A 72,089-nucleotide genomic window follows, 5' to 3' on the forward strand; every position below is an offset into this window, starting at 1 on the left:
TCTAATGATGGGGGATACTCATTCCTTATGGAGTGGTGTGGGCATTTTCTTCTAACGCTGGGGGGGTACTCAGTTCTTATGAAATCAAGTGGGCTTTCTATTGTAATGCTAAAGGGTATTCATTTCTTATAGAGTATGGTGGGCATTTTCTTCTAATCCTGAGGGTATTCTTTCCTAATAGTGTGGTGTGGACATTCTCTTCTAATGCTTGGAGCATATTCAGTCCTTATGCTGTGAAGTGGGCATTCTCTTCTAATGTTGGGGGATACATGATCCTTATGGAGTGAAGTGGGCATTTTCTTCTAATGCTGGAGGGGGGGTACTCAGTCCTTAGGGAGTGATGGGGGTACACTTCCCTTTCAATGAGGATGTTAATATCGTTGGATATTTTGCCTAACTGTATACATGACTTTTCAACGAGCACCAGACAAAAAGTTCCCTTGCATCAAATTCTTCAGATATTCCCACTCTTAAGGTCCTTCTGTCACACTTTGTGCAGTGAGTCAACAGAGGAAATGAAACTTCAGGGAGCGAGAAGCCCTGGATTGCATCATGAGAAGTCAGGGCTGAAGTCAACAGAGTTGATCCTCTAGCGGTGTAAACAGGAAATGAAAGCAACGATAAATATCGAAGGCTGTGCCAATTATTTGACATTCCAAGAAATGGCTTGGATCCAAGAGTAAATGCTGACCCCCTCGAAGTTTTTAAACAATTACTTTTTCAAGGCAACGTCAGAGGAATTCTTTTGAACTGCTGTTTACATTAGAAGGGAATTGAAAAATGGGAGACATCAGGATATGGCTGAGTAAAAATAACTCAAAGTCACAGCTGTGGCATTTAGAAACTATTGGAATCTGAGTCTGAAGAGCACAATAGGGAGATCAAAGAGTGATCCATTGTCTTGGATGGACTGGCATCCTGGCCTAGATGGACCCCATCCCTTTGCCTGGCCTGGAGGCTGATACAGTGGATGGTCTTAGCCAAGAGGCTGCTATCGTGGGTCAGCATGGCCAAAGATTTAACAGGACTGGTGTCTCGGCAGGGATGGATGACGGTCCCTTAATCTGTAGACAACATAGGATCATCCCGATTGGGATAGTTAGCATTCCCTTTCCGGATTGAGAAGCCAGTAAGAATGAGGGACAGTGGAAGTCTGCCTCCTATGCTCATATCGCTGAGTGTAAATGACATATACTGTAAAAAAAATGGAATATGATTTATACTGGTGAAACTAGTAGTTTGTAAGTCCTTCTCAAAGGTCTCTTGATGTCCTCCCTCTTGTCTTCTTATGGACAGATTTCCAGCTCTGCCACACTCTTTCCATTTCTCAATGACTGATTTCACTGGATATTCAGCGACTTGGGCATTTTCTGCTCTCCATCTCGTGTTCCTTTGTGCTCATTGTGTAGGTTAGGCCGCCATGCTGACCCAGCACAAGTTGGGCCTCCAGAGGCTTTGAGCCTCTACCATCATCTGAAACCCTAAGCATGTGACCTAATTCTGGGACCTCTAAATCCAATTGGCTGACGCAGGGATTAAAGGGGGTGAATATTTATGTGGTCAATTGCTTTGTGTTTTATATTTGTCATTAATTTAGACAACTTTGCAGGGATTTGGTTTCATGTGCACACTAAAGAGTCAAATTAAATGCATTGTGATTCAATGTTGTCTAACAATAAAATGTGAAAGGGTCCAAGGTCCTGCTCTTGGTGCCATACATATCAGCTGAATTCCTACCTTCAGACCTTCCTGATTCTTATGGTGATGGGTTCTCACTGACTGATGCGTAGAAAATCCCAAGTATGGGTGCTGAGGTGAGATTTCTAAGCAGCAAGATATAGAGAGGATCTGGGAAGTGTGAAGACAGTGTGGAATTTGAACTTTCCATAGAGCGGAGGCTGCCAGTCACACTCCAGGGCCTCGTCGTGATCTTGTCTGGGCTTGCGTCTGCCTTCCCAAGATGCTGACTCGTTTATGTGCCCCGAGGAAGCCAAGCGGGGGGATTGTTTTACTTGCGGCTCAGCACAAAACCACATGTCTGGCAGCCGGGTTCTCCTGGACCTTAGCCACCACCACGTTTGAGGTCGTGAGCCTCCTGTCGTTCATACAGGACCCAATTGCTGGCTCGAGAAAGGGACCACAGCTGGGGGAAATTCCAGAGTCCTTAGTCCGGATGTGCATTGGTGAAGCTTTCTGTGGACACAAAGAACGATGCATCCAGGGAAAATATGGAATTGCCTTGAATGGTGTAAGTAAAGCAAAACAAATTTAGACATAGAGGGCTGCACCAGACCCACCCCGTCACTCGTGAATGCTAAAGCTGGGTGTAGAAATAGAGGGTGATGTGTCAGCAAGGGAAGGAAAAAAGAGTCTGGAAAGACTTAGGCCATCTTAAAAATAAACACAAATATAAATAAAAATAAAGGTAATAAGATCTTGAAGGGGACCAGCTGCCAACCTACACCTGTCAACTGGAAAATCACCCTGCAGCTATCAAAGGCAGTGTTGTTATTGCATGTCTGCTATTAACTAAGAATACCAGCAATCAGCCGGTAACAAAACGTCTCAGCTGTCACCTTCAAGTAGTTAAGTATCATTCTTTAATGTTTTTAAACCGCTACAGGATCAAGGTGGGTATGTGAGCCAACCCTAAAAACGGCCTTGGTAGAATGGCGGCCCATCACACTTAGTTTCCTGTCACCAATCATTCAAGTCTGTGTTGTGTGACCAGAGGGGACACATCGAGACCACATGTAAAATACAATTTTATATGTTGTGGACACCAGAGGGCGCTCCATCTCCCCAAACACCCAACACAAGCAGGCCCGGAAACAAAGTAAAAGCACAAAGAGTGTTTTATTGTGGGAAAACTCTTCTCAGCAAGCGTTTCCCACCACCACAGCCATCTTGAGCCCCATGTCTTAGGGCTCCCCAATCCCAGCAGCACTCCCTGGAGGCACCCACGGAACCCAACAAGGTTGAGTTGAAGAACTCCATGTCCCATGGTGCCCTGTGGGAATCTGAGGCACCACTGCAACCTGGAGGGGGGGGGCATTCCATCTAGCTCTCCGGGGGAGATAATGCCCTGTGCACACTCTCACCCTCTGTTCTTCCATTCTGAGCTAATTCCTCAAAACGTTCTGACTCTTTTGGGGGCCAGCCTGCTATTTGTACATTTGTAAAGAGTCCAAAAGTGACACTGTTTATCACCCTTCAAATACCAAGCCAGCCAATCATTCAACACATGTGTGTTCCCTGTTCTCAGTTTCCCAAGGCTGTGATCCTCTTCCTGTTAAATCGGAGCTGCAAGGCTCACAAGTGAGCTGTCTTTGTTCTGCTGACCCTCTCTTTGTCAAATTTCTTTCATTCTTGGGTGAAAACCACAGCAGACATCCCTTGATAGATGGAGACACTTATGGTACGACAAAACCGCCCCATCCTTATAAGACGTAACATCTGAGTGAGTCAGCAATGCACAGAGGAGACCTTAACACCCAGGGATCTTCTCTCTGAACCTAAAAATTGGCACAAGACATGACACGTTTCTTCTTTGTCCTGACAGACATTAGTCCTGCATCCACAGGGTCGGAGATAAAAGGTAAATCATTGGCTACAGGGTAATAACCTGAGGTTGTGATTGGAGCATTTTTGGAATGAATGTTCTGATGTGGCCCTTGGACTTGTGGGAGAGATGCTATCAGGAGGAGGTGAGCAAAGGTGGAGCTGAGAAGAGCTGCAGATGGCGTGTGTTAGAGTGTGTGATGAGAGAGAAGATCACAATGAATGAGTAAAATATTTGTTCTTGAGGTTTTCGGTCTCGACATTGAGAGTTGCGAGTGGCTTACCTGTTGGTTCGTTGTAACTTTGAAGCCTGATTTGGTTTGAATCAGCACTTTCATTATTCTTAAGATGAACTACAACTGGATGAAGACATTTGCCTTGACGCTCATTGCTCTTTATTGAGTTCAACGGGAAGTCAAGCAAAATGACGCCTTTTATTGGTTAACCAAGCAGATTACAATATGCAGCCTTTTGAGGAAACTCAGGCTCCTTCTTCAGGCAGGTTGTAATCAAATGAATTAATCAGACCAATGGTGTCCAACTAGAATGTCTGCTCCTGATGTTTTCTTTATATTTCATCTTATCATCTTCTTGACCTTTATTTTTTTACTTATTACCTCTGTAATTCCCCATCCCACCCATTTTCTTCTTCACCAGAAGGATCTGTGGTGTGGTTTCAAACCTCAATTCTTTTGAAGGTTTCTCTGTTCATTTGAATTGATGCTGAGGATTACGCAGAACAGGACAACAACGCGCTAGGTTTTTTTTGATGTCATGACACATCTCATGGTTCTTTCCCCTCTTTACTGCTCCCATAGGCTCCTCGTGATCTCAACGTGGTTCATACAAGCTTCTCACTTGACAGGACACCACACACTGCAGCCTCTCCTGGATTTTCAGATTATTAACAGTCACTGAATGTGCTCATGTATGAAGAGTCGACACCAGACGACGTCCCAAAGTGCCTTTCCAGTATTGTTGTAGTCCAGCTGGCAGGAAGACAGGCTGGTGAAATATTTCGAGGCCTGACTGTTGAATGGGGCCAAAATGAGAGAAAAAAAACCCAAATGAACAGGAAGTCCTATGGCTGGTGTGATATAAATATGCCACATCCGAGTCGGAGCCGGAAAAGCAGCAACGCCCTGCCATTGAAAAAAATAAAACAAGTAAATCACTTGGCAAAATGTCAATCTCAAAATTTAGAAAAACACAGAAGAGTAAAAGGGGCTTGAAGCAAAAAGTTCTGACTTTGCACATTCTGATGTCAGCAGAATTCATTTTTCTTTCTAATTCTTAATTAGGTGATCCAGAAGAAAAAAAACAAAATCTCATTGACAGCACAAACTGCTCCGGCCATCCCATCCTAAAGGTCACCCTGATAGCTTCGGCTCCTTCTTCTCCTAATCGCGAGCTCCACCCCAATCAGTTCGCTCTTTCCTTCCCATCACGTCGCCATGTCTGAACTTCCGTGCCCTCCTAGGCTCATATGCATTGATTCAGGCCCTACGTGTGCTCCAGTGTGTCTTGCAGGACCTCCACCTCATCTAGTCGTACAGACCCTGATGGATGTTGAGGAGCAGGACCTAAGGAAGTTCAGACGCGTGCTACAAGGAGGTATTTACTCCTGACTGAGAGAGGGCACAATTGCTGACAGGATGAAGAACCATAGCAGAATTCCCCTTACGCTGCTTCTGATGGAGCTCTGCAGGTTGACCAGGGTGACATTGTTCATCCTTCTTCGTGTCCCTGACTCTGGAGAGCCCGGCTGGTACTCAGAGTGACGTTGGCCATCTGGGCTAACCTAAGAGTGCTGATATCTGTCACAACATCAGAAAGACGTTTACTTCTGTTACTGTCCCACATACATTAACATCACATAACAAAGTCAGGATCAGCTACGGGGACTGAGAAGATACATTAATTAATCAAACGCATCCTGTCTTGTTACCGCCACCCCATTGTGTTAAAAGAATACGACTGGAATCCTGAGTGTAGAAATGTCCTGCCTGCTCCCTCAGACCTCGGCCTCGTCAGTTTATACATTCACCATCTTGGCCTTTCTCATGAGAGCCTTTTGTGTTTGCAGCCCAATCCAGAGAGTCTTATATTCTTCCTTAATCTCTACTCTCTGCATGGAGAGATGCCATTTTGTTTTGTCGTTGCCGGCCCATAGCGTTTCAGACGTCAGTTAAATGGTGGGTGTAAAGGGCGTTCATCTCCGAGATTGCAGATCACTTCCTAAACAAAAGACTTTCTGTGATTCTTTGTTTTCATTATTTGAGGCACTCAGCTGATTTAGTGAAGTTTAGCTGAAGTTCACCACCACATCTGTTTTGACCTTCTTCTCCCACGCTTCTCCTGTCTCCAATATTCGTCACATTTGTGATTCCTCTTGGTCAGCCATTTTCCGTAGTGTTTGTTATGTAAATTTGTTTTCTGATAAACCTGTGGACCACACAAAAGGCTCTGACAAATAGAATAATGAAGGGTGAGCCCTGGAATCTGTCATTTAATGTCACTTCAGTGTCCCTAATCCCACACACCCAAAAGCTTATCTCACCGATACAGATGTATGTAAAATGTTAAACACACATTGTGTAAATGAGGTCAAAGACAACATGACATATAAATACAGCAACAGCAATCACAGTCACATCCCCTACTGTATAAAAACACCAAAGAGTCCCCAATGACGAGTCCTGGCCTGAGCTGATATATGATGGCTTCTTCGACCCTCCTTTAAAATGGATTCACGCCACCCTGATAATGTACAGCTCACCAGATCTGTGACTAACATGGGGCATTGGGCTGCTGCCATCTACTACCATTGCTGCTCCCAAGAAGCTGCTCTGAGATATGCTGAGATCTCGTGAAGTATCTGTAGGTGTTGGGGAGGGTTGTGAGGTCCAATGGCTGTGGGGCATCTGTTGGTGAAGAGAGATTCACGGATCTTGACTTTGCTAACGATGCTGTGATCTTCGCGGAGTCAATGGAGGCTCTGATCGGGGCATTCAAGAGACTGAGTGAGAAGTCTGAGTGTCTGGGCTTGTGAGTGTCCTGATAAAAAACAAGATCCAGGTCTTTAATGACCTCTTGGGCACGGCCATCAGCAGTGTGTCTGTCTGTGGAGAGAGTGTCGACCTTGTTGAGAGGTTTACTTACCTTGGCAGTGACATTCATGTTTCTGGTGACTCTTCCTATGAAGTCAGTAGATGGACTGGGAGAGCATGTGGGGTCATGAGGTCGCTGAAAAGTGTGTGGTGCTCCCGAAATCAATGCAAAAGTACGATGGTCCAAGTCTTTAAATTCCCGGTGCTTCCTGTCTTGTGGCATGGACGCTATCCAGTGACCTGAGACTAAGACTGGACTCCTTTGGTACTGTCTCTCTCCGGAAAAGCCTTGGGTACCGTTGGTTTGACTTTGTGTCGAATGAGTGGTTGCTCATGGAGTCCCGAATGAGGCACATTACCTGCATTGTGAGGGAGGGTCAGTTACGGCACTATGGCCATGTGGCGCATTTCCCCGAGGGCGATCCGGCTCGTAAGATCCTCATTGTTGGGGACCCAAGTGGCAGGACCAAACTAAGGGGTCGCCGACATAACACCTGGCTGCGGCAAATAGAGGGTCATTTCCGGAGGGTGGGACTGGACCACGTGTCTGCCCAGGGGGATACCAACCGAGATCCTGAGCCATTTCTTCATATGATGGGTGCGGCAACACCCTGTATCACTGCATGGTCCTGACCTGACCAATTTAACGACATAATCTAATCAGAAATGAAACAAAAAAAACAATCAGAAGTTATTGAAAGATCAAAATGTTGACCCACCTCAGGACACTTCTTACAAAGAACTAAACTAGTTAAAAAGAAGTAATTAGTTAAATAGATGGTTCTAAAATACACATTGTCCATCATGTATGCTAAGGAAGCTCCTTCAGAGCCATGTGAAGGTCATGAGCTCAGCTCAAAAGCGCCAGGTTGCTCACTGTTCACATGTTCTCCTCGTCCCTATAGGAGAGGAGGTGCGGGAGGAACAGAGACATCACGTCAGGGGTTACCCCACCCCTTGCAGCCTGTCCTTATCTGGAGTCAAACCCAGAAGTTGTGACCAGCCGCTGGAGGAGATGGACCTCACCACAAAAGTGCATTTCATCAAGCCTAAATGGCAATATAACTGGATGGTGCGGCCAGCCCCACCATTTTGGTTGGATTTATTACAAATGACTTCTTTAAGTTGTAAGTAATGAAACAGGATACCAGATGACTCCAACCTTTCTGTTCTTTGTCTCTCCTTTCACTGTATATAAAATAATGAATAAATTATTAGCCAAAAGCATGTGTTGTTTCACTTCAAAATATTTCAATAATAAACTCCACATTATCAAATTTTACTTTAAAATCTTATTTTCTTTTAGTGAATTTGCAGCAAAACAAAAAAAGTTTTCCTTTACATAAAATTTATAAAACTGTGGTGTTTCTCAAACAGTAAAATTCATGAGACGGACACAGGAAGAGAGGCGTTCTGTTCCTGTCTGGGAATATTTTCAGGTGCTCATTCGACATACATCTGCCTGTCTTCAAGGTAAAAGTCCTCTAGTTAATAAAGAGAGGCCTTACTGGACTAACTTCCTGTCATGTGGACACCTTTTTTGAACGGTGAGACGTGTGTTGTTATTTTTCTGGTGGTTTGATGCTTGTTTTGCCAGTTTGGTGATCACAATCCTAAAGATGTGCAGGAGACAGAAGTGATACTCCCTACATTCCTCCACTGAGTCTGGAGAATGGATATCCTCAAACTCCTCTGCAGGAATCAAGATACACGAACAGCCGGTTGCTAGGTAACAGCAAAGGGGTGGGCTTCCTGTGTATTGAAGTTTCATGTAATGAAATCACAGTCATTTGCATGAGGAAACATTTTAGTGCAACTTGGGATGGGAAATATACAGTATGTCACGTTTCTAAACAAACACACACAGTGCACCTCATGTAGACTATAATTGATGACTTATGCAGCAAGAAGATGTTTACGTCAAGGTGACTGGTGTTCTCCATGGTGGTCTGTCTGTTGCCCCCACTGTGCTGCAGTGACAGCCACTTTAAACTGCACACACACCCATTGTCTGACCCATTGATTGCATTGTAGTGTGACTTTGACTTAAGCAGCTGACTCACTAAGAAATACCACAGAGTGAAGTGTAGCCAACTAATGTCTGTTTCTTGACGTTGGGGAGATGTCTTCCACGTTTAAATTTGGTCCTCTTAATACATGGGAGCTGGTACAAATGGAAGACGTGCCATTCCATTTAATAACTAAAACACTGAACCCTATCAGTCAGCCAAGCTACTTCTGGATGGTGGCAAACATTAAATAGTATTCAAAAGAAAGCTGGAAAGGAAAGTGGGTCTCTCCCACTGACAGGACTTTACAGTTTGTAATGGATGGCATACATGGGCTGGCATCCCGGCCAGCGTTGAGCAGGGATCCTTACCCAGGTGGGAGGCCAGTGTAATGGAAGGACTAGAAGAGATGATGTCTGCTGAATATTTTCTTCCCTGGAAGAAACGCATCCCTGGGTTTCAGTACCCATTTGGATACACACAGGGCATGCTGGGAGTTGGAGTCCCAGTATGCAGTCTTGTTGAGTTCCATGGGTGTCCCCAAGGGTTTCTGCAGGGGTTTACAATCCCAACTTCGTGGGACTTCAACCTGACCTGGAAGTGCTCCTGTGTCTGAGCTGCTCCACCCCACCTCGGAGAGTCAGAGTCGGGTGGCAGCAGGTGACACTCCTCAGGAAATAATCTATTTATTCTGGAGAGTTTTGGCTGGCATTTGTATTGAAAAGTGTTGGTCAAAAATAAAAACATTTTATTTCAGTGACATTGTGTCTGTGGTTTGGAGCTCCCTGGTGCCCCCTTGAGGCTACAAGTAGCAGGTTTCTCCTTCTGTTTTTGTGTTGCTCCAGGTCTTATTCTTTTCCCCGTACTGAGGGACTGTGTGGTGCTGTTTGCTGTGAAACGGACTGCACTAAAATTCAATTGTTTTCTGCTTCCATAATTGTCAAATGTAACATATAAATTCCCAGAGGAGTTCTGGATAACCCGTGCTAGAGAGGTGCTACTGTCCAGAGACTATACTATACAGCTAGCATCGCAGTTAGGACTGGGAGAAAATGGCAGGCCGCCATCCAGGCTGAAGCACGGCTACGGCACAAATCTCTATTGGGAGTACTAGCACCTGGACGAGCTAGGCATGGTGGTCCTAAAACCACACCACAATAAAGCACAAGTCAAGGAGAGACACTGACTGATCCAGGAAGAGGTGCAAGCAGAAGTGGAAGGTGAACACTCAAGTGGGCTGGTGGGAATGTAACAGCAAGGTGCATGGACCAGGTGGGAGCAAGAGATGAGTTGCAAGGTCACTGGTGGGCTGAGCCATATCGGATCAAGTTCCTTATTCAATCCATCCTAGCCCATCAAACCTCTGCTACTGGGGTCTGACAGATCAACCAGCATGCCTATTGTGCCAGAAGAAGGGATCTCTAGAGCCCATTTTGAGCTGCTGTCTGAAGTTCCTGGGAGGATGACTGTATTGATGGTGACACGATCTGCTGTTGAGGGCAGTAGCAGAGTCCATCTGCTCAGGGATCAACAACAGCAAAAAGCAAGCCATGCCATTTGTCAGGGCAGGGGAGAACTTACAGGCACAACATAACACCTCATGTGGGCTGCGGACATCGGCATGGGACTGTCAGCTGAAGGCCCACCTAGGGAGCCTGCCAAGATTTCCAAGCAACGTCGCAGTAACCGCTTTCAAGCCATTGGTTAGCAAAACAAGGGGTCCTTTTGGGGCTTTATTGTGCCTGTGGTTTGGGGCTCTATGGTGCCCCCTAGTATAGTGTCACAGTGTGGGGACTCGTTTGTTGTGTCTCAGGACCTTGAAAGCTTGCTGTTACTGAAGGAACCCTGAATTCGGCACTTCTTAATGTCTGCTCATCTGTCTGGGACCTGAAGCTGAAGTGTCATTAGGGATGCCGCTGGACAAAAGCAGGTCTATAAATGAAAGGCACAGAAGAAACAAAATGCATGTTTTTGAGGGGGCCTAGTCAACATCCTGACTTGAACCCAACACAGACGAAGTGGCAGGACCTAAAATGAGATGCCTGCACTCACAAACCTAGCAACATGTCTGAATGAAGGCAATTCTGAAATTCCTCAACAGCGACGTGCAAGACCATAGGAATTGTGGAAGAGCTGTGACTATTGCTGCGGAAGACACTAAAATTATGGGTGCAACTACATTTTCACTGGAGTAACAGAGTAACTTTGTGCCTTGATTGAAGAACATCATGATTTAAAAACCGTGCAGTACATCTTACTGCAGGTTCCCTTTCTTTAATATTGCATTTTGTCTAAAGGCCTGAGGCTGCTCATTGGGTAAAATATGCGGAAATGGATGCCATGAGGAAGGGGGCCAATACTTTCTCACATTGTGTTTTTTTTTGCTTTCCAGATTTGGAAAGTTTCTTAAGGGGGGGGGGAATAGCACTTTCTCACATTTGGTTTTATTCAGACTTGGCTATGTGACAATAAGCATAGCCACACAGCCCACCTGCTGCCAGCTCAAGACACATCAGTGCCAGTGGGCCAGTGCCAGTCTTTCAGGCTGGCACTGACCCCTATAAGAAATTGGGGGGGGGCACAAGTGTACACTGTAGCCCACTGCTGTTGGTGGTGGTGGACGGACAGATGGAGGAACGATCCAGAAGCTGCCCAGCCAGGTCTTCACCTCCTGGCCTCATTCATTAGGCACTTCAGCAGGGCTGCCGTCAAAATGGCCCACCAGATTTAGTTTACCCATAAAGCAAATTTGACACGACTCTTCCAAATTAAAAAAACAAGCATCAATAAAATCTTTGGTATGACTGCGAGTCCTGCAGCCCATGATGGTGTCAGGTGACCATACACAACCACAAGGTTACCAAGAAAACACAATGAAAAATGAAGGCCATTTGTTTATTCAGGAAGGCGGCATCACCTCGCTGCTCATCCTTCTTCAGGGGGCCACACCTAACAAACACAACCCTACGCTGAGGGGAATGAAAAAAAAAAAAGATTTATTTCTAAACAATTCATTAAAAATGACTTTGACGGTGCATTTCTGCCAGCCGCAGCACACATCGCCCTGCCTCTCTTTATCGGAGTCATTTATCTCAAGTTACTTCTGCTCAAGCAGAGCCCGTCTGTAAATAGTTTTTCAGCTTTGTGCCAGCAGCACATATAAGCGGAGCAAAGGTCGCGGCAGAAAGCCATCCTGGAGGTGGCGGGCCTGTCAAGTCCTACCGCGGCCTAGCGCTCGCTTACAAAGCCAGGTGCCATTGCAGTCGTCATTTACCTTTTCCTTCGGCTTTTCTGAAGCTTTTTTCATAGCAGCTCACAATAATTAAAAGGTTTTCAGGCTGGGGATGTAGAAAAAAAAACACAATTAAACAGCAAAAGGCAAACATCAATTGACAGACCAACAGAGAATTTCAAGAGCGGGCTTATCTGCCTTGACTAGATAATGAACGCAATTAGCCGCTGAGAAGTGTGGCAAGATAAATGGGGACACATCAAGAAAAGACCATCTTTGTTCTTCCACGTCGATTTCTTCCTCCATTTTTTTTTCTTTCTCACTGGCAATATCTGTGGCTTCAAGTTCATTCATTAGAAGCACTTGCGGTAAAGAAATAGCCCGAGAATAAAGACTTCAGGTTTAAAACGGCCAAGGAGAAAAAGAAAAGAAAAAAATACACATGCAGAGAGAAATTTTAGAATCTCTCGGCGTATAATATGAAGAATTCAGCCAGGGACTCAAAGTTCAGAGCATTTAGGCTTTGTCTGCTCGCTCCTTTGAAGCTGTTTTGTAACATTCCTTCAGCATTTGAACGGGGCGCCGGCTTGACTGGAGCAACACTGCCCTCCTGTGGCCACACTGGCTTATTGCAAACCCTTTCTTTATTACATATGCCGCCCGGTCAGGTTCTGTTTCTCTTACTGTGAGGCATCAACTGGCTATGCAATGATGCACGAATTTAAGGGCTTGCATCGGTGAATAAAGATCTATCCATCTATCTATTATATATAGCACCTTTCATCCATGTTTTATATAGTGCCTTACATGTCTATCATTGTACTGTGCCTTTCACATCTATCTGTCTGTTTTATATAGTGCCTTTACATAACTATACTTTAACAGTACCAGTATACTGCACAACTCCAAATGAGACGCCCCTCCATTATGTAACCAGCATTCGAGCAGGCCAGCTATACACCACAGGACGAGTAGCACAGGCGAATGGCTATCCTATGTGACAACACCCCATGCCACCTCACCTTCAATTCTAATAGTGTTCTCAAGATTACACTCATCCATGACATTGTTGTGTCAAAGTGGTGGTTAACACTGGCAAAAAAGAAGCAGGACTCACCGCTGATGAAGATGGCCGAGTGTCTGGTCATCTCATCCAGTGTTGCTATAAATCCGATTCATGCCCTCTAGTGGGAATGCAGAGCATGACAGACACGCTTGACCCCATCGATTCCCTACATTACCATCCTGATCCCTGAAGCCAGTTGCCCCAGAGTGAAACTTTTGGCCTGTGGAATACACTGTATAACGGTCTTAAGTTTTTAAACGGGTGCAGCTCTCCTTTCTGATCAGAGGGCTGCTATACTAAAATGAATTGATGTCAAACATGGAGAAACCTGGAAAAGCAGGTCAATTGCATGCCAGCACACTGTCACTTTGCAGCAAGCTCTGCATATCCGCATTACGCTTCACGTCAGGACACAGTGAGCTGAGATCATCTTGAGGCCGGATGGACACTGGATGACTTTTCTAGCAATTTTCTGTTGCAGCCTTCAATTACGTAATCCTAGGAACCCGGAGTCGGTTGTTGGTGCGCTCCTTTTAAGTCTGTGGCATAGTGTGATCCGATCAGTCCAAGTAGTCCACAACTCATAACACAAACACTTTACTGTGATGTGATATTATTTTAAATCAATACTAAACACCAAAATGCCCTCACACATCTTATAAGAACACAAGAAATGAGACGAACGAGAGACCATTCAGTCCGTCAGACCCGTTGGTTTAGCTCATAGCTAAGCTGTCCCAACATCTCATCCTGATTCTTCTTAAAGACTTCTGCTTCAACTCCACGTCTCAGTAGTTTGTTCAGAGTCCCACCACTCTTTGTGTAGAGAGCTGCTTCCTGTCTTCAGTCCTAAATGCACTCGGCCTTAATGTCCACTGATGTCCTTGAGTATGTGAGCCACCGTTAAAATGAAGGAATTCTGCTGGGTCTCCTTCATCAGTGCCTTTGAGGATTTTAATACCAGGATGAGGTCCCCCCCAGCAGTATCTTCTGCTTGAGACTAAACAGGTTTAATTCTGGGAGAGATGCCCTCAAGTCCTGGGACTGCAGTGTCGGGTGCTGCTCTGTCTATCATGTAGCGTGGTGACCAGAACTGCACCCTGACCTCGAGTTGTGGTGCTCCTGGCGTGTTAAGCGTAACGTCCTTTGATTTACGTTCATTAGTTTTTGTGATATAACTTAACATTTTATTTGCGGTTTAATTGCTTCTGTACATTGATTGGTCAATGAAAATGGTGGGTCAACATGAACCCCTAAATCCTTTCCAGAGGTCAGTGTCTGCCATCTTGTGTTTATAACTGATGTTCCTTTTGTCCATGTGTAGCACTTTGCACTTTTCTACATTAAACTGCACATTCCCGGTGTTCATTCAGCTCTGAAGCTTGTAATTTTGAATTCTTTTTGCAGCCTCCACAGTGTCATCTATGAACTTCACAAGTTTACTAACTACACCAGAATTAGTGTCATTAATATAAAAAAAACTGACAGACCAATTAGAGACCCCTGAGAGACGTCACTGATGACCCCACTCCACACGGTGCCTTCTCCTCTTCTCTGAACTCTTCGTCTCGTGCTGGTTTAGCAGCTTCAGGTCCAGTTTTGTAGGTCACCTCGAATGCCTAAAGCTTCTAGCTTCATCATTCCGGGTCGGTGCCTGACCATATCAAAAGCTTTATGAAAGTCTAAGCAAATTCTGTTGTACGCTTTGTTTTTGTCAGCTACTGCAGCTGCCTGTTAAAAAAAAATCCAAAAGGTTGGTTAGGCAAGATCTTCAACTTGACGTGGATTACTAATTATTTGATATTCCCCAGTAATGAGATCAAGTAATAAGACATCAAGAAGATAAACTCTTCTACTCGAATAAGGACCGTCTGGCCAAACAGGCCCAAGGCTTTCCTACCTGAGAACAAGACAACAGACACTTCTTCCTTCCTTTCTTTCTTTCTTGTTCTACCCCTTCAGTGCTATTAGAAGCCACAGAATTAGCTGCTGTGGTGTCAGAGAGAAAAGAGAAAAACCAAAAGTTTACCAAAAAAAAAAATTACCAACAAGGCTGGATTATTAAAATGATTACATTTGCCTGGACTCCACAGTATAATGTTAATGGACAGCACCCAAAGAAAAAGTCCTAACATTCACCCAGCGGCCACATTTCTTTCACAGGTTGTGACCCGGTATGAGAATCTGTGAAGGCCAGGATGTCCTAAAATCCTAGAAGGTGACATAACAGCTAAGCAGTCTGCAGAACGACTTCCATGCCCAGAAAGTAAGACATTGGACTTTAGGCCAATAAAGTAACGGTGGGTTGCTGGGGTCGGTACTGGAAGACAGGAGCAGCCACGGGTTTCGGTTCAAACCCACTCCTAAATTAGAAACCAGTCCTCAGCAATAGCAGTTCTGATTGAACTTTAGGGCTCATTAGAGCCTTCGTCCTGCCATATCAGGTCATTCTTATTTTACAGATGTTTTCATCCTAATGATTTGATAAGTAAATCTCAATCCTTCGCATTTTCCTCTTTGGTTTACTTCAAGTATTTTATTACACCAAACAGTTTACGATAACTACAAACAGGGCGTAAATGGAGACGAATCACATGAAGAACTGCACGTTCATTTGTCATTTGCATCTTATTATTAACTAGCTGTGCTACCCGGCATTATCCAGGAGATTTTGTAAGGCAATGTGCGTCATTTATAGTGCCTTCAGTTACTCAGGTGTATCAGTACAATATAACGGACTACATGTTTTTCTGTGTACATTTGTAGTCTTTTAGCCAGGGCAGGCAGTATGGTGTAGTGGTTCAGGCTTTGGCCCTCAATCCCTGCTCTGGATGCTGTGTGACCTTCAGCAAGCCACTTCACCTGCCCGTACGTACTTCAGCAGGAAAAAGAAAAGAAATATAACTCATTGCAAGTTGCCCTGGATAAGGTTATAAACAAATAATATTAAGGCACTGGAGTCACTTTCTCTTAAACATACCACATACAATTGCACATGAGTAAAAAACATTTCTGCATTAGATCAATTCCCGATGTTCCTAGTGACTTGGCTTTTGTTGATGGTCATTGAAAAAACACAATTTTACAGGAATGTGCATTCTTTTGAATTTAAACGGGTAACCTGTTATGTTTCCTTAAGCTGTGAGGGCATTTGACGTGCCATCCAGCGGTTATCGCACCCCTAACTCCTGCACAGCGGTTTAGAAGAGCCACGCAGCTGTTAGCGCTCCTTTCACCCTTTGCTAATAGGTCTTGAAACTGCACTAGTGAACCCCCGTACTCTGCACTCGTCAATTATGTCTTGGTGCTTCACGGAGGTCAACACACACTAGTCACACGTGCGAGAGGGCTTCGCAGGGTTCGACACTTCAAGGTGATCCGCTCTCTTATCATTCAAGGTGAAGAGTGCTTCACAGCGCTCACTGCTTCACACAAGGAGGTCAACGGATGCAGAACAGACAACCAAGATGAACGCCGGTACTAAACAGCAAAAAAACAGGGCTTCCTAACTATTGAAATTTGCGAACCCGTCTTTAGCCATCTGTTCACCCTTTTGGTTAATGTTGCTATTCGTGTGGCCCGTTATTCAATGCATCCTTCATTTGTATAAAAGCCACTCTCAGCACAGCACAAGGCATGTAAGGCACATTATTAATAAATACTAACTAAAAAGTTACCTGATTTCAATCAAATCCATTAAGGCATTTTTAAGATTCTGAAGTATTTTGTTTTTCTGTCATAGGATGCTCTTTTATCGCTGTATTTTAAATATGTATCGAAATGTCCTTTCTTAGAAGGTGTCTAGAAAATGTCTGCTTTTTAACTAAACAAACAAACATGTTTTAGTTGCTGAGCAAATCAGTCAGGCAATCAGTTAACTTTGCATTATACACATGTACAGTATATAAGGAGACATTAAAAACCAGAATGTAGCTGTGTAATTCTAAAATAGGCAACTAAGGATGGGTAATCATAACAAGCACGGAAACTAAAATGAAGCACAAAAACATTGAGCAGTAAAACTTCTCGCTAAGAATATGGACTGAAACAAAAACTTGCAAGCCTGACTGACTAAAAAGGCTCCTAATGGGCCCAGTTGTCACATGTACTAGAAGTATGGACATTTGAGGACCAACTTTTTAAATTTTATCTCAACCATCTGTGACGTCGAAGACAAGGATAAGTATGTGAGCAGCCAGTGGCAAGAGATGACTCGATTTGACTCATTGGCCCAATTCTTTATTTTCAGGTATGGCTAGGTCTTCACAGCACAATGTGGCAAAATGAGATTTTCCATAAACCTTTTGAGAGGTTTGAATGGGTGCTTGATTCAGTTCCACAACTTTCTCTACATCCCTGTGTGCTCAACCTCATTCTGACGTAAACACAATAATCTAAAGGATTATTATTCCTCACAATTCCATTCTGGCCTAAAGGAACACCCCAGGAATCAACTGCAATGCTGCTGATGTGTCAGCAGTAATAAGACACCTGAACCTCAAGCAAAGAGAACATTTATCAAAAGACAAAATGCTCATGTGGAAAACGAAAGCAGCATTCATCAGCTCAGCCTGCCTGGTCCAGACCCTTTCTAGTCAACAATGATTCCCTACATAGTCTGCCTCCCAAGCTTTTGGCGTTAACCTCTAAAATTCTGCGCTCATGGCTGTCACCTACTCTTAAAGAAATGTTCGTGGTCTCGCACTCCATGGATCAGAGCCACAAACCCCATCCTCCATGAACTTGTGCGTGAGTTCATGGAAAATGCACAGTGGCATTTTGACATTTCTGGGCAGGGACTCAAATCTTTATATTTTGCTCCTGGTGAACAAAGTCTTTTTTTTTTTTTAAGTTAGAAACTCTGGCAGGGGTTCCTGCCTGCATTGCCTTGCCAAGAGAATGAAAAAGCAGCTGCAGACCGGGGATAAAAATAATTAGACCTCTGTTCACCATCCAAGGAGCTGTTCCAGCTCTGCTTCTGTGAACTTCTCACGAAATGTTATGAACTTTACACATGATTATACAGCATCGCCGTGCATTTACTCACTTCGGACAAGCCAGACTTTGTTTTTATAATAACGTCGCTCTCTTCCCTGCCAAACTACATTTTTTGTTGAATAAACAACAAATGTTCGAAGTCAAAGGAGAAGTTGGCAGCCTTTGTGCAATGAGCTCAGCTTCTCCCACATTTCTGTCCAGTTTCAGACAGTCCACGCACTCCAGATGCCTTCACACGTGCGGACAGGCACAGGTGTTGCCATAACTTGGGTGTTTTCAGAGACATGGTGGTTAAATTTACAGACTAAGACTATGAAAGTGAACAGCCATGTCCAACTAAGAATGATACACCCACAAACTAGCCATGCACGCAAAACTGCCCTAAAACAAACAAGTTTGCAAATTAAGTACAAAATATATAAATTAATTTGGAAAAAAAGCAGCACTGACCTCTGTCGTCGCAAAATGCTTTTAGATTCTAATCGCTTGAGGCCTTTTACTTAACATATGAAGGAGAATCTGGAATCATAAACACAGTTTAATGTATAACAATAGAGAAACCAATCGTACCCAAGCACCAACATGAATGAGCCAGATGTGGTAATGAGACGGGAACAAAGACTGCACAGAAACGCAAAGTGAAAGCTCTGCAGCCTCACTCCTTCCCGTCTTTAAATTTATCCTGGTAATTTTGGATAACTGCCTACAATCTATTCCTCCTATGGGACTAAAATCAGCATTTTGTAAGACTTGCATCACACAATTACAGCAGACTCAGAACAGCTCAAAACCTACTACATATATTCATGTCTCACTCCATTGCTAAATTACATCTGAGGCACCTTTCATCAACCATAACCCACTAATCATGAGATTCAGAGATTTAAACGTTAACAAATTGTATCCTTCAATAATTTTCACTTAACATTGGTTACCCAGGTCCCAGAATTGTGGGCAGCTCACTTTCAGTGTCATTACCAAAGCTCCCTCAAATTCCCAGTGACCCTGGTTCAGACTCAGTTACTGTCAACTAGAATTTGTACATTTACCCCTTTTCCTTTTCTCCAGATATTTTAGTTCCTTAAGACACACACATTCAGAAGTTTTTGATCCAATATGTACACGGGTGAGGTCAAGGAACTGTTGAGAAACAGGACAAGGTGGTGCGGCATCATTGAGGTCTCTATGCTCCACTTAGGAGCAAAAGGGAAAATAAAAAGTGAGTAAGACTCTGCCCCACGACACACTGGTGATCCAGTTCAGCACATACTGCTGGGATAGGCCCCAGCTCCAAAGGACAGGATCATGGAATATAACAGTTCAAAAAAATGGATTAATACAGGAGTTCCACAGTTCAGTCCCGGTGTACCACTGAGACTGCAGGCTTTCATTAAAGCCAGTTTAACAAATCAGTGGGGCACTTGTGTGTCGCATTGATCCAATTGATTAGCTGGCCTTTTTTCATTTCTAATTCAGAATTCAGAAAGGTTCTCTTGTACTATATTTACATTTAGGCAAAATTCTAAAATGTATTTTCTTTGTCATAGATTTTAAGCACTTTTTTTTTTTTTTTACAATTTTTATTTCAGTAGCATTGGCTCTTTAAATTGTATCAAACTAAACACAATTAGTGATGAGTAGTGCAGACACAGGTTCAGATGAAACTGAATGTTACAGCAGAGCTGCTACTTCAACATTGCATTCGTGTACTTATTAAATAATAGAAGACTTAACTAAGGGGTCCTCAGGTTCAGACCTGTGGACCACATTAACTGCATGAGTTCAACCCAAGCACGGTCTGCTTTTAACTGTAATCCTGCCTTTATTAAACAAGTTGTTACTTTCCCAGTATTCTGCCTTTTGTGTCAATCCAGAAGTTACAATATGGTTTTGATACATTAAGGGGAGAGCAGCAAGCATGTGTGTGACATTATTGTTCAGTTTCTTGTTTTTTGACATTTTGCTCTTTATGTTTTGATCATTTAAGTCATTTTTTTAGTTAGCTCACGTCAATTTCATACTGAAGTGGCTGCTTCCTTGTCATATTCAGTATCATTACCAGCACTGTATCTGCACAGCTCATTACTAATCATCAGTATCTGGGCAATTAAAAAGAATATAGTAAAGGAAATTTAACAATTAAAGTTATGGCAAAACATGCAAAGTTCTGAATTTTGTTTACATGTAAACACACTGGCTCTTATTTCTGAATACGAAAATAGAAGAAAAAGACTAAACGATTATATTATTTACAAGTCGGACTGAACCATTTATTTTTGAAACTGGAATGAAAACCTGCAGCCACAGCGGGAACTTGGGAAAAAACCTTGGACTAACTGATGAATAAAGAGCTACCACCAAATACTCAAGAATATGAACACAAGCTGCTTCTGTATTCAGGGCAAAGCACTTTCATATCAAGGGAATTGTGTGAAGAAAGGGGGGATTGTTTTTCATAATTTTTCCACTAAGGGTGCAGTTCTGAATCTGTGCTTAAACAGTCATTATTTAGTAAACAAGAAATAGGTCACTGATAACATAAAAAAGTGGAACCATAGTTATATTTATTAAAAAAGGAAACCGATACCTCTTTGAATGACAGACAAGATTTTTAAATGCACAGACACATTAGTGATTACCACTAAAGTCACATAATTATTTTTTTTTTTCAATCATATATACAATTTTACAGTTCCGTGTCAGATGTTCAGATACAACTTCTATTGATGGGGTGCACATTTGACAAATGTATTAGTATCAAAATACAGGCAAGTGAGAATAATAAATAAAACTGAACCTAAAAAAAGAAATTGGGAGATCATGAGACTAGGGTCATATACTTTGCATCTTCTGCTTAGGAAGCGGTCTGCCTTCTTTGTGCCACTGGCTCTGACAGAGCTGGGACAGGAGGATGAGAGAATCACCATGGCTTTTCACACTCCACCTACTCAATGTCATCTTCCACCAGACTCTGTGCACTGACAATACGCTGAAAATGAAGAAAAGGTAAATGAAGATAGTAAATCACCACCTACAGTATATAAAGCAATAGCTTTCAAATAGCATTCAAATGTTAAGGCAGCAGGAATATGACAACAAACAATGTATCAAAAATATAAGGGTAACCACAGCTTAATTATTTTAGGAGATCTCTAGATTAACAAAACTTGAATTTCAGGGACGGAAAAAAAAAAAAAACACAGACTCAGGGGTGCAGCCAGAAATGCCACATCTACATGTAGAGTTTACAAAGGTGTGGCTGAAGGATTTTCAATGCCTTTACCATTTTCAGCCCACATTTATAATGTATTGCGCTACTGAAGTGACTTATCACCACAATGGATAATTGGTTAGGATAAGTAACATTCTTCACAACTGCATTTCTAATGTGGTTGACTGCTCATTGAAGACTGTGGGTGGAGACAGAAAACAATGCAACACCAAAAAGCTACATGAAACAATGAGTCATGGGCTCAGAAAATACAAAAATACAGAGAGAATCACCACAAGATGTGCTTCTTAAAGGCAGAATATTTAAGAAATAATCCCAATACTTTGGAATGTTGAACCAGGACTAACAAATACAGACACCTTGAATCACAAACAAAATAAAAAATTACAATCCATCGGTCTTATTCATAAAATATTTGTTTGTGTAAAACTCTTATATTATACACAATAAACAAATGCATTTTTAAAGTACTCTGCTAAAAAGTGATAGAGACTGGTAGTCATATGGTCCAAAATTGTCAGAACAGCAGAAAATTTCTGGGCAAAGGATGGCCTGGTCTGTCCAGCATAGTATTACAAAGCAAAAGTTTATACAAGATAAATATATTTTCAGCAGAGATTACAAACTGAATGGAAACTAAAATTATTATTGGACATACCAAATGAAATCTAAAACATTATAAAAGTTTTTGAAAAGTGGGTCAGAAAGATTCCAGAACAGATCTGCAATTTTTATAAGAAAGTGAAAAGTCTCAATGAACGTCCTCTTCTGTTTAAATGACACGGATACTGAAGGCAGCAATCATACCGACAGCAGTGCAGAACACAAACAAGGCCTGTAAAGAAATGGTTCAATTTATGGAATAAAAGCTACCCACCTTGTTCGGCTATTGTATGTGGTAGAAATAAACTGGAAGAATGTAACAAAAAGCAGACGTCTTCCGCCGAGTTTACTATGAGCTGCATGTACCTTACAGAAGTGATCGCACGTTCAAATACTCCGATTCATTAATTTCAAAAACGACAAATCAGGAATGTCTATTGTTGAGTCTAAAGCTTTGTTTACAAGTATAGAAGTTTAACCATTCTGGAAATTAAAAACTATAGGAGTAGTTTTTTTTTCTCCAGAAATTCAATTTATTGAAAGTTTTGGTTACTGCAGCTTAAAAGAAACCGTCATTTCCAAAGTTAACATTTACAACTGCATTTGATTTCTTAATTGTTCAGTTGTGGATAGGTTTCTTGATTCTAACCATGGTTCAAACCCACACCTTGTCTAGCTCATAGTCACTGATGAACAGCCATAAATAATATATCTGGCTCACAGGTTTTACGGTTTAAGAGCCAATGGATAGTCTGTTCAGCATTTTGGCTTAAATTAAACGTAAATCAAAGCACTCATTCCATTGCTTTACAGTCATTAATAAATATGACAACTGTATGTGCAACAATCCTGGAACACAGAATATTTCTATAAATTTGCCAGCTGTTTTTCAGATTTATTTGGGTTAACTTCTTCCATTAAGTTAAAATCACACACTGCCAATCCAGGTTGACAGTGAGAGAACATGACATGATTAATATACAGACTAATTTAAACTCTAATCAGTTCTAAGTCCAAAATGTACAGATAAATGTGAACTGGGCAGGTATAAATTAGTATTTTAGAGGAAAAACTGGTTCACACGACATATGTAAAAATTGTAAAAAATAACCCCAAAAGTAATTAATTTCAAGCAGTTAGGGCTGGCATTTCTAACACCAGGATTCTGGCAATAGATAAAGAGTGAGGACACACAAATGGCTAAAACAGAGAATCTCAGTAAAACTACAAAAGCACTCGGAAGATAAATGTATTGACAAAATTTACCAAGCCTGATTACAATACTTGCAATAAGGGTTAGGCACTCAAAGAACAGAAATGTGACAAGATAAACATATTCTATAATCCATCTTTGAGGTGTTTAATACTGCTAAGAGTGTTTTGTAAAAAACAGGGCCATTCCAAAGCACATTTTTTCTTTTCTAAAATTACAGGCAAGAATGGGTCATATGGAAAAGCCTTACTCATCACCCTCCCAAAATCCTTGTCATAAAAAAGTACTGTATTTAACCAGCTGTAGAGAAAAAGTGAAGGACAGCTTTGTACAAGCTATCCTGTATTGACAAAGAGAATGGTGGGTGGCGAGGACTGCTTATGAACCAACCAGTGCTTGATTGGGCCCCATACTAAAGCTCAACTAAATGGACTGTCTTCGTGTTTAATGAACTTCAATGAACTGGATGTGACGATGTGGGTTCTGGCTCCACACTCCCTTTGCTGTTGGAAGCACATGAACCCAACACCGTCGATAATGTTGCCGAGTGAGCTAGTCAATGGAGGCAAATAATTCCAGCAAGGGGAAGGTATACAAAAAGTGCAACAGTGCTTTTATTAAAAATCAACAAAACAAAAACAGTGTTCCAATAAATAGTGCAGTTCTTCACAGTTCATTAAATAAATAATCCATAAAAAGAACACGTGGAGGTTAAAAATCATTAAATAGAAAAAACAATCCTTTAAAACCAGAGGTTAAAATCTTCTTGTGGAAGCAGTCTTTAAAACAACAACAAACAAATCTGGTGCTCTTCTGTTAGCATCTCACCTGCTAATCCCGCTTGGGCATCGCAGCAGGCAAGACGCTCTCTGCTGCTGCCCTCCTGAAACACACGCACGAGACTGGAGACCTCCCGATCCCTGGCTTCGGTATGGCACTCATCCCAGTCCCGGAGAACTTGGTTTCCCACAACGCCAGGTCGCTCACGTTGGGGATTCCCACCACCAAGTCTCCCGACTTGCGCTGCCTTTCAATGGCCTTCATGCGGCCAGTCGCCTTCCCTGGTCACTCCCGCTACCTGATCGCTCAGCGGGAGCGACATCAACACAAACGCCTGGGTGTCGGCCTAACACCCAGCTTCCACGCAGCTGTCCACGAGCGCTCGATCGCGCGCTCACCACACTCACGCACCGCCCGCTTCTTCTCCTGCTCCCGGTAACCTCCGTCCTCTCCTTTCCTTTCACTCTCCGATCGTTTCTCCCCCCTAAAACCGACTCGCGCTTTTTTTAAAATGACGAGGGCCACAGCAGCTGCAGCATTAGCCACGGGACAATCATGAATGTGGGCAGTTCCTCACCTGTGCACTAGGTGAGAAACGCCCACACCCTACGGATCGTCCCGCGGCCCACTATGGCCCAACGTCCCCTCACTAAGCCGCGAGCACATTGATTATTTATTTAAAAATGGCCTTTACTCAACGAGCTGTGGACCCATAACACCACACTGGACTGAAGGAGAGTGCATGGGTTTTGAAATAATGGTCTTTGCTCAGGTTTTCTTTTGGCCGTTATTCTATGTTACAGCTCTGAATTGTTATTTGTACATTTGTATAATTGTACTAATCATCTGTATTTACATCTTTATGGATATTTTTTAGAAAAAGTTGTACGACACAAGCACACACATTAGGTTACACAGTGTAAGTCAGGTTTCACAAGCATCAGCAAGCTCACAACTCTGTAGGCTTGACTTGGACATCAGAGCCAATTTTTTACTTTTTATGAGTCCTTACTAAGAAGGAAACGCAGAGCCTCAAGAGAAAGGAAGCTAGATGCACAAGAACTGGGTAATAAAACGACAAAGAAACAGAGGGAATATGCAAACATTGCTGTAACAAGTAACTTAACACAATATTTATAATTACTGAAGTAAAAATATATGTTACCAAAAGTAATTCTATGCTTTTCTGAACTCTGCTTGAAATGAGGCAGATGTAAAGGGTGCTTGACACACAGGCGGCAAAGACAGAAAAATTTTTCATTTTTTAATATTTCAGACATTTTTAGTAAGGATGAATTTCCTACACATGTTTACGGCTGTGTATCATATCAAAATGCCTGTTTCACAATTGAAAAATGTACTGTGTGGCCAAGGGGTAGAGTTTAAAGGGAGCCCGGGACGCACAAAGCCACCAGCAGATGCGTCTTTAGTCAGAGGCTTCCAGACAGTGATCCATGAAGTCTTTTCTGCTGGTCCGCAAGAAATTAATATATATTGTTTTATTATACTCTTTATGCTGTCAAATTACACATTTATATTTTATGCAGCTTGTTTGCATATTAAATTGTTTAGAAATTGTAATACAGGGTGCTGCTTTAAAGTGTCATCATGAAGGCACAATAATTAAGATTGGCTTATTTTATACTATAGTGGCAGGCTGCTGCTGTGCTCGCTGATGCCAAGTGCCGATGGATTATTGCTGTTTAGGTAGCTTGCTCACCATTGTGGCACTAGTTGGAATTCCTGTGCAAATTTGATAGGCTTACTGTTTGTATCAGCTCCTCAACAGCTCATTTGCTTGACAAAATGCCAGCTCATACTATAGGGTGGTCCATATCTAATTATGCAATTTTCATTATGCTATAACTTAAGTATATTCCATAGAAAATCACCTGAAAAATCCTGGACCATCAAGAAGTGTGCAAACTGACAACATGAAGAATCAAACTGGAATCGTCCCCGCATAAATCAAAGTCATCCAGACGATCTGGATCTGCATAATTAGATCTGGACCACCCTGTTTGACACATCCCTTGGCAATGTAAAAAAACAAATAATTTTTCTTCTTTCAGCACAAGAAAGTGCTTTTTGCTGTTTGCTTGCACACAGCAATATGTTAGCATGAGCAGTTTCTGGGCCTAGAAATTATTAACTAATGCTGGCCCATGAAATGTGTAGCTTTCATACAAAGAAAAAGTAATAAATTGTTGTAACACATTACATTTTATAATAACTATATAGCAGATTTAGTTACTTTGTTTTACAAGTAATGAGTAATGCAACCAAGCTACTTTTAAAAGCAACATTCCCCAACATTGATCTGACTGAGATATACAAACAGTAATGAGGATGCTGTTCAGCAATCCAAAGGCTCGAACTCCTTGAAATACTGACTGACAAGCGCTGCCAAGCTGCATGGTGTGGATTGTCAAATCTTTATTGCTCTTTCACTTTGGCACATGCAATTAGAGTATTGACATTCTAAATGTTACAATATTAACTTTAGCTGTCCCCTACACCAACTTGCATGTTCCTTTCCTCATCTGCCAAGAATTGTATATTAGTCAAATCAGTGGGTGAGAACGATGCTCCAATAGAGTTTCACAGTAGAACAGAGAATAAAAAGTGTGAACTGTACATGCAAGTGCTGCTAAAGGTGAAAGAGTTGCATTTCCACATTAAAAAAAAATCAACCTATTATGAAACAGTGGTTTATGTTTTAAAGTAGAGGAATCTTTCCACAATAAAACTCTACCATATAAACATTAAGAAACACTACCCTATCTTCAATTAACACTGTTGATAACCAGCAATAAATTAAGCAAAGAGAACACTAGTGGAGTGGAATACTTTAAGGTGGTTTCTTTTCCAGTTTAAGTTAATAGAATGCATATTCAAAATGCCTAATAAATTGTGGAAAAGGCATAGTCTTTACAAATGACATGGGTAGAATAAAAGTAATGAACAGCTGTCCTAGTTTAGCATCAATTAAAACAGAAAACCCTGACTTCCCAGACTTTAGGAAAATGTAATGTAGCTAAAAACCAAACAATTGTAAGTTTAGTGTTCTTTACAGCTATCAGCTCTGTGTTTGCCTTGTGAGAGGATGTGAGGGAACCTTTCAGCTCTCCCACTAAGGATAACACTCACTTGCACTTACTCTTGCATTCATCCTTGTCCAGGCAGCTACTGTGCAAGCTGTCTGGGGGTTTCTAAGAATGCACAGAACGAGGAGTACTACCACTGCACACTTCTGCATGACAGTCTCAACTTTCAAGGGTCTACGAAAAAGCGAATGAACTGTATACACACTGAATGCCACTGCTCTGTCATGATCAGCTAGACACAGAAGAGATCATGGCTGTTAATGAAGAGAAACAAGAGTAGAGGAGTTACACACCTGACTGATGGTTGGAAGTTTGGTCAGAAGCATCTGGAATACTGGAGGAGGCAGCGTTTGTTGAAGAACATGCAGTAATTGTTGAGGTTGGCCACAAACAGCTATGGCATTTGTCAAGTGGTCGACTCCTTTCTCATAGTCCCCTGTGCAAAGCAAATTAAACAACAAATTAATAAACAAAGAATAAAAAAAAAATCAAATATCACAACAGTACTTGCAGACCAACAAGAACACCAGGCAGGATCAGCAGATATAACCATCATCCTATCCTGGAACTGAAGATATTTGTGTCGCTTGCGCGCTTTCCTGAAAACTTGTAGCAGTGCTAGTTAAAATGGACTACACTTCAGAGCAGTCCCGGTAGAACTGAGCCACTGGAAATATTAGGCCCTGTATTTCAAAGAAAGTCATAAAAAGCCAGCAGGACTGAGACTGTCCCCACCCCAAAACGATTACAATTAGATCACGCGGTACATTACAATTTTCACTGGATTTGTTTTCTCGTCCTGTGTCTCCTGGTCCACGTGGATTTATCTGCATTGCAAAAATCTACTCCAAACATCTACAAATCTTCACTAAACAACTGTACCACAGTAGAACAAAACCTTACATTCATTCAGGACGCTGCTCACATTGGATCTTGTTTTATTTATCACTATCATCTGCATTTTTGAAACTGAACTGTGCAGAGTGTTTATAATTTGTCATTTAGTACTTAGTGTTTCATCTGTTTCTTTAGTAGCAGTGTTTAATCAGTTGGTGCCACTGTGACTATTCTGGGTGGGTCTCAAGTATATGTGATACTTAATTGTTCATGCTTAATTTTTTTTTTTTTTTTTAAATGTTGAATGAACCGCTTTTATGAATCTCTGTGTGAGTTTATGGGCCAAGTCAAGGCTGGGTGCATTCCAAGGATCCCCAAAATGGAAAAAAACAAAACATTATAGAACAATGTGAATGTGAGCACCTCATGGCTGCTACAAACGTTTTAATGTTAAAGACAGAAAGCTGTGTGTGGAGCTAACCTACAGTTGTGATTGAAAGTTTGCAAACCCCTTAGAATTTTCTACATTTCTGCATAAATATGACCTAAAACATCAGATTTTCACCCAAGTCCTAAAAATAAAGAGAAACCAGTTAAACAAATGAGACAAAAATATTATACTTGGTCATTTACTTATTAAGGAAAATGATTGAATATTACATATTTGTGAGTGGCAAAAGCATGTGAACCTTTGCTTTCTGTATCTGGTGTGACCCCCCTTTGCAGCAATAACTGCAACTAAACGTTTCCGGTAATTTTTGATCATCCCTGCACACCGGCTTGGAGGAATTTTAGCTCAATTCTTCGTACAGAACAGCTTCAACTCTGGGATGTTGGTGGGTTTCCTCACATTAACTGCTCGCTTCAGGTCCTTACACAACATTTCAATTGGATTAAGGTCAGGACTTTGACTTGGCCATTCCAAAACATTAACTTTATTCTTTTTTAACCATTCTTTAGTAGAACGACTTGTGTGCTTACGGTCGTTGTCTTGCTGCATGACCCAACTTCTCTTGAGATTCAGTTCATAGACAGATGTCCTGACATTTTCCTTTAGAATTCTCCGATATAATTCAGAATTCATTGTTCCATCAATGAAGGCAAGCCATCCTGGCCCAGATGTAGCAAAACAGGCCCAAACCACGATACTACCACCACCATGTTTCACAGATGGGATAAGGTTCTTATGCTGGAATGCAGTGTTTTCCTTTGTCCAAACATAACGCTTTTCATTTAAACCAAAAAGTTCTGTTTTGGTCTCATCCGTCCACAAAACATTCTTCCAATAGCCTTCTGGTTTGTCCACGTGATCTTTAGCAAACTGCTGACGAGCAGCAATGTTTTTTTTGGAGAGCAGTGGCTTTGTCCTTGCAACCCTGCCATGCACACCAATGTTGTTCAGTGTTCTCCTGATGGTGGACTCGTGAACATGAACATAAGCCAATATGAGAGAGGCCTTCAGTTGCTTAGAAGTTACCCTGGAGTCCTTTGTGACTTTGCCGACTATTACACATCTTGCTCTTGCAGTGATCTTTGTTGGTCGACCACTCCTGGGGTCTGACTGTGGACTGGTGGAGTCCAAACTCTTTAGAGATGGTTTTGCAACCTTTTCTAGCCTGATGAGCATCAACAACTCTTTTTCTGAGGTCCTCAGAAATCTCCTTTGTTCGTGCCATGATACACTTTCACAAACGTGTTGTGAAGAGCAGACTTTGACAGATCCTGTTCTTTAAATAACGCAGGGTGCCCACTCACACCTGATTGTCATCCCATTGATTGAAAACACCCGACTCGAATTTCACCTTCAAACTAACTGCTAATCCTAGAGGTTCACATACTTTTGCCACTCACAAATATGTAATATTCGATTATTTTCCTCAATAAATGACCAAGTATAATATTTTTGTCTCATTTGTTTAACTGGTTTCTCTTTATCTACTTTTAGGACTTGAGTGAAAATCTGATGATGTTTTAGGTCATATTTATGCAGAAATATAGAAAATTCTAAAGGGTTCACAAACTTTCAAGCACAACTGTAGGTCTACAAAATCCTTTAAAAAAAAAAAAGACACCTATAAAGCTCAGCTAGGGAGGACAAAAAGTTCAGTTTATACATAGAGAAACCTAAAATTAGGGCACTACGGTAGATACCAATAAGCCATTCTTCAAACAAATGTTTTATGCTTGTGGGAAGCTGGTACAAACTATCAAATCATGCAGGTGAAATAGAAGTTCAATACGGTAGATTTTAAAAATGTACCTTGACGAAATATTGGTACAAAATTAGTTAACCAAAAGAGCATGACAGAATGGCAGCCTCTCATTAGTCAAACTAACAGTTTGGCAGTGCACTAGCTTTACCAGTCCATCACTAGATAACAACAAACAGGGCACTGGAAAGAACTAAGAACACCCTTTTGTCAATAGTGGCAGCATTAAATGAAAGCACATGGGCCGAAGTATTTTTGGATACCTAAAAATATTTTTTAAATTTTGTCGCCAAGAAATTAACAAGTGGCATGGGAAAAAAGGATACCAACATACTTAGCCACACACAAGGGATCACTTGCAGTAGCTTGTAAGCAAATGATAAATGGATTTGACACTGTCTGTGTACAACTGTGGTGCTTAGTCCTTATCTTAGGTTGGTTTGGCTGAATTGCCGTCCATTACTTGCATATCATGTCTTAAAGAAGCAATACCTCTGCATTTACTGAAAGACATTTGTCACCTGTCCCACACCTTTATGTCACAAAAGGAGTGGAGGACAGGTAACCACCATATTAAACTGGTATGTCTGATCAAACACCAACCACTATGTCATGTCCTCTTATGGTTGTCAAAATGCTGAAAAAGCATTCTGAAAGATATTTTTATTTCTGTTTGCTGGCAGGCTACAACCCTTTAGACAACTATGTGTATCCTTTACCAGCAGAACATGCATACATGTGATAAGAATCAAAAGAAGAATTATTTATCAATCTACTGCCTGTGGAGAGTACTAAACAAGTTTGTAATTAACTTGTACTTGATTTTAAAAGTTGTGCTGGAGGAGGACAGAAAGGAAACAAAAATGGAATTTATATAAAAAGCAAGGACAAGCAAGTGAAGCAGTGGATGGTTTCTACCATCATTCTATTATCATTCTATTGATTAGGGATGTTAAGGGCCAAGTTGCTGTCACTATATCACTGACAGAAGTAACTTCATTTTTACTGCATCAGTATTTTTAATCACCTTAATGCTGGGGTGTCATCATAAGACTTAATGTGACCCCTTGTTTTCCCTGTCTTCTCCACCTCCCCATTGCATTAAAGTAGAAAACAGTCCGTTGCTGATTGAACAGTGTAAGGAATCTCTAGTGCTTAAAATCTGAATGAAATAAGGTTGTTGCCCATTCTCCCACCTACGGTATATTTTAAACTATGTGTGGGTTGTGAGTCACTGTTGCATTTAATGTGAATGGGTCACAAATGGTTTGCAAAGTGGGATGCAGTGGTTTACAGTGGGGTGATTAAGCAATTGACATTGCTCTCATGATAAACAACCCACCCCTGCACTGACAAACAGCAGTGATTTTCCAAACTGGACTCCAAGCTCTATGAATGATCCATGAATCTCCAAGGGGAACTCCAAACCCCAACACCTGCTCTGTGTTTTGAAGGCACTAAGGAGGACAAAATGATGTAGCTGTAAAAATAAAAATAAAATATAGAGAACTCCTAACGCATTATATTTGCATAATGAAGGGGTGATAAGGATTACAAAAATCAATATTTAAAACCAGCTAAAATGAACCATTTGCTAAGGTCAGTGCAAGCAAAACAATAAAATGTGTGTCTCAACTCTTCAGGTATTTTCAAGGCAGTGTGCAGCCCTACCAAAGCTGCAGCTACAGTCTAGCCCTAGAAACTTTCTACTTTTAACTGTTTATATCCATATCATACAACACCAAGTTTCCTTCTCCACTTGTAGCTTCTATAGAAGATGCTGGATTAAGTGTTTTACAACTGGTGTAAAATATAAAGAGCCATACAATGGTCCGTTCATAAAATCTAGAAGAACTTGATACGCAAATCGTGAATCAGTACTCTCAGTGTGTACGTCAAGGTCATCATTCTCATACTGAACTGTATAAAATGTCCACGGTATGCCTAGAATCAGAATGGATTGAAATAGGCTAGTTTTACATTTAGATGTGACCATTAATCTAAGATTCGAGATTTGGACAAAGTTTTACATTCTTGGAAGGTGTTCAGCTACAATCTAGCACAGGACACAACTGCCAGTATATACTAAGATGAGAGTGACTGTGTAATGTACTCCATTCAGTTGTTTCAAAACCATCTACGGTTTGCAATTTAGAAAAAAAAAAAATCCAGCATTGTTGTATGCAATTTTAAAACAGTTTTCAATGTTTCAGTTAAAAGAATAAAGTGGGCATGCAATTCAGCAATAATCCCAGGATGACTGACATAAAAACACAGTTAGAACTCCAAATGGCTATGAAAAAGCTAATAAAAATATAATTCTAAATACAGTGCATATGTCATTTACCACACATATTTCCTTTGCATAAAGAAAGTGGTCTTTGTTTATAGCCAGATTTTTTGTACTAATCACACTAGAACAGTCATATACAGCTGTTGAGACCAGTGACCAACAGCTTAATGTTTTCAAGTTTATCTATACTTCTCTTTAATGTACTGTATATTAAAAGACAGTACAGTGGCCATGCCAATTTAAAATAAGGCCTAATGTTCTTTTGATTTACCTTTACTTATAATATAATCAAACAAAAAGAGTAAGACTGTTTACAGGAAATCACAAGCGCTGCCAAAGTAGCATATACTGCTGGCTCAGTGATTCAGCCTGGTTGGTGCTGGTAGGAAAGACACCAAAAGTTACGGCACTCAAAAGTCACATTTAATGCACTTTACTTAGGCCCTGATGCCAACCAAGTTCTTCATCCTTAAGATTAATGGACAACTGGTCATACAAAACAACAAAAAACAAGCTACAGTAGAGTAGGAAGCTTTGAACAGTTCAGTAAAACAATTCACTTCAGTGTTTTAAATGAATGTAGGAACTCCGTATCCAGGCCAGGAGCCATCTTCATTATGGAAATGTGTAGATTTGTTCATGGCATACAGGCTCAGACCACTTATGTTAGTTTTTACCTATAATACAGTAACAGAAATAATTTAACCATGCATCACCCAAACATAACCCAGTGATAATAGATGACTGGAATTCACCCTAGTTAACAAGTCTACATACAACTACACACAAAAAAAAATTATATAGATGGGAGAGAAAGGCTTCTTTCTCAAAAGCTCAGGTTATGTATTACTGAGAAGAGCCTTAATAACAGAAGACAAAAAAGTAGAATTCTATACAAGACTGAAAAACAGGCAGACCACGTGCACAACAAATTCAGGCTTGAAGTGCTATACATATTTCAGCTTTATATTTCAACTATTACACCTACTCAAAGCACTCGCACACCACTTCAGTTCCCAGTTTGTGTGCCTCCTTTTATTCCTGTGTTCATGCATGTTTCTTTCACATGACAAAAAGCTGGAAAACATGAACGAAAATGTATGTTATCCTTAACACTATTACTGTTCTTTCTACCCAGTGATCGTTCCATTTAGCCCAGTACACGTCTGGATTTAACTTAGTTTAAAACAAATTAAATCTTTGAGTCATCCTCTGCACAGAATGCACTCTACCCGGGGGGGTGGGGGTAACTGTGGTCTTTAATGGGTGCAGTCGCCTAAGGCTTTTGCTCGATTTAATTTAATTTTCATTTTGTTAACTGAATACCTTATATGATATAACTTGCTTTCTCTAGCTCTTGACCTGCCATCTCACAATTGACAGCAGTAAGGATTAAAGCCCAAGAAAATATAGAAGGCAGTTCAACATTGTAACCAGCAGAGGGCACAGTTACCTCATGCTTTAAAATCAACTGCACACAAACTCAACTTGAATGCTTGATGACATCAAATAATCAACTGCTTTTACACACTAGTGCAAATCTAGATGATTTAATATCTCAGTGTCAAAAAGCATATGTGAAGTTAGGTCAGTACTGAGGGAGATAAATTGTGCACAGACAAGACATGGCAAGAACCTAGAACAATAAGCAATTAAAAGGTTGTTAAAAGCTACTTTTGGAACGGAGAACATCTGTTACTCAAAATCATCTATAAAGTATTTTTGCACTGTACTGGACTCAGACATGTTGCTTTGACATTACAATCTGATCTATGCATGTCCACCATGAGCAAGTCTGATGGATTTATAGGAGTCCTGCACATTTATTCCAAAGCTGCTTCATGGTGCAATCTGTACAGTGGGATCTACTGCTTTTAGATGTTTCCCCTATGGTCCCTAGATATCTGAATATACATTTATACAACCATTATTGTCACATGTGCGGAGAACAGTGAAATTTTTACTTGCATGTGCTAATCAACAGTCAATATGGCCATCATTTTTTAGCTGTAGTGTTTACTCAGACTTGATTGCAGGCACACACATGTAGCAGGCTCAAAGAAAATTGGAGGTAAAGAACGAAGCACAGATGTACACCAGTATATGCATGTTGCACATTACATGAATCTGGTCAAACAGATACAAAAAGGTAGGAAAACAATTCACAGAAAAGATGAAATTTTAAAAGTTGTGTTAGTTCTCAAAATGTTATCTTTCTGCACTATTACTAACCTATGTTCATGCAGCACAAAGTTATGGGAAAATAGGGTCAATATACAGATGCAAAACACACACACACACTCCTCCATGGAAGGTAATAGAAACTTCTGGTCTGTACTTATCAGCTCACAAGAACATTTATCTGGGTTATAAGCATTCATAGTATGTTCCACTCTGGACCAAATGCCTAACTAAAGTAGAATGTGCTCACACACAAATGAGCATTGAACTAAAGACCAGTCACAAGTCTAGCCCAGTAACACCTTATTCATGGACTACCATTGTGCGTCAAGTGATAACAATAAGTGTGCACTAAGAGACATGTAAAACTAAACGAGAGGCTTCAACAAGCACGACAATTCACCTCTGCAGTTTTACAGACACCCAGTAAACAATCCCAAAGTACTCTATTTATGGCTATAACTATAAATTTAAACAACTAAAGGCAAGTGTACAATTAAAATACTCAAAATTTGTGTCTAAGTGCGTTTCATTTGTTTCGTGGGTGTGTTTTCTGGAAGTAGAAGTAAAAATAAATGTGTTTAGGACATTATGAGCTTAAGACTGCACGACTTGTGGATTATACAACATGAGTAAATGGGTGTTTTTTTTTCCTAGTTGCTTTAGATACTGTTTGCAGATGTCCAGCATTGGTCACCATAGGCACTTTTTAATCTGGATTATAAACATTCACACTATGTACCTTGCTGGATCAAATGCCACCATTAGTATCCAATTTGGAGAGGATTTTGTAACTGATTTTCTATAAATTTACAAAGTCGATTGTTACTTAAAAATGTTTTTTTTTTTTTTTAGCAAATCTAATTTGGGAATACAAATTGCAATAGCAAGCAAGCTGCTTAAGTTTGCCCCTCACCATTCCATAAAACTGCCACAAAAAAGCCAAAGTGGCTGTTAAGAGTCAAAGCTCAACTCCTCAATAGGCAAGCGCTCAAGTTGAATTCATGGGTTAAAAGACCTGTGAGAGAATCTAAAATCTGTACATCAGCAACACTATAAACAATAACAAAATAACATGTGCAATCCCTAAAATCACTGTGGCAAAATTATTCATTAATTCTGTTCAGCTCTCATTTTCTTTTTTCTTTTGCATGACCTCAACTGGGCAAATTCTTAACACACAAAAAAACACTGAACCAAATGTAAACAATCACCAGAGGAACAGTTTTATATTTAAACAAAGTACTTCGTGAATTTAATCCAGGGTTATTAATGAATTAACTTGGCCTTGTGCTACAATGTTAAACTGCAGGTTAAGACAGAAAATATCAGAAGACATCACAGCCAAAGCGGAAACTACACAAGCATGAAGTTTATACTATTTTATAAGATAAACAATATATCAGAGATACCTCTGCAACAGCAAAACAATGCAACCCAAGTGTCAGGATAAGTCTACAGACACCATCTTGTTGAATGTCACATTTTTCCAACTAAAGTAAATTCCGCTGTTTACTGATCATTAATCTAAACTGAGCTGGAAGCATGCAAAAGGTAAATATAAAAACATAAGATTTAGTCTGAACATAAACATTAAAATTGGCAACAAGACCTCTTCCATTCCTTTGAGAGCTTATTGTCTTTTTCAGCTAATATGAATCACCTTTAAAATTTTAATATTAGTCACCTGCCAGCTTCAGCAAAACTGGAGGAGCAAACAGCCACAAAATTAACAGCAGCACATTTTCTGAGCTAATTACCAATTGTTCGTACACTCTATTTGCAGACTGCTTCCGGAGTCCCTACAGGAACATTCCAATTAAGCTATAAAGCTGCAGTGCATTTTTTTAACCAAAAGCATCTCACCTTGAGCTAACAGTTCCTCCCCTAGCTGAATTTCTTCAAGGAAAAACTTCTGAACAGCTTCACCATCTTTAAGGTCTGGCAGCTGGAAATGGGGCAGTAAAATAAAGAATAAGAGAAAAAAAAAACATAATAAAGCATATTCACATCAATACAATCTTTCATGTGACATATGTTGTGGGATTTGTACAGTATGCTTCTAATCTACTGTATCTTTCCACAGTGACCATTACCAGTCCAAAAATATGATTTCAAACCAAACCAAGCTCTAAACATTTCAGTACATTTCTCTGGGAGTATTATTGTGCAAACAACTGCATAGCTAGATTTCAGATTTTTTTTTGGTCTGCAACCCAACTTCATGCCTTTTAAATACAGTAACTTAATGTCAGTGTTTATTCTTTGTAGGAAATGACATGTCAAAACTACAAAAAAACTAGTGAAAGATAACTAACTCCACTCTGAAAGAACAAGGTTGTTAAGCCTAGACTTAATACTCATGATGAAAAACTTTAACCATTAATTAGGTTTTGCCACAAACTTTAGCAAAACAAATTGTGAAATTAACCTAAAATTCCTTTAGATATCGATGTTTAGTCAGAAAACATAAAACACAGACAAAATGGCAAATTAAAATATATTTGGTGGTAGAGGAAGAATGCCTAAGATGCTCTAAAGCACGTGTGGGCAAAGTCAGTCCTGGAGGGCCGCAATGGCTGTAGGTTTTTGTTCCAACCCAGTTGCTTAATTAAAAAACAATCCTTTCCAATAGTTTAATTTCATGGCTTCTTAGTGCTTTAACTCTGCCATGTCAAGTCATCCTCATATCCTAGATTTTCTTTCCCTTTCTAAGGATATCATTAAATGATTTGAAGTCTACAACAGTCACTTTCCTTCCAAGTATTTCATTAAACAAAAGTGTATGATGAATACACACAGCTGTAAACGGAAACAAGTTAAATGGAGAACTGCTGGTTTCTTTTGTCATTTGTATCTTATTGTTAATATGGAGCAATTAAAAAATACTACAGCTGTTTAAGACTAAAATAAGCAATAAGGGTTACAATCTTAACGTGTGAGACAACTAAAATGAAGCAGAAGTGTTACTTGAGCAATAAGAGCTTCTTATTAAACAACTGGGTTAGAACAAACACCTGCAGCCACTGCAGCCCTCCAGGAAGGACTTTGCCCACCCCTGCTCTAAAGAATATCATATATTAAGGCCTAGGTTTCTATTTTTATGCACCATCTTGTTTAGAGTTTGGTTTATTTGGCTTGTCAGAATATTCCAACATAATAATGCTGCTTTTGTCAGTGCCTAAAATTAAACGGTTGACAAGGTGAAAAATATTCATGAATCAGCAGAAGAATACAAGTTAACCATACAACTACTTTAATGTATGCACATTTGTCACATTCTGGGTTCAGAAAATGGAAGCGTGGACGGATTCAGGTAATTAAGAGATTAACACACATTTTCAGTGAAGACTACGTCATATAAACACAGCAAACAATATGAATTCTGTACTTATACCATCAATTACTTAAACTGGCTCATTCCAGTGTGTTCTAATTGGCACTGTCAATCAGTTATTACCATGGTATGATAGTATACTACAGCTAGCATTAAAGTAAAAAATTAATTTATACTCTAATGGAACAACCGAACATTACTTGGATATTCATGGCTGCACTCTTCCCATGTAAATTAAGTCAACATCATGCAACTTTGATTTGATTGGTTTTTGAAAACTAAATTGGCAAATGTCAAATCTGTCCTCACGTTAAGTGCTATGGGCTCATTTTAGTAATTTCATACTAAAGCTTCGTTGCAGTTTTATATATAAATAAAAAATACTGGCACTGGAATTGTCACATGAACACAGAAAAGTCTGATTGTAAGTTTATACTTAAATTTTGCTTTTCAGCTGCACTCATACTCTGCAAAGCATTTTTTTCAACTTCAATGATCTATTTACATATACTGTACTTCATGGCCTTAAAGGTCAGTTTAACTTGATCTTTAATAAATCAGAAAGTTTAAAGCAAGTTTAATCTGAAAAGAACTGGAAAACAGTAAAGGGCTTTGAGATTTGCATTTTAGAAGCCTCACTATATCTTTTCCAAAGTTAGATTTTCTAACTGACCAAGAAGTACTTTTTGTTACAGAGTTCTGTGTCTTTAACTGCATGCTTTAATAATAAAACATTGTATTTATATAGCGCCTATCCCATACTGAAGGCACTTCACAAGAGTCTCAGAAAGAAATAGCAGGTATTTAACATTGGATACAAATGTTTCCCGAGTAGAACATTAAAACAGACAAGATACAGGATACACAAAACATTAAATAGAATAAAAACACAATAAATCAGTAAAATACTAAATTCAATACTAAAAGATAAGCCTAGCAGATAACATTTGCGATATAACACACACAAACACAATTTATACTAAGCATGTGGACAGAGAGAAAGACTAAAATGAGGGGGCAGAATGTCAGGTTAAGTTAAACACCTTCCTAAACAGATGAGTTTTAAGTTGAAATGCATCCAAATGCACTCTAATGTTGTATAAAAATACCTTATGCAACAACCTTTTGGTGGTCAAAAGTACTTTATCTATCTATTTTATCACATTTATTGCCGACTTTAAGAACTTGATGGAAGCACCCTTAAATAGTTTCAGTTCTTCAATAATCACTAATAACATCGAAAACCAGAATACCTACCAGCTCAAGAAAGTGCTGAAATACTGCACCGTGCCAGTTCAAGTTACAAGGTATTTTTATGACGATTACGAGCCACAGGCCAGGGGTTTGGACACACCTCCTCATTCATTGTGCTTTCTTTATTTTCATGACCATTTACAGCACTCCATCACTCTCCTTCTTGGTCAAATAGCCCTTACACAGCCTGGAGGTGTGTTTGAGGTCATTGTCCTGTTGAAAAATAAATGATCGTCCAACTAACCTGACTTCTGCACAACACAACTGCTGGTCCCAACCCCATTGATAAAGCAAGAAATTCCACTAAATAACCCTGATAAGGCACACCTGTGAAGTGAAAACCATTTCAGGTGACTACCTGTTGAAGCTCATCGAGAGAATACCAAGAGTGTGTAAAGCAGTAATCAGAGCAAAGGGTGGCTATTTTGAAGAAACTAGAATATAAAACATGTTTTCAGTTATTTCACTTGTTTTTGTTAAGTACATAACTCCACATGTGTTCATTCATAGTTTTGATGCCTTCATTGAGAATCTACCAATGTAAATGGTCATTAAATAAAGAAAACACATTAAATGAGGAGGTGTGTCCAAACTTTTGGCCTGTACTGTATATATATTGTGGACTTGAACCCGGACACAGACAGACAGACAGACATCTTAAGTTCACCACACACACCCTTTAATTTACAATATTTATACAGTTCTTTACGTGCATTACCCAGTGCTTCCTGCACTGTTCCCCCAAATGTCCAGGCCTCAAAGTTCTTGTGCCTTTCTCCTGGTTGCCTCCAATCCTCTCTCCAGCTCCGTCTCTCTTCCAACCAACTTCTGCTCTCGACTGGAGGGAGGCTGCCCCTTAAATAGGAACCCGGATGGGCTCCAGTTGCTTTCCGGCATTCCTCCGAAGACACGCCCCAGTGTGGCGGAAATGCCGGCTGCGCACCCGGAAGCCCTCCGGGTGTCCCCCGTCTTCTTCCCCAGACTTCTACAGGCACCGGGGCACCGCCTGGCAGTGGCCACGGGTCCCTACAGGGCTGGGATTCCAAGCCTTTTACCCGTGGCCCCCAACATAACCAGGGCAGTCGCCCCCTCGCAGTCTGGAGGAGGTACAAGCCCTCCTCCGGTCCTCCTGGGCGTCCCGGCCGGATGCCACAATATATATATATATATATATATATATATATATATATATTTATTTTTTTTTTAAGATTTTAAAAGAACTGATGTCTATAGGGCAATCTTGTAATTTTTATTCGGACAACATGGTCTGATTTTTAGAATAAGAAATACTCAAATACATCATAGCTCACAAATAAATAAATGGATTTTTCAGCAATGTGAATTCAAGCTGGACTGTTAGGGCAAACGATAAGCATTATCGCAGCCCCTTCTCTTGTTACCATACAAGGGGTCAAGCTGCAGTCAGGTAAAACAATGTTGACAAGAGATGCTGCTGTACAGCTATAGACCATTACCATGTGACACCTACTGCTTTGAATGCTTGGCTTTATCTAGATTATGCTAGAGGAATCATCTTTGAAGTAAAAACTTAAATACTCGATTAGTTCACATCTATATTTTAATTAGAGGTATCATATTCTAAAAGCTAAGAGATACAAATGTTTATAGATTTAGCAGGTTAAAAAAGGGGCCAAGAAATGTAAATGTTTCATTCTGACAAATGTCTTCAGTAAATTCAACCATAACAGGAAATATTTAAAATGTAACTGCCATAATCATGTGTGTTTGAGGTTGACAAGTTAACCTGTCCCATTACTTCCCTTGGCATTGGGTCCAATTAAAACCCATTCTGTTTATAAACATCTATTACCATAGCAGGAGTCCAAACTGACTATCTGATGGCATAAAACTTGAACAAGTTCTATTCAAGAAACACAGAACTATGTCAGCAAAAAACAGACTGAGGATTGGAGCCAGAAATCAGCTCTTCTTTGACCAGAATGATGTAAAACTGAAAAAAATAATAAAAAAAAAAGCTTGGGTCCAGATGGAATAAGAGGCCGTCCGCTTCATTACTGTGCAGAGGAGCTCTCTCTAATATTCCACACCATATCTGTAATGTCCAAGGATTTACAACAAGGACCCAGCCAACTGTTATTTCATTGGCAAAAACTCCACATCCCAAAGCATTAAGTGACCAACTTAAAAAACCATGCAAGATTGCCATTTATAGACTTTTCGCCAGCTTTTAACAAATTTTACCTGAGAAACTGATTGATCAATCAATTAACTTGGTGGGGTGAAATCTGGAATTTTTAACAAAAAGAAAACAAAAAGTGAGTGAGCGTCAATGGCTGTTTCTACAATACCCCAAGTACATCTGTGGGCACTCTGCAAGGTTGCTGTTCATTCCTTCTTTTGTTCATCCTGTACACAAATGACTGCGGGAGTTTAGACAATGATAGGCTGGAAGCATGCTCCAATAGCGCGATGCCTCACCCACCACACGACAAACCACCAAGATTGGGACACGAGTGCAGCAGGTGACACCTCAGCACCACACCGGAACAGTGCGAGGATAGAGATATCCTGAAATTTGCAGACGACTCTGTCATTGTTAGTCTTCTAAAAGATAAGGATAACAGCTATGGACCTACTGTCAATTACTTTGTACAATGGTGTGATCGCTCAAATTTATGACTAAATATTTCTAAGACAAAAGATCTGGTTGTAGATTTCAGGTTCTCTCCACCATCCATTGTCTCAACTTTAATTAAAGTACAGACAGTGGAGATGGTAGAGCAACACAAATATCTGGGAACAATAATTGACAAACTACAGTCTGATCTTAACACAGCAAAAATCTTTTTAAAAAAATAAATAAAAAGGCAGACACGACTTTTCTTCTTATGAAACTCAATTATTTAAAGTGGACAAAACCATAATGACACTTTTTCATAAATTCATTACTGAACTGTTAGATTTTCTTTTATCTATAGGCTTGGCAATCTCAGCAATAAGAATATAAATCATCTTAACAACATTATAAAAATGTGCAGTAAAATTATTGGTTTACAGCTGACCTCCATCACTGAAATATATTGCAAACAGGTTAGAAAGGAAGCCAACTCAATTCTATTAGATAGCAGCCATCATCTTTCCTATAAATTGCAGCTGTTACCATCAGGTTGCAGATTTAGGTTTCCAAAGGTAAACAGCAACAGGATTAAGAACTCTTATTCCTACAGCTACACGCATTTTAAAATTATGTTGCTTGTGGGGATGCTGCTAACTGTTAAATTCTGTGTTATTTTGTGTAGTGTTGATGGTAATTATGCTTCTTTGTATTGAGCTTGAGAGTGTGTGTGTGTATGCAATAATATTGGTTGTCAAATATTGTGCCTTTGTTCATCTATTGGATCTCTGTAACAACGTCTTCTGTTTTTTTTTACTTTCCTGCTGCAAACAAATTTCCCTCCGAGATAAATAAAGTCTACCTAAAGCCTATCCAATTCCCTCACCTTCATCACTGAACACCTCCTCATCTAGTCATTCTTTGTGCTCTATTGATCTCCCTTCCATAACCTTTTTCTTTGTGCAAAACTTGAGAATCTTTTCAATGTTGTACTTGTCCATCTCTTTTACTGAATATCCACATTTTTAATTTCTGCCCTGTTTCTAACTCTGCTTTATATTGTGCTCCATCAATCATGTCTCACTTCCAGACCATGCAATATTACACAGATAAACTGCATACTTTACAAACTTTTCTATTTAAGTCAATGTCACATTTGTGACTTTTTATCACGAGGAATATCAGATTCACTGACCAATGAAGTTACCAATGGCTGCAACGTGTTAAATTATAAGACTGAAAACCGCAGCCTACGTCACATTTACCAACTGAACACCGACCCCCAAGCATACTTACACTTTCCCTGTTTCCCGACAGTCAACAGCAGCCTGCCTGATGGACATGGCACTACTCGAAGGGTTAACAAATGCAGCAAGTTCAGCTGCAATCTCTGCTCTTTATTTTTTTCCATTCTGTTATGGTATATAATAAAAGACATCAGACAGATGAGCTTCTCATCTGTTTTTGAGATTCAAAACACACATGACCCCTTACCTTGTTAGAGCATTCTATTCATCGTACTTCCAAATGAGTATTCAATGGTCTGTTTGGCTGTCAGCTCTCCTGCATTTGCAATACGCTCCACTGACTAACAAGATAATCAAACAAGTTTGATTTCATCCAAGCCAGTCCTAGACTAGATGGTCTCACTCATTAGATATGTCATATTTAGATAATTGTTTCCATGAACAAGTGCTGCCAACTGCGTCCTACTGACTAAGATTATCTAAATTAAGGCTATGACTAAAAATTGCTGGAAACGTCATATAATGTGACATTGACTTTAGTGGCACAGAAGTGAAACTATCATGCTTAACTAGTCCTTGATACCATCACATACCCTTGTGGAAGAATAATTTTAGTGTAAAATTGCATTCATCTTTAAGAAATAGCATAAAGGGTAAATAAATGTTGGAAACAAGATAAACATCAAAGGAACAAAAAAATATACACTGAAATATAAGAATTGGTTTAGGAAAAATATTGAGATGGTCAAGTAAATAAAGAATGTACCAGAAGAAAGGTTGATTAAATATACAAAATGTACTGAAGGATGACAAAGAAATCAACAAATGTCCTATAAATAATGAGAATGGACAACTGTATAGCCAGAGGGCTTATGTCAGTCACATTTTCTTTTTAATGAAAAAACTAAAGATTTAAAAAGTTCACATTCTGCCATTTTTTTTTTTTGCCTTCAGCACTTCCTACACATGCTAATTGTGTATCTGACTTTAACTGCTAAATCAAAGAGTTATGTCATTTATTATTATTAATACTTATTTGGTTGGAATCTTTATCCAAGGCAACCTACAACTAGTTACATTTCTTTCTGGAATTTCCAAATGATGCAGAGGCAGGTGAATAACTTGCTCATCTTCACATAGAATTAGCACCAGGACTTGAACCTATAACCTCAGGGTCTCAAATCTGCACTGCCTGCCTACCCTGATGTTTACTACTCAGAGTCATTGGGCCCTTTTGAAGCTGGCATTAACAAGTGTTTTGCATGCAGACAGACCACACAACTGCCATTAAAATGCATCTCTCGTCTACACATTATGACTGTATGGAGACCTGATGTCAGCCACCCTGGGCAAAATTCAAACTTGCTTTGGCTTAATGTACATGGTCACCATATGTAGACAGAAGATACATCTACATTAACACTTGTGTTAAACACAGTAACTGTGTTTCTGAGTAAAAATGAAATAAATGGATGTTCACATTAAATACATTAACAGACTTTAGCAAGGTAAGCCATTAAAAGATGAAGAGAAAAGTATACACACCCTGGAGAGACCAGCCTTTTCCTTGGCCTGTTTCTGCTTTCTCCTACCTGAATGCAAAGGGTTGGTTGGGGGGTTTGGGTTATGGGGAAAAAGAAAAAAAAATAAACAGAAAAGTTAAATATAGGTGACAAAGATTAAACAAGTCAATCTTAAAACCACTCCTTTCACAAGTTCTTTAGGAACAAGTAACACATGTGATAAGTGCTGTTACCTCAAAAGATCCAGTACTATGGGTTTCAAATCCCCTGCCTGGTGGCTGTGTATGTGTATATCTTTCACACTCTCCTCTCATCCATGAGGGCTTTCCTTACATTAAGAGTTTAGAGTTAAGAGTGCTGGCATGAGTGGACACGGCAATGCACCACAACTCTATTTAAGGTTTGTGCCCATCTTTTTTTCGATGTAGGTCACAGGCTCCAGTTTCACCATGACACTGGTTTAAAGGGATTTTGTGAATGTTATGCTATAAGAAGTTATTTATTTTTAGGTACAAATACTTAGAATTTCTATTACACTCGCACACAGAATAATATGAATGGGGAACGAAAATAAAAAAGATTTTTTTTTCCTTCTTGCCCTAGTTCAGGTGCCAAATCTACATTAAGGAGAACAACGCAAGTGGGATGTGGTTACACGTACATTAATCAAACTCTCAAAGTGAACAAACAAAACCAAAGGGTGAGGAGTCCCTCTGCTTTATTAGAGCAAAGTCCTCCTTCAAAAATCTCCCAGAGTTCTGAACCATGAGCACTAATCTACTTACAACTAGAAACAAAAACTACAAAGACACATAAACCCAGGATTAAGACAAATAACTCAGCAGGCATGAATAGATATACAGAATCTACCAGTAAATCCCTCCCATTAGCCTTGGGCTGTAGTAATCTTATAAACAAAGGTCAGTTTACTTAATTGACTGCAACAGCCTGAACACTTGTGCCACCTTTTCTATATAAAATGATTTTTGGCTTCCACAACTACATGGGCACATTATTATTGTAGATTTGGCTGACTCCTTTACTCAAGATTTTGATAAAGAACATTTATTTACAGCCTTTTTATCTCTCTCTCTCTCTCTCTCTCTCTCTCTATCTATATCATTCAAGCACAGGTGGATTTACTGAACTGCTTAGCATCAAGCAGCCAAATGGAAGAGTGTGCAACCTTGCAGTATAATGTCCAATGTCAACCATGGCACAGAATGAGACATTTTGCTTTGATGGCAAAGTCTCAAATCAATAGTGACAAACAAACATACATGCTATTTTAAGGTTAAGTGACTTAAAGGATAAGATTAACATAAAGTTAAAACAAAAGAATTCTCTAGATGGATGGCTTATTTTCTTGGCAAGCAAAAGCACTCAGCAGCAGTAGGGAGAGCCAGTGAGTGACAGCAGTTGGGGTGATTTAGGCATTTGGCAAGAACAATTACCATCACAGGCACAAGTCTAGCTGACAAAGAGGTCTCATGACATGGCAATGAAATGTTCTCCCACAAAAAATGTTTTTGCTCATTATGCGTAATCAGCAGATCATCATAAAAATTGCAAATCACGGAAACAACTTTGTGACGCTGCCGCCAAATACTAACAGAAAAATCCACAAGTTAATAGACATGCTGTCGCTAGAGTTTCTCCACACTCTGAATCCTCCAGGCACTCCTGAGCATAATTTAATTTTGAAGGTTGGGACACCAATAATGTTACTGAAAAACTTACAGCCACCGAAACTTTGCAACGGCACGAGACTTCAGGTCACGTGTCTGCTAAAGAACCTAATTGAGGCAACTATTTTTACTGGCAGTTGCTCAGGGGAGAGAATTTTTATTCCTTGCATCCCCGTTATACCCTCTGATCTCCCATTTCAATTCAAATGCCTCCAATTTCCAGTAAGGCTCTGCTTCACGATGACAAGTAATAAGTCTCAGGGACGTACCCTACAAAATGTTGACATTGATTTGAGGCAAGATTGCTTTTCAAATGGCCAACTATACGCTGCATGCTCAAGAGTGAGCTCAGCGCACAGCTTGGTCATATTACAACCGGAGTGCTGAACTGACAACGTGGTATACAAAGAGATCCTTAACAAATAATTATTGGTATATTTTCCCTCAGTTTAAAAAGGTTTACTTTTCTTCTTAAAAATTTAAAAGCAGTACTTCGCCGCTGCGAAGCGTGGGTATTTTGCTAGTTTCATAATATTCCTGATCCATGAACATTTAGAATGCTAAGGTATATACTTGATATAATTTTCATGATGAAATGCATTAAAGCATGTATTAATCATGTGGGGGCACAGCGGCATGGAGGTTGCACTGCTGCCTCGCAGCAAGGGGGTCTCGGGTGTACCTTGCTTTGAATTTGCATGCTTTTCTGGTGGGTTTACTCTGCATGGTTCAGTTTCCTTTCAAAGTCATGTACGACGTGGGGTTTTGTTATGCTATATTGACCCTGATAGTGTATGTGTTGCTCGTATTCACCCTGCGATGTGCTGGCGTTCAGGATTTCCTCCTGCCTCACACACAATGCTTGCTGGGATGGGCACAACCCTGAATGGATGGCATAATTAAACATGTATAACGAAGATTATTTTTAAAGTTCTGAACACTCTGTGGTCTAAGTTTATAACTAGTTTTAATTTCACAAATATGTTTATTGTGTGGTGATTGGATATGTGGAGAAAGAAAATGGAAGGATAGGAACTGGGGTTTTGGTACATCAGACAGTGATAGCATGCATGCAATAAAGAAAGCCCGCTCAGAAGAACATCCATTGAATTCTGTGTTTGTGTCTCCGAACACCAGATCACAAACCCAACATTTACACAATATTTAAGTTAAACCTGTGCGATACCCATTCATACATCCAGATTTCTGGAACCTCGTCACACCTGCCATAAAGTTCTCTACACTAAACATACACCTGGGGACCCCTTACTGCTAAGGAGCAGCACTACCGCCACACTACCATGCATGTTTAATACCTGCTTTAATGCATTTCATCCTGAAAATATGTTCTATATTTTGATTGCAACTGTCATGCAATGTGATTCCTTCTCTTCATTAGTGCGACCCCCTTGAAAACTACCACTTTATGGGGTCATGCAAACCTGTATTAATACTTGTGTGCACATCAAAATGTTTTTTTTTGTACAATGCTCATGACAGTGGAATAGGTTATTCTTAGCCAGTCTACAGCAGTGGAAATGTGGTTAACATCCACTCATGCATGGGAAAAAAAATACCATCCAATACCATGAAACCGGCATAATTTTGAAAAATACTATGATATAGAATTTTGGTCATTTCGCCCAGCACTACTGCAGGAAAATAATCTCTAAAAATAAAGCTACAGTAAGGGTCTCAAACTTAAGACCCACAGGCTGGATCCAGCCCTGAGATATTTTTAAAGAGACTTACTTTATTAATATGCAAGCCACTTTACACCTGGCCCACAATCTCAAAGACTCTCTAAAGTGCATTTCATATATGGATGGTATCTATAAATAGATGTGCTTGATTACATTAATATCATGCATTAAACTGTGACTCCAGTGCTCACATTATGTGTACATAGATAGCCAACAGACTCCACACAAGTACAGCAATTCTGGGTTTAGTGGTCACTGGTGTTTATCTGCTCAGCACAGTGTACTGCAGCTACTAACGTGCTGTTAGAATGTGAATGGGCTGCTCATAGTGACCAAACACGAAAAAGGGGATTCAATCCATTTTTTGCAGGAACCTGCCAAAAGCCAGCAAGCAAAGAGCGACTTGATGGAGTCATTTTTGAAGGATCTGTGAAAAACATGAAAATGATTGCTGTACTGGTGGAACTTTGTATACCTGGAACTGATGGCCAACATTGCAAATTTTTCTTGAAAACAGTAATTTTGGTTAAAGAAATACTAAATAGCAATGGTCATTTACAGTGCATCCGGAAAGTATTCACAGCGCATGACTTTTTCCACATTTTGTTATGTTACAGCCTTATTCCAAAATGGATTAAATTCATTTTTTTCCACAGAATTCCACACACAACACCCCATAATGACAATGTGAAAAACGTTTACTTGAGGTTTTTTCAAATTTAGTAAAAATAAAAAAAATGAAAAATCACATGTCCATAAGTATTCAGAGCCTTTGCCATGAAGCTCCAAATTGAGCTCAGGTGCATCCTGTTTCCCCTGATCATCCTTGAGATGTTTCTGCAGCTTAATTGGAGTTCACCTGTGGTAAATTCAGTTGATTGGACATGATTTGGAAAGGCACACACCTGTCTATATAAGGTCCCACAGTTGACAGTTCATGTCAGAGCACAAACCAATCATGAAGTCAAAGGAATTGTCTGTAGACCTCCGAGACAGGATTGTCTCGAGGCACAAATCTGGGGAAGGTTACAGAAAAATTTCTGCTGCTTTGAAGGTCCCAATGAGCACAGTGACCTCCATCATCCATAAGTGGAAGAAGTTCGAAACCAACAGGAGAGCTGGCCGGCCATCTAAACTGAGCGATCGGGGGAGAAGGGCATTAGTCAGGAAGGTGACCAAGAACCTGATGGTCACTCTGTCACAGCTCCAGAGGTCCTCTGTGGAGAGAGGAGAACCTTCCAGAAGGACAACGATTTCTGCAGCAATCCACCAATCAGGCCTGTATGGTAGAGTGGCCAGACAGAAGCCACTCCTTAGTAAAAGGCACATGGCAGCCCGCCTGGAGTTTGCCAAAAGGCACCTGAAGGACTCTCAGACCATGAGAAACAAAATTCTCTGGCCTGATGAGACAAAGATTGAACTCTTTGGTGTGAATGCCAGGAGTCACGTTTGTAGGAAACCAGGCATCGCTCATCACCAGGCCAATACCATACCTACAGTAAAGCATGTTGGTGGCAGCATCATACTGTGGGGATGTTTTTCACTGGCAGGAACTGGGAGACTAGTCAGAATAAAGGGAAAGATGACTGCAGCAATGTAGAGAGAAATCCTGGATGAAAACCTACTCCAGAGCGCTTTTGACCTCAGACTGGGGCGACGGTTCATCTTTCAGCAGGACAACGACCCTAAGCACACAGCCAAGATATCAAAGGAGTGGCTTCAGGACAACTCTGTGAATGTCCTTGAGTGGCCCAGCCAGAGCCCAGACTTGAATCTGATTGAACATCTCTGGAGAGATCTTAAAATGGCTGTGCACCGACGCTTCCCATCCAACCTGATGGAGCTTGAGAGGTGCTGCAAAGAGGAATGGGCGAAACTGGCCAAGGATAGGTGTGCCAAGCTTGTGGCATCATATTCAAAAAGACTTGAGGCTGTAATTGCTGCCAAAGGTGCATCGACAAAGTATTGAGCAAAGGCTGTGAATACTTATGTACATGTGATTTCTCAGTTTTATTATTTTTACTAAATTTGCAAAAACCTCAAGTAAACTTTTTTCATGTTGTCATTATGGGGTGTTGTGTGTAGAATTCTGAGGAAAAAAAATGAATTGAATCCATTTTGGAATAAGGCTGTAACATAAAATGTGGAAAAAGTGATGCACTGTGAATACTTTCCGGATGCACTGTATGTAATCATAAGTAGTTTATTAATAAATAACACCTGTTAATCTTGATAAATACTTTACTGTAATAAATAATTCCCAGAGAAATACTGACAAATTGTGGCGACAATCCAATAGAAACATTTAAAGAATTTACTGCTTGCATTAAATTATAAGAAAACAATACTGAGTTAGGGATGTAATAATCAATTTTAAGGTTGTTATCGCATTGCTATTACAACATAATGGAAATCTGTAGTTAGAAAACAGATTGATTGGGGGGTGGGTGTTTGAGAATGTGGATGATACTCAGTTAGCCCTGTATAACTAATAATATAGTTAAAGGATTAAGGTATTGTTCAAGTTGATATTTCTTTACAAAAATGCTATATCTGCATTCAAATTCTAATAAACACGGCAGTGAATCAAAACAAAACCACATGGCATGAAAACATTACCGTAATTTGGTCTGCCAGTCAAACTACCCTCTGACGAGGTGAAAGGTTGCTGTGCAGGCAGACAGAGTGCAACAACAGACAGCTGTAAATTTAAAATGGCCACATCTCATAATATTCACATGTATACTCACAGGTATAAATTATTTTACAATGTGTATGTACTGTAAGTGCCAGGCGCAGATCAATGCTTAACCATTGCCTAAGCTTGATAAATGGATGGGTTTGGTCAATTTTTAAGCCTTTACATTTTAGTCTACGGAATAAGGAGGAAAGGCAGTTTTGATTTTTGTTTTTTAATTTATATAAAGCAATTTCCTTTAGAACACAATTTCCATGTGGCAAATGGACATGTTTGGAAAGAAGTAACTGACTAGAAGAAAAACAATCCTATTCTTTAAGGAAATTACATACAAGGTAATTCATCAAATTTACCCTGTAAAGGCTCTAGGTTTATCATGGTTACATCCCACTGTCAAAACGTTTGGATAGTTAGAGAAGTTTTTTTAAAAAAAAAAAAAGACACCAATCTGGACATTAGTTTTGAAAATTTGCAATTATATCCACAAAATTATGTGGTCTTCTAAACATTGTGAAATTTAAAAAATGGATGTACATTATAGATGTAATATAGACTATATATTATATATAGATGTTTATAGACTACTTCAGAAAGTAAAATAAAAATCTGACACCACTGGGGACTTTATATTTATTAAAATAGTTTAAACTTCTCTTATACACTATACTTGTCTTTTATTCTGCACCCCAAAATAATAATTTGTTCGTGCTGTTTTGCACCTCCGTTAAGAGATAACACTTCAGTTTGAAAGGCTGTAAAGCAGCGGGTAAGACAGATTAATTAAATCCGGGTATTTAGTTTTAAACACGTTTACATAATGATTTAATTAATAAGCTTTAACATTAATAAATACAACTGAACAACATCTCAATTGCTCCAAATATAGGTAGTTTAAAATAAAACACGTGTTAGGTTTTAGCAGCCAAAAGCTGATGCCTTGTTGTCAGGCCTGGCTGCCACTTTTATGAGTTAGTGTTGAGCCCTGCAGTCCCTCCATGTTGATACAACCTCTTTTACAAAAACCACTGTCAAAAGAATCAAGGATTCCTTTGGATGCAATTCAAGATCATCCAAATACAAATGCCAAAGATAAATACTCCATGAAGATCAAACATCTACCTGAACTGAAAAATAGAAATACTTTACACACAGGGAGTCAACGGACACTAACAGGCAGTGAACATCATAAGAGACTCAGTGACTGCGCCAAGGGTCAAGTACCAGTATTAACTGCTGAACGACAGTGCAGTAAATGGAGAGAAGACAAAAAACAAAAATCAGCATATAAAACTTGTACACAAGTAATGAGGAAAAAGGTTGGACAGCAGGAAGGGCCTGAACGTTAATACTGGCACAAGACCAACTCAAATCGAAAGCAGCATACACTTGTACATTCAGGGTGTGCCTACTCTGTGGTGCAGGTGAACACAGCCATAGTTTGTGTAAGTTCTTTTTGTGTTTGATATCTGGCTCTTCTAAATAACCACCACCATCAATGACCAGCTGTCCTTCAAGGACCATGTTGCTACAGGTTCCCGGTCTTGTTTATTCACTCAACACAACAACCACAAGCTCAGACCGTATCAGACAGCGTATGCAGCACAACTCCCGGTCCAGGCTTTAGCCTTGTCACGTCAGATCAACTCTCCGCTAGCAGTAGTAGTAGTAGTAACAGCATGTGTCACCAAGCCACTGCAGATGATTCAAATTGCACCGGCACATCTGGTGTTCAATCAGCCGAGGTGCACACAGGTCACTCCTTTTCTCAAATCATTACGTTGGCTCCCTGTAACATCACGCATTAAGTCCAACTCCATGATCTAAATTGAGACTCTTGTAAAGTCATATGCTTCATCTGAACAACTCAATTTTGCTAATGCTACCTCTGCCTGATATTAAATCTCAGTCCATACTTTTTTTTTTTTAATGTGAAGCTCCTATCTAGTGAGACGAGTTGCCCACCTCCATTCGAAATTCTAACTTGCTGATTTAGATTAACCATTTGAAGATTTTTTTTTTTTGGTTTATTTCTGACCGACTAATATTTGAGGGTAGGTTTTCATAACCTATGAACTGTAACTCAGTTGTATTTTGTTCCGAGCTCTTCATTTGCGATACAACTCTTTTACCTAAACAGTCTCCAGATTGACGTTTACTGAAACCGTCTATTAAGCGAATAAAAGTAAACGTGCCCGTCCGACTGGGTGCATGCACTGCTGCCGGGTTTGGCTCCCCGCGCTTCTAACTGAATGTCACTATCTTACATTGTTACAACAGCGGGAGCCTCACGTTCGTCAGCGTTACTCATGCGGACCCCAGCAGCGGTGTGCTTCACAAGGTAACAACACATTAAGCCCAACTGAGCTCAGCCTCCAAACGCGGTTCCCACACGCCTGTTAAAATTATCGCCCGCTAACAGTCTTCACGTCTCGGACTCTCCATGAAGGCCTCGTCGATTTAACGACGAAAAGGCTGCCGAGTTCCGCCCAGCTGAAACCCCCTCCTCCGCCCAAATCACAACCCTTTCCTCCTCAACTCACGCTCCCGCAGCCTGTTCTTGAAGTTGGGGTCGCTCCGTCTCTTCCTATCGAAGTAAATGCAGTAGCCGATGAAGAGGGCGCCGCACACGCCAGCTGCGATAGCGCTTGTCTTGCCTCCCATGATCATTTCTTGCCGTCTCCTTTTTCAAGCAGACCACGCTAAAACGTGCTCTGCCCGGACCCTCGCTACTAGAAGACGCCTTCTTGCAGGATTAACTTCCTCAGAGGAGAAGGCGTTTGACCCCGACGTGCACCACGCTTTTCCTCATGGAGAAAAGGACCCTCCGCCACATCGGGTGACATCATCAGCAGGTGACGCAGGCATCCCTGCAATGCCTGTTGTGTAGAGCTACTAGCGTGCGTGCTTTACGTAGCAAACTCCTTTAATGTGTACATAGTTGATCGTTTATATGTCCCTTTTCTTACCCCAAACAGTTCTAGTTTAACCATCGTTTATACTGGGAATAAGGCATGCGGATGGAAATGCGCGTGCGCGATGAGACAACTTATGGTCTCAAGTACCCCTTGATGTCACCATAGAAATTGGCTGCCTTGTGTGTTTTAGTTTGTAATGTTTCTCGTTATCCTTTTAGAAAAAACTTTGTTATGCGGTGTCATTTTAACAAAATTAAAATCATTGTAATAGTTAAATATTTGTTAGCACTAAATAGTCCTTAACAAACCACTTAAGGCGATGACACATTGACGACGTTCCGAGCGTTTTTCAGTCGTAGCCTTCAATTACACAATATTGGGGAGTTGGAGACTAGTGATGGGCATTTCGATTCAGTTTAAGTGAATCGATTACTTTGATTATTTTTAGGGATTGCTTATACTGTAGATCGTATCACAGGTATATAATAATTCGCACATTAATTTCATATACTGTATATATATATATATATACACTCACCTAAAGGATTACTGTATTAGGAACACCATACTAATACGGTGTTTGACCCCCTTTTGCCTTTAGAACTGCCTCAATTCTACGTGGCATTGATTCAACAAGGTGCTGAAAGTATTCTTTAGAAATGTTGGCCCATATTGATAGAATAGCATCTTGCAGTTGATGGAGATTTGTGGGATGCACATCTAGGTCACGAAGCTCCCGTTCCACCACATCCCAAAGATGCTCTATTGGGTTGAGATCTGGTGACTGTGGGGGCCATTTTAGTACAGTGAACTCATTGTCATGTTCAAGAAACCAATTTGAAATGATTCGAGCTTTGTGACATGGTGCATTACCCTGCTAGAAGTAGCCATTAGAGGATCGGTACATGGTGGTCATGAAGGGATGGACATGGTCAGAAACAATGCTCAGGTAGCCCGTGGCATTTAAACAATGCCCAATTGGCACTAAGGGGCCTAAAGTGTGCCAAGAAAACATCCCCCACACCATTACACTACCACCACCAGCCTGCACAGTGGTAACAAGGCATGATGGATCCATGTTTTCATTCTGTTTTCGCCAAATTCTGACTACCATTTGAATGTCTCAACAGAAATCGAGACTCATCAGACCAGGCAACATTTTTCCAGTCTTCAACTGTCCAATTTTGGTGAGCTTGTGCAATTTGTAGCCTCTTTTTCCTATTTGTAGTGGAGATGAGTGGTACCCGGTGGGGTCTTCTGCTGTTGTAGCCCATCTGCCTCAAGGTTGTGCGTGTTGTGGCTTCACAAATGCTTTGCTGCATATCTCGGTTGTAACGAGTGGTTATTTCAGTCAAAGTTGCTCTTCTATCAGCTTGAATCAGTCGGCCCATTCTCCTCTGACCTCTAGCATCAACAAGGCATTTTCGCCCACAGGACTGCCGCATACTGGATGTTTTTTCCTTTTCACACCATTCTTTGTAAACCCTAGAAATGGTTGTACGTGAAAATCCCACTAACTGAGCAGATTGTGAAATACTCAGACCGGCCCGTCTGGCACCAACAACCATGCCACGCTCAAAATTGCTTAAATCACCTTTCTTTCCCATTCTGACCTTCAGTTTGGAGTTCAGGAGATTGTCTTGACCAGGACCACACCCCTAAATGCATTGAAGCAACTGCCATGTGATTGGTTGATTAGATAATTGCATTAATGAGAAATTGAACAGGTGTTTCTAATAATCCTTTAGGTGAGTGTATATTGTCAGAGGTGGCTGGGGGGGTGACCCGGCCGGGACACCCAGGAGGACCGGAGAAGGGCTTACACCTTCCCCAGACCATGTGGGGGCGACCAACCTGGTACCTTTGGGGGCCACGGGTACGGAGCTTTGAAGCTGAACCCTGTAGGAGTCACTGCCAGGGGCGCCCCTATGCCTTTGGAGCCCTGGACCTCAGCACTTCGCCACACCCGGAAGTGCTGTGGAAGAGGAGCAGGGGCACCGGGAGTATTTCGGGGATGCAGCCTGCACTTCCGCCACACTGGTGCGTGTCGGTGGAAGATTGCCGGGACACACCTGGAGCACATCCGGGTGATTATAAAAGTTGCCGCATCCCTTCATTGAGGACTTGAGGTGGGTGGAAGACAGACAAGGTCTGGAAGGAGACCAGGAGGCGGCCTGAAGAGAGAAGGCATTGTTTTTTTGTGGCCAAGACTTTGCGGACTGTAAGCACTTAACTGTAAATATGGAACTGTATAATAAACGTGTGTGGGGTGACTTAAACGTGTCTGCCTGTCTGTGTCTGGGCCAGCTACCACAATATATATTGCTCAAAAAATTAAAGGAACACTTTTTAATCAGAGTACTGTATAGCATCAAGTCAATGAAACTTATTTAAGTCAATGAAACTTAGTTATTGATCTGGTCAGTTAAGTAGCAGAGGGGGGTTGTTCATCAGTTTCAGCTGTTTTGGTGTTAATGAAATTAACAACAGGTGCATTAGAGGGACAACAATGAGATGACCTCTAAAACAGGAATGGTTTAACAGGTGGAGGCCGCTGACATTTTTCCCTCCTCATCAGTTTTTTTACTAGTTTTGCATTTGGCTACGGTCAGTGTCACTACTAGTAGCATGAGGTGATACCTGGACCCTGCAGAGGTTGCATAGGTAGTCCAACTTCTCCAAGATGGCACATCAATACGTGTCATTGCCAGAAGGTTTGCTGTGTCTCCCAGCACCGTCTTCAGGGCATGGAGGAGATTCCAGGAGACAAGCAGTTACTCTAGGAGAGCTGGAGAGGGTCGTAGAAGGTCCTTAACCCATCAGCAGGACCAGTATCTGCTACTTTAGGCAAGACAACTACAAAGTGACCTCCAGCAAGCCACTGATGTGAATATCTCTGACCAAACAATTAGAAACAGACTTCATGAGGGTGGCCTGAGGGCCCAACGTCCTCTAGTGTGCCCTGAGCTCACTACCTGGCACCGTGGAGTTCGATTGGCATTTGCCATACAATACCAGAACTGGCAGGTCCACCACTGGTATCCTGTGCTTTTCTCATTTGAGAACAAGTTCACTCTGAGCACATGTGACAGACGTGAAAGGGTCTGCAGAAGCCAAGAAAAACGTCGTGCTGTCTGTAGCATCATTCAGCGTGACTAGTTTGGTGGTGGGTCAGTGATGGTCTGGGGAGACATGTCCATGGAGGAACGCAAAGACCTACAAGCTAGACAATGGTACCTTGACTGCCATTAGGTATCTGGATGAAATCCTTGGACCCATTGTCGGACCGTAAGCTGGTGCACTGGGTCCTGGGTTCCTCCTCGTGCACGACAATGTCCGGCCTCATGTGGTGAGAGTATGCAGGCAATTCCTGGAGGATGAAGGAATTGATACCACTGACTAGCCCCCATGCTCGCCTGACCTCAATCTAATGGAACACTTCTGGGACATTATGTTTTGGTCCATCCGACGCCACCAGGTTGCACCTCAGACTGTCAAGGAGCTCAGTGAGGCCACCATCCGTCATCTCATTAGGAGCACGCAAACCCTAACCTGATGTTGTCAGGCATGCATACAAGCACATTGGGGCTATACAAACTACTGAGTACGATTTGGAGTTGCTGCAATGAAATTTTGGCAAAATGGACTAGCCTGACACAATTTGGGTGTCTTTGAATTCAGCAGTCTGTAGGTTGATAATTTTCATTTCCATCAAACGATGTGGCATCCTTTCGTTCCTAACATATTACAGTACCGAGTCCATATTAGTAGAGATATCCAGCAGGATTTTTTTACCCATTGACATCTGATGTGTTTTTAAAGTGTTCCTTTAATTTTTATGAACAGTTTATATATGAATTTATGTGTCTATATACATATATAAGTATTATTGCTTGTTCATTTATATTTAATTACCTATAAATGATTAATTATACATAAATAACAAGTTCATTATATATTCAGCATGACAAATCAGATGCCATTGCCTAGATGTTTCTGTATACAAAACACGGTAACACATTTATGACACATAATTAAAATAAGATTACAGAGAATCATAAGAGAGTTGTTCACGAATGAGAGTTGTTACTGATTAGTGACTCGTTCACGAATCAAATGACCCGAAACTCATGAGTTAGGCGGTTCTGGTGCATGTGCTTTACATATTGTCACAGTACACACTCTTGATGTTCTCATCCTGCTGTGCAGTTGTGCATCTGAGACTTTCCCTTCTTCTTCTAACCTGGTTAGATTCAGTTTGCCCCGTTCTGTCAAGACAGTAATAAACCACTCGTTTCTGTCACATGAATTCATGCTTCATTTCACAAAGCAAAAACAGACTCTTGTGTCTCTTGAGGAAACAGTTTCCTTTTGGACATATTTAAACCCAGAATTGGGTTCATTAGGGCATAGGTGTAAGGGCTTCTGCAAATGGGACTTTGTAGTCACATAAACCAGTCATTTCAAGTAGTAATAACCACTTAACATTGGTCATGTCTTGGCTATACTTTTAAATCAAGTTAATAGCAACTTGAAAAAATATCCAGCAAAAAAAAAAAAAAACAACTTTTTAACACTAATGTGCATACACATCACAACACCTTGCCTTAAATAATAGCAATGAACTCATCTAAGACTCGGATGATGGTATTTAAACTTGTGTAGAGAAGTAGAACGGATCACTCAATTTTGGCAATGACAATAACGCATATGTGGCAAGGTTCCCACTTTATTTTCATTACCTTTCTCTGTAGATGAGCTACCTGGCCATTGGGATTTATTTCAAGGTAAATTAAGCACACTCACTTTAATAAACAGAATAATTCAATTTAAGGACATATAGTACACAATGAATATAGAAATGATATACAGTACTTACTTAACCACAACTGTACCAACATAAACGATAGAATGCAACACAAAGACAGCCCAGAAAAAGTTATTTAGAGTTATTATTGAGCTTGTAGTGTTTCTGTAAGATTTTTGGTATGGCATTTTTTACTCAAATGCACAGCTGTGTATGAGAAGTACAGCTACGCCACTACACAGTGACTTAAAACTCTGGCTTTCCATTTAGTCAAAAGCTTGTGTATGTTTAGCCAGCAGTGTTAGTCATGAGCTTGTTACACAGTAACCATTGGTTACTCATTGGTGGTGGGATGCACGTCTCTTTGCCACATGGCCTTTTTGTCATGTCTGTGGTGGCTCAAAAGCTCAGTCTGGGTTGCAGGCCCTTTGCTGTTGCCTCTTTCACCCTACAAGAAAAGGGGTGACGTTGGAACTTGAATTTAGAGATGAAGATTCCCTTCCTGAAGTAATCGTGCTCCATGGAGGAGTACATCTCAGAGCTAGTCATCACAAACACATCACAGGATTCCAGGGTATTCAGCTGTAAAACCTCATTGTGTCAGGTGTGGGGAACTCCTTTATGCTCAAAGAGTGTTCGTGAGGTACCCAAACCCCCAAACGCAGTGTTTTTTAAAATCTCCAAATAAAGAATGGTTGAATTCCCTGCTCCCTGAAAATCAGTTTCAATCTACCAAAAGGAGTAAACAGAAACATACAATCAGTTCATGGAAAGGTTCAACCTGAGGGCTCTTACAGGTACAGGTTGATGACCACGTTTACCTATAAGCGCAGGAGTATGTCAATCAGCGTAAGCAACAGCTCAGTTTGCTTTGACAAGCTTATGCTGAATTTTTCTCTGGCAAAACACTGCCAAGCTGTCACCTAATCCTTAATTCATGCCTTTGATTAGCAGATGAAATTTAGTGAGCCATATTCCTTCTAGAATGCAGGTGGGATTTAGCAGGTGGCCTTTTGCATCTGTCAAGTCTGTACTTTAACAGAGATGGTCTTGTGTGCCACTGAAAGTCAAGTAAAATGTCATAATGCACTCTTATCTTTCACTTGCTTTACACGTTTGTATATTTTAATATGACTTTAAAATTGCACAGACTCTAAAATAAGAGAAGTTCTCAAATTCATTTGCGATGTGAACTATAATGTTACTACCATATACCATTAGTACTGTATGGCTATGCAATTTATAATTCACAGTTGTATCCACTATATTATACAAGATAAGAGAGTTTTATATTCAGGGATTAACAAAAGCAGGATTATAAAAGACAAGGCAACTGTTCAATGAACTACAGCATTTATTGCTTTTGGAAATTGCCTAAGACACATTAGTATACAATGTTGGATCCCCTTGGACTTTCTTTTGGCCATGCCACTGTATCACTGTCTTTCAGGCCCCGGCAATTATACTGAACAAACATAGATATTTATTAGATATTTATTATATTTATTATTAACAGATATTATTTTTCCCCTCCTTGAACCGTCACCTTATCGTGGTGGAGGGGTTTGCGTGTCCCAATGATCCTAGGAGCTATGTTGTCCGGGGCTTTATGCCCCTGGTAGGGCCACCCAAGGCAAACTGGTCCTAGGTGAGGGATGAGACAAAGAGCGGTTCAATAAACCTCCAATGAAAATAAAACTTGGACAACGCTTTCCCTTGCCCGACGCTGGTCACGGGCCCCCTCTGGAGCCAGGCCTGGAGGTGGGGCTCGATGGCGCCTGGTGGCCGGGCCTGCACCCATGGGGCTCGGCCGGGCACAGCCCGAAGAGGTAACGTGGGTCCTCCTCCCCATGGGCTCACCACCTATGGGAGGGGCCAAGGAGGTTGGGTGCAGTGTAAGTTGGGTGGTGGCCGAAGGCGGGACCTTGGCGGTCTGATCCTCGGCTACAGAAACTGGCTCTTGGGACGTGGAATGTCACCTCTCTGAAGGGAAGGAGCCTGAGCTAGTGTGCAGTTGAGAGGTTCCGGCTAGATATAGTCGGACTCACCTCGACGCACAGCTTGGACTCTGGAACCAATCTCCTTGAGAGGGGCTGGACTCTCTACCACTCTGGAGTTGCCCCGGTGAGAGGCCGAGCAGGTGTGGGCATACTTATTGCCCCCACTTGGAGCCTGTGCATTGGGGTTTACCCCGTGGACGAGAGGGTGGCCTCCCTCCCCGGGTGGGGAAGGGTCCTGACTGTTGTTTGTGCGTATGCCGAACAGCAGTTTGGAGTATCCACCCTTTTGGAGTCTCTGAGGGGTTGCTAGAGGGCATACCTTCTGGGATTCCCTCGTTTTGCTGGGAGACTTCAATGCTCACGTGGGCAATGACAGTGAGACCTGGAAGGGCGTGATTGGGAGGAATGGCCCCGATCTGAACCCGGCGGTGTTTTGTTATTGGACTTCTGTGCTCGCCACGGATTGTCCATAACGAACACCATGTTCAAGCATAAGGGTGTTCATATGTGCACTTGGCACCAGGACACCCTAGGCCTCAGGTCGATGATCGACTTTGTGGTCGTGTCGCCGGACTTGCGCCATATGTCTTGGACACTTTCGGGTGAAGAGAGGGGCGGAGCTGTCAACTGATCACCACCTGGTGGTGAGTTGGCTTCGATGGTGGGGGAAGATGCCGGTCAGACCTGGTAGGCCCAAACGTGTTGTGAGGGTCTGCTGGGAACGGCTGGCAGAGTCCCCTGTCAGAAGTAGCTTCAACTCCCACCTCCGCAGAACTTCAACCACGCCCCGAGGGAGGTGGGGACATTGAGTCCAATGGGCCATGTTCCGTGCCTCTATTGTTGAGGCGGCTGACCGGAGCTGTGGCCGCAAGGTGGTGGTGCCTGTCGTGGCGGCAATCCCCAACCCGTTGGTGGACACCGCGTGAGGGATGCCGTCAAGCTGAAGAAGGAGTCCTATAGGACTTTTTGTCCTGTGGGTCTCTGGAGGCAGCTGATAGGTACCGCAGGCCAAGCGAACGCGCTTCGTTGTTGCTGAGGCAAAACTCGGGCATGGGAGGAGTTTGGAGAGGCCATGGAGAACGACTTTGGACGGCTTCGAGGAGATTCTGGTCCACCGTCCGGCGTCTCAGGAGGGGAAGCAGTGCAGTGTCAACACCGTATATGGTGGGGATGGTGCGCTGCTGACCTCGACTTCGGGCGTTGTGGGTGGTGGGAGGAGTACTTCGAAGACCTCCTCAATCCCACTAACATGCCTTCCAATGAGGAAGCAGAGCCTGGGGACTCTGAGGTGGGCTCTCCCATCTCTGGGACTGAAGTCACCGAGGTGGTCAAAAAACTCCTTGGTGGCAGGGCCCCGGGGGTGGATGAGAGTTCCTTAAGGCTCTGGATGTTGTAGGACTGTCTTGGTTGACACGTCTCTGCAACATCGCATGGACATTGGGACAGTGCCTCTGGATTGGCAGACCGGGGTGGTGGTCCCCCTCTTTAAAAAGGGGGACCGGAGGGTGTGTTCCAACTATAGAGGGATCACACTCCTCAGCCTCCCTGGAAAAGTCTATTCGGGGTTCTGGAGAGGAGGGTCCGCCGGATAGTGAACCTCGGATTCAGGAGGAACAGTGTGGTTTTAGTCCTGGTCGCGAACAGTGGACCAGCTCTTCACCCTTAGCAGAGTCCTGGAGGGTGCATGGGAGTTTGCCCGACCGGTCTACATGTGTTTTGTGGACTTGGAAAAGGCATTGACCGTGTCCCTCGGGAATCCTGTGGGGGTGCTCGGGAGTATGGGGTACCGGACCCCTGATAAGAGCTGTTCGGTCTCTGTACAACCGTGTCAGAGCTTGGTCCGCATTGCCGCAGTAAGTCGAGCCCGCTTCCAGTGAGAGTTGGACTCCGCCAGGGCTGCCCTTTGTCACCATTCTGTTCATAACTTTTATGGACAGAATTTCTAGGCGCAGCCAGGGTGTTGAAGGGGTCGGTTTGGTGGACTCAGGATTGGGTCACTGCGTTTTGCAGATGATGTTGTCCTGTTTGCTTCATCAGGCCGTGATCTTCAGCTCTCTCTGGATCGGTTCGCAGCTGAGTGTGAAGCGGCTGGGATGAGAATCAGCACCTCCAAATCCGAGAGCATGGTCCTCAGCCGGAAAAGGGTGGAGTGCCCTCTCAGGGTTGGGGGAGAGATCCTGCCCCAAGTGGAGGAGTTCAAGTATCTCGGGGTCTTGTTCACGAGTGAGGGAAGAATGGAGCGTGAGATCGACAGGCGGATCGGTGCGGCATCCGCAGTGATGCGGGCTCTGCATCTGTCTGTCGTGGTGAAAAGGAGCTGAGCCGTAAGGCAAAGCTCTCAATTTACCAGTCGATCTACGCTCCTACCCTCACCTATGGTCATGAGCTATGGGTAGTGACCGAAGAACGAGATCGCTAATACAAGCGGCTGAAATGAGTTTCCTCCGCAGGGTGTCTGGGCTTTCCCTTAAAGATAGGGTGAGAAGCTCAGAAATCCGGGAGGGGCTCAGAGTAGAGCCGCTGCTCCTCCGCATCGAGAGGAGTCAGATGAGGCGGCTCGGGCATCTGATCATGATGCCTCCTGGACGCCACCTTGGTGAGGGTCCCCGGGGAAGACCCAGGACACGCTGGAGGGACTATGTCTCCCGGCTGGCCTGGGAACGCCTTGGGATTCTCCCGGAAGAGCTTGGGAGAGGGAAGTCTGGGCCTCTCTGCTTAAGCTGCTGCCCCCGCAACCCGACCCCGGATAAGCGGAAGAGGATGGATGGATGGATGAATAGATATTTTCTAGAAAACTGTAGCAATTCAGCAAACACTGCACTCTAGAGAAGATATTATTGTACACATGAAAAAAGCTGTTATATTTCAACAATATTTCTGAACTCCTGATTTATTATCTACAGTGCATCCGGAAAGTATTCACAGCGTATCACTTTTTCCACATTTTATGTTACAGCCTTATTCCAAAATGGATTAAATTCATTTTTTTCCTCAGAATTCTACACACAACACCCCATAATGACAACGTGAAAAAGTTTACTTGAGGTTTTTGCAAATTTATTAAAAATAAAAAAACTGAGAAATCACATGTACAGAAGTATTCACAGCCTTTGCTCAATACTTTGTCGATGCACCTTTGACAGCAATTACAGCCTCAAGTCTTTTTGAATATGATGCCACAAGCTTGGCACACCTATCCTTGGCCAGTTTCGCCCATTCCTCTTTGCAGCACCTCTCAAGCTCCATCAGGTTGGATGGGAAGAGTCGGTGCACAGCCATTTTAAGATCTCTCCAGAGATGTTCAATCGGATTCAATTCTGGGCTCTGGCTGGGCCAATCAAGGACATTCACAGAGTTGTCCTGAAGCCTCTCCTTTGATATCTTGGCTGTGTGCTTAGGGTCGTTGTCCTGCTGAAAGATGAACCGTCGCCCCAGTCTGAGGTCAAGAGCGCTCTGGAGCAGGTTTTCATCCAGGGTGTCTCTGTACATTGCTGCAGTCATCTTTCTCTTTATCCTGACTTGTCTCCCAGTTCCTGCCGCTGAAAAACATCCCCACAGCATGATGCTGCCACTACCATGCTTCACTATAGGGATGGTATTGGCCTGGTGATGATCGGTGCCTGGTTTCCTCCAAACGTGACGCCTCAATCAATCTTTATCTCATCAGACCAGAGAATTTTGTTTCTCATGGTCTGAGAGTCTTTCAGGTGCCTTTTGGCAAACTCCAGGCGGGCTGCCATGTGCCTTTTACTAAGGAGTGGCTTCCGTCTGGCAACTCTACCATACAGGCCTGATTGGTGGAATGCTGCAGAGATGGTTGTCCTTCTCGAAGGTTCTCCCTTCTCTACAGAACCTCTGGAGTGCTGACAGAGTGACCATCGGGTTCTTGGTCGCCACCCTGACTAAGGCCCTTCTCCCCGGATCACTCAGTTTAGATGGCCGGCCAGCTCTAGGAAGAGTCCTGGGGCCTCATGTATAAACGGTGCATACGCACAGAAATGTTGCTAAATCTACACTTGGCGTAAAGCCACGCACTTTTCCACGGTACCTCATACCTTGTCGTACGCAAGTTCTTCGCTCGATTTTGCAGACTGGCGGCACCCAGCGTCAAAGCAATGCTACTGTTCCTGTGTGGTTACTCCTTATTTTCCCGACGCAGCTTTATAAATACACTGAAACTAACCGCATATTGTTTATTAGTGTAATGCACAGATTTTAATTAACTTGTTATAAATTTAATTGTCCAGGAAATAGCCATAGTATTCCCAATACCATAACTGCTTTAGCATTGTCACTCTCACTGCACCTTCTTTTTTCAGCTGCTCCCGTTAGGAGTTGTCACAGCAGATCATCTTTTTCCATATTACTCTCACTGCACAACTCAAGAGTATTTATATCACTGTATCTGAGTGTGAATCACAGCAGCAGCTGATCGGAAAGAGAATTATCAGTATACAGCTTCAAGAACACGCTGTCTCAGCCACGGCAAAATGTTTCAAAGCCTTTCCTGTACAGACCTCGCGGTTCAGAAACAGTTTCATCCCAAGAACTTTAAACACACTCAATCAACTGCTCCTTGTAGAACGGTTTGTACTTATAAATACAATTACCTCACTGTAAACTTGCACTACAGTTATAATATTACTTAACCTGCGCCACTTTATAAAGCGCGTATTTACATATGATGACGATATCATTTTTAAGATGAAATGCAACAAAATATGTTTATTATATTATACAGATAAAACTTTAACTTCATTTAAATAATCTATATTCTTCACTGGGACTGGCGTGAAGGATAGAATAATTAAACATGTACTACGAAGATATTTCAATGTTCCTTAAACATTTTGAAGAATTGGCGCTCAAAGCTTACAGATTAGGCTTAACATCTATTACAGAGTTGATTGTGTGGCAATCGGTTACTTGGAGAAAGAAAAGCAAGGACTCCAGGGGCGGCTACGCCAATATATCTATACTAATAAAAGGCAAAGCCCTCACTGACTCACTGTCTGACTGACTCACTCACTCACTGACTCATCACTAATTCTCCAACTTCCCATGTAGGTAGAAGGCTGAAATTTGGCAGGTTCATTCCTTATAGCTTCCTTACAAAAGTTGGGCAGGTTTCATTTCAAAATTCTACGCGTAATGGTCAAAAATGGAAGCTATTTTTCTCCATTTACTGTAATGGAATTGAGCTCGAAAGCCGTGGGGGGGTGGAGTTTTGTGTGACATCATCACGCCTCCCACGTAATCACGCAGTACGTAGAAAACCAGGAAGAGCTCCAAAAAGCGCTGAAGAAAACATGCATTATATAATTGAGAAGGCAGCGAAACAATAAGAAGCGAGCGAGTGACATATACAACCATATTCATGAGTGCTGCTACTTCGGAAACAAAGCACGATATAAACCTAAAGTTTAAATTAAGTTCATAGACAGGCTGCTGCTGGCGTTTGTAATTTAGTGCCTGCCCATATAAGGCCGTCCGTCAGCGGCAATCCAATAGAAACATTGGCGCTAAATATTCACGGGTGAAGAACTGTGCTTATGCAGAGGAAGATGAGATGGTCAGGGTGGTGTTTGGCACAAACTCAGCGAAACTGCGAGAGAAAGTTTTAAGTGTCGGGTCTTAGCTAACATTAAATACAGCCGTGGACATAGCACGACATGGCACCAGCACAGCTGGGAAACTTCGATGCATGTACACCGAGTGGCTCACGTGAACTGACGCAGTGCGTAGACAAAAAGCAACAGTTCCAAAGAGTGCTGAACAAAAACCGAATTACACAATTGAGAAGGCAGCAAAAAAATATGAAGAGTCTGATACATACAAGCATATTCATAAGTGCAGCTACTGCGGAAACAAAGCACACGGTGGAAAAAGTCAATGTCCCGCTAAAGGAAGACAGTGTAAAAAAAACCCGGGCATGCAGTGTGTCACGTCTCAGATAAAGAAGAAGACGAGCTGTTTATTAATGCAGTAAGAAACGAATCGATGAATGAAACCTGTTATCTTTACAAGGATTGACAAACACGGAATGTAACTTGAACACAACACGTCCTACAAATACAAACCTGATTGAAAGAAATAATGATAATCAAATCCTTGATGACAGCAACACTCAATAACACTCACAAAACAATTACTGTATATTGACAATCATGTTACGTTATTTTTAAAATGTTCCCTTTTCTTTTTTATAACTTCTTTAACACACTACTTCTCCGCTGCGAAACACGGATATATATATATATATATATATATATGTATGTATATATATACCCCGATCTACATACTCTTAAATAGACAAGCCATACACCGTGGCGCAATTGCAGAAGTTTTGCCTCTAGGCCGACATCCGAGGTTCGATTCCCAAGAGGGGATGCACTGAGTATGTACGCATGCTTCCCGATTCATTTTACCCTCGCATTCCCTTGGTTTGAGACGTATGAAAAAATATGCGGTTAACGCAGAATCATGTTATTTTAAAAATGTTTCCTTTTCTTAGCACAAGCACAGCTGAGAAGCTTCGATGCATGTACTCCATAAAGCGTTAAAAAAATAATGCATTTAATCACACTTTCAATTCCAAGCAAAGGGGAACTTTTGTCAATGCATGATTTCCTGTTACATAGATTAGATTGATGCACACATCAGAGCTACAAAAATGTTAAGAGTCGGAATAAAGCGCTTTCCTACGACTGATCGGAGGAAAATTTCATTTCAAAAGACTATCCGACAGAAGCCTTGATAAAAGCATGGTTTTGTGCACACTGAAAAGCAAGCAAAATTAGATGCATTACAGAAAGCGGACTTTGTGGCTCTTACTGGGGATCATTGGACTTCCATGACCGTTAGTAATTCTAATTACATCTAATTACAAAATGTTCAATGATCACACTGTTTTAGCCTAATGTACAAAATAATTTTGGGTAAGATTACTCAGAGTTTAAAGATTAAGCTGGACAAATTACCTTTTATGTTTCTGACTTATTTTTTTAAGAAGAAAAACTGCACTTTATGTTGAAATTTTGGTTATTATTATTTAAAGACAATACCATTCTGAAAATGTACTTAAAGTAATTAAAATACGACTTTTAGCCCAATTTTAACTAGGGATGATATTTTTGTTTCTGTTTTGAATTGAAATGCAGTTTTAAATCATTTTTTCTTTAGAAATTAAAAGAGCTTGAGTTTACAATATTCATGTCCATGTCTATTATTTGATTCTGTCGCCCACTAAAACCCTTTTAAATTAAGAAAAAACATTTGCGATTTGGGGCAAATTTTCATGTGTGATTACATACGATTAATCAAGATTAATTATTACACAGCCTCTAATTAATTAGATTAATTTTTTTAATCGAGTCCCACCCCTAATATATATATGTAGATATATATACCTGTATATGTGTATATACAGTATATATGTAGATATGTATCTATACTAATAAAAGGCAAAGCCCTCACTCACTGACTCACTCACTCACTCACTCACTGACTCATCACTAATTCTCCAACTTCCCGTGTGGGTGGAAGGCTGAAATTTGGCAGGTTCATTCCTTACAGCTTCCTTACAAAAGTTGGGCAGGTTTTATATCGAAATTCTACGCGTAATGGTCATAACTGGAAGCAGTTTTTCTCCATTTACTGTAATGGAGATGAGCTTCTACGCCGTGGGGGCGGAGTTTCGTGTGACATCATCACGCCTCCCACGTAATCACGCAGTACATAGAAAACCAGGAAGACCTCAAAAAGCGCTGAAGAAAACATGCATTATATAATTGAGAAGGCAGTGAAACAATAAGAAGCGAGCGAGTGACATATACAACCATATTCATGAGTTCTGCTACTTCGGAAACAAAGCACGATGTAAACCTACACTTTAAATTAAGTTCATAGACAGGCTGCGCTGGCGTTTGTAATTTAGTGCCTGCCCATATAAGGCCGTCCGTCAGCGGCAATCCAATAGCAAACTGCCACGGGTAAATATTCACGGGTGAAGGACTGTGCTTATGGAGAGGAAGATGAGATGGTCAGGGTGGTGTTTGACACAAACTCAGCGAAACTGCGAGAGAAAGTTTTAAGTGCCAGGACTAAGGTAACATTAAATACAGCCATGGACATAGCACGAGATGGCACCAGCACAGCTGGGAAACTTTGATGCATGAACACCGAGTGGCTCACGTGAACTGACGCAGTGCACAGATAAAAAGCAACAGTTCCAAAGAGCGCTGAACAAAACCAATTACACAATTGAAAAGGCAGCAAAAAATATGAAGCGTCTCATACATACAAGCATATTCATAAATCCAACTACTGCGGAAACGAAGCACACGTTGGAAAAAGTCAATGTCCCGCTAAAGGAAGACAGTGTAAAAAAAACTTGTGCATGCAGTGTGTCAGGTCTCAGATAAAGAAGAAGACGAGCTGTTTATTGATGCAGTAAGAAACGAATCGATGAATGAAACCTGTCATCTTTACAACGATTGACAAACACGGAATGTAACTTGAACACAACACATCCTACAAATACGAACCTGATTGAAAGAAATAATGATAATCAAATCCTTGATGACAGCAACACTCAGTAACACTCACAAAACAAATACTGTATATTGACAGTCATGTTTTTATATGTATTTTTAAAATGTTCCCTTTTCTTTTTTAGCTTTTTAACACACTACTTCTCACTGCGATCACGCGGGTATATATATATGTATATATATATAACCCGATCTACATACTCGAATAATGGATACTTTATTCGCCATCAATGATTGTTTTGGTAAAGCCATACTCAGTGTATTCATTAGATGAACGGTAAAAAGTAAGGGCAAGGGAGGATGACTTATTGAGGCATGCAGGCTGTAGTGGCGTCAACTCTATCTGAATTGCGCGATCACATTTGAAAAAATATATCTTTTCAAGTTCTATTTAGTCCATATGTGTCAAACTCAAGGGCCGCTTATATACTCTATTATTGTTATTAAAGCCCGGGTATATGAAGCGCTGGTAACACAATAAACTACAGATCCCATAATGCAGCGCTTCAGCTGCCTTGCCGAACAGTTACCGCGTTAATCAAATCTACCTTAAGATGCTGCAAGTTATTGCGAAGCTAGCACACACGATGCTGAAGAGAAAAGTTGATTCTGAAAATAGAGCCTTTAAAAACCGATGGGAGGCTGAGTATATGTTTACTGAACCCGTGTGTCTCATTTGTGGAGCTAATGTGGCTGTAATTACAGAATTTAATCTAAGACGGCACTATAAAACAAAACATCAGGGTAACCTGAAAGACCTGAATGCAATGCAGAAGATACAGAAAGCAGAAGAATTAAATAAGAATCTGACACTTCAGCGGACGTTTTTACCCGTGCACAATCACAAAGTGATTTCAATTGAGGCTGCTTTTATGGGAGACACAACCACTTGCCCCACTTTCCTATTACCAAGTAATGTTAAACCAAGTCGTCACTACGGTGTTCCCAAATCGCACTTTGCTGATAAACTGAGCGCACTGAGTTTGCACGGCGCTTTGGTGACTTTGAAGAACAAAAAAAGTCCGTCTACATGCGGCTCGAACCTTGTGCATGTTTGGTAGCACATATCTGTGTGAGAAGCTCTTCTCAGTGATAAAGACTAACAAAACAGCACACAGGAGTCGCCTCACTGATGAGCACCTGCAATCCATCCTGAGAATCTCCACAACACAGAACCTCACACCAAACAGAAACAAACCTGTTGCCAAAAAAAGATGCCAGGCGTCCAGCTCTAAAATGACATATGAGCAAAGACAACTGAATGATTTGATTTGTTATTGCTGAAAGGAACACATTTTATTTATATTTCTAGGTTTTGTTATGCAGCATGTTCATATTTGAATTTGTATAATTTTGAAGGATATATTTTTATGGAGAGCAAAATCTTTTGGGATATTTAAAATCTAAGTTTATTTTTTATAAAATATAAAATTACATAAGAGTAAAGAAATTTGAATGTTTGTTCTTTTAATGTTTACTTTATTTCTAACTTGTATAATTTAGACAGGATATATTTTTATGGAGAGCAAAATATTATAAGTTGTTTAAGGTTTGAGTTGATTTATTCAGGAATAATATTCCTGTCTGTTTTTACCATTCCTACCAAAGATATTTCTGTCGACTAAATAAAAATTCCTTCTATTTAAAATTTAAATAGAACTTGAACAAATCTGATAGTTCATAATATCCACGCAGACTTGCACGTAAGAGCGGGTGTCATCCGTTTTAACAAGCAGCGTATTGCACTGATCTGAAATAGCTGTGTGTGTATATATGTAGATATGTATGTATATGTATATATATGTTTATATATGTGTGTGTGTATGTATATATATATATGTATTTGTGTGTATATATGTGTGTGTATGTATGTGTGTATGTATATGTATGTGTATATGTATAGATATGTATATATATATATATATATGTTTGTGTGTGTGTGTAAATATATATATATATATATATATATATATATATATATATATGACAACAACACTCATCACTCACAACAGTGACAAAACAATAACATTGACAATCATGTTACGTTATTTTCAAAATGTTTCCTTTTCTTTTTCATTGCTTCTTTAACACACTACTTCTCCGTTGCATAGTGTGTGCATTCTGCTAGTATTGAATATAAAACAGAAAGAGAAAATAACGACACAGCTAAAAACGCAGCGGCAAATTTCAACAAAAGTTAAATGCTTGTATCATGAGCACGAGGCGGCTATGCAGTGTCCGCAACGGACGTGGCCATCCACCGTGCAAAAGATACCATACTGACATTGGACTTTCTCTATTGGACATAGAGCCGCCCAGGTGTACTGCTGCAATAAATAATTTCAGCGAAGGTCACACACAATCACTGCGCCGTGAAACCTATGTTTAATAACGTGCTTTAACTATCATCATGAAAATGATATCACGTATACATCTCAGTATTTTAATTATTCAGAGAGCTGTAATATCATGAATGTAATGGATTCTGTGTCCTGTCAGAGGAAGAGAGCCGGTTTAGGAATCACGTAGTGATTCACACACATAGAGCACATAGAAGATCAAATACAAAACAAAGCATTTAACGTGCTATACTTTAATTACGATGTGATTTGAGAAACTGGTTAATTAAACAATTTTAAGATGAAGATTATGATGTTCTATTTTAATGACAAAATAAACTATGTGATTAAAGTGGAAATTTCAAGACTGAAGTTGACATTTCGTGCTTTTTCCCCATTGTGTGCCTTTTTTTTCTCTGTACCCTAATAATCTTTCATATGACACTCAGACAGTGGGCTACAACTCGCCTTTTCACGACAACTTTGATATGCGACTTCTTTTTTATTTCTGGAACTGTACGACTTTGTGAACTTGAGCTTTCAAGTTTCTCCAACACGCTATGTCACTCGATCAACTTCCTTTTGTTGTTTATTCCACTGTTTAATTAAACAAATAGTATGTTTTTCCTTTGCCTCCACTTGGTATTCGCTGAAATTCTTATATTTTCCCCCATGCTTTTCCAATTGTCTTTTCACAGAAGGCTGAGCTTAAGAGCGATTTATATTGATTTGCATATTCAAAGAGGCGTAATTCTGGGAGGAGTTGGGGCGTTACATAAAGCGCGTGCATGAGCGTTAGTTTTCATGCTGACTGGGATTTATGTAGTGGAAGAAGTACGCACAGATTCTTGCATCTGGATTTTTGTGTGCGTAAGCACATTTTGGCTTTTGTGCTTCTGCCATGTTATAGTGCAAATTCTACGCACGGTGTTATACATGAGGCCCCTGGTGGTTTCGAACTTCTTTCACTTATGATGGAGGCCACTGTGCTCATTGGG

At 41.0% G+C, this 72,089-nt stretch overlaps 1 protein-coding gene and 1 long non-coding RNA gene across 2 annotated transcripts; both read right to left on the reverse strand.

The window, feature by feature from the left end:
* Positions 1–7,057: 7,057 nt before the first annotated feature.
* On the reverse strand, positions 7,058–18,590 carry LOC120516793. Its single transcript, XR_005630915.1, has 5 exons — positions 18,427–18,590; positions 14,879–14,967; positions 14,469–14,709; positions 11,955–12,018; positions 7,058–7,327 (listed from the first exon to the last, which is right to left on the reverse strand). It is a non-coding gene; the product is annotated as an uncharacterized LOC120516793 (long non-coding RNA).
* A 1,920-nt stretch (positions 18,591–20,510) lies between these two features.
* On the reverse strand, positions 20,511–53,321 carry tomm20a (translocase of outer mitochondrial membrane 20). The gene is made up of 5 exons (XM_039738135.1): positions 53,019–53,321; positions 44,412–44,458; positions 36,299–36,380; positions 27,205–27,347; positions 20,511–20,965 (listed from the first exon to the last, which is right to left on the reverse strand). The coding sequence occupies exons 1-5, from the start codon at positions 53,143–53,145 to the stop codon at positions 20,921–20,923; spliced, it is 444 nt and encodes a 147-aa protein (XP_039594069.1). The 5' UTR covers positions 53,146–53,321; the 3' UTR covers positions 20,511–20,920.
* Positions 53,322–72,089: the final 18,768 nt, after the last annotated feature.

Source organism: Polypterus senegalus, chromosome 16, assembly GCF_016835505.1.
Source record: "Polypterus senegalus isolate Bchr_013 chromosome 16, ASM1683550v1, whole genome shotgun sequence".
Lineage (NCBI taxonomy): Eukaryota > Metazoa > Chordata > Cladistia > Polypteriformes > Polypteridae > Polypterus > Polypterus senegalus.

Excerpts from the sequence above, each read along its gene's own strand:
- tomm20a (XM_039738135.1), bottom strand. The coding sequence starts at position 53,145 with ATGATCATGGGAGGCAAGACAAGCGCTATCGCAGCTGGCGTGTGCGGC. Across the intron at positions 36,381-44,411 it reads AAAAGGCTGGTCTCTCCAGG|CTGCCAGACCTTAAAGATGG; the intron begins GTGTGTATACTT and ends CCCCATTTCCAG. Across the intron at positions 27,348-36,298 it reads GGAGGAACTGTTAGCTCAAG|GGGACTATGAGAAAGGAGTC; the intron begins GTGAGATGCTTT and ends TGCTTTGCACAG.